This window comes from Rhea pennata, chromosome 3 (assembly GCF_028389875.1).
Source record: "Rhea pennata isolate bPtePen1 chromosome 3, bPtePen1.pri, whole genome shotgun sequence".
Classification (NCBI taxonomy): Eukaryota; Metazoa; Chordata; class Aves; order Rheiformes; family Rheidae; genus Rhea; species Rhea pennata.
In genome coordinates this window covers 59596272-59668360 of record NC_084665.1, presented here as the reverse complement: position 1 = coordinate 59668360, position 72089 = coordinate 59596272, and the positions used below count along the sequence as shown (strand labels likewise).

General features: G+C 38.7%; 1 protein-coding gene across 1 annotated transcript; it reads left to right on the top strand.

Moving 5' to 3' along the window:
• The first annotated feature begins 25926 nt into the window (after nt 1-25926).
• IPCEF1 (interaction protein for cytohesin exchange factors 1) lies at nt 25927-63472 on the top strand. Its single transcript, XM_062572403.1, has 8 exons — nt 25927-26092; nt 34265-34338; nt 37167-37238; nt 39932-39993; nt 43669-43757; nt 49166-49523; nt 57277-57467; nt 60683-63472. The coding sequence occupies exons 1-8, from the start codon at nt 25934-25936 to the stop codon at nt 60881-60883; spliced, it is 1206 nt and encodes a 401-aa protein (XP_062428387.1). The 5' UTR covers nt 25927-25933; the 3' UTR covers nt 60884-63472.
• Nucleotides 63473-72089: the final 8617 nt, after the last annotated feature.

Here is a 72089-nt window from a genome sequence, read left to right as displayed (position 1 = left end):
CAGTTCTAATGACTTGGCAGAACAGTTTAAATATATGAATGAGGAAGGTGTATTTTATTGGTTTAGTGAGGTAAGAAGACTTTTAAAGGAGCACATTTTGGGAAGTGTATAGTCTCAGTTTGTTACTTGCTTCCTTTCTGTGATATTTTGTGGTTGGATTTTAGCACAAAAGTATGCAAAAATAGAGGCTCTCCTAAACTTACAATTTTGTTCATCCATTTTTCCTCCTGCTCATTGAAAAGACACAAAACATTCTATTCCCGAGAAGACCTTTAATGTCTCTGCTACAGGTTTGCAGATGATGGCCCTCTGTCTTGGTATCACTCTGCTAGTCAGAGATGCGTTTGGCTCTAACTGGGAATCACAGGACCACAGCGTCACCCAGGCGGGAAGGGAGCTCAGCAGGTCTCAGCCCAACACTCTGCTCAAAGCAGGACCAGCTGTGGGCTCAGACCATGTCACTCAGGGCTTTACCGGTTGGGTCTTGAAAACCTGCAGAGAAGGAGACTGCACCATTTCTCTGGGTGACCTGATCCATGGCCTGACTGGCCTCAGGGTGAGAAAGTTTTCCCTTTCCCTACCTAGTGTGAACTTCTCTTGTTTCAACTTCTGCCCCATGTCTCTCACATGCACTGCCGTGCAGAGGCTGGCCCTGATTTCTTGCTGAGCTCCTTGCAGTGCTGGGGGCTGTGGCGAGCTCTCCCTGCAGCCATCTCTGCCCCGGGCTGGACCAGCCCTGCTCCCTCAGCCTCTCTTCATGGGGCAAGGGCTCCAGCCCCAACTGTCTTGGTGATCCTCTGCAGAGCTCAGTCCAGTTCGTCAGTGTCTTTCCTGCAGTGGGAGGCTCAGAACCAGACATGGTATTCAACATGTGCTTCAAACCAAGCAAACCAAGGGGGATAATCACTTCCATCAGTCTCCTGGCTATGCTTCTGTTAACACAGCCCAGGATGCGGTTGGCCTTCTCACAAGCACCCCAAGCTCCCAGTTTAACTGGAAAACACAATTTCTGTTAGCAGGTTAATGGGATTTACACTGATTAAATTGTGTGAATACTTTTTTGACGGGGCAGTCCATTGCGGGCTGTCTGACAGGACAATGCATTTGTATACAGCTGCTACAGAGAGCGGTAGTGTTAATACATACATGCAACTGGAACTGTTGCAGGCTTTTTTACGAGTGATAAAAGGAAAGCGATGGCATAAAGTTGTGCAAGAAATGAATTTGAAGCAAACAGTGGGACTTAGGGTTCTGTACGTATGTTAAACTCCTTGATTAGTATAGTGCTGCAATAAAATCCATGTCTAAAGTTTAACTCCATTTGGCAACTATTTGGTTTCAAGACACATAACCAACTGTTTGGCCACTTTAAAGATGTTCTGTTTTCCTTATCTGTTAATACTGTTATTATAGAGATAGCTAGTATACTGCCCTCATGTGAAACATTTAATCTGGGCAACTCCAAATGTTCTAGAGGCATTAATTAGCAAACTTGCACAACATTCCTCTTGATGTAGATAATTAACATGTACCTCCTTTGCAAGTGTGGAAGTAAAGCTATAGAGATTGTCAGGCCAAAGTCAAGTGATGAGTCAGTGCTAGAGTCAGGACTAGAACCTCTAAATGTTTATTTCTTGCTCTGACCAAAGGAAGCCAATCCTGGCAAGTCCCAGAGGATTTTATTTTCGAAGTCTCATACAGGGATTTAGCCAAGAATGGTAAATGGTCAATGGTAAAAAGACACAGCCAGTTTTCCCTCCTTCAGTTTTGGAAATAATAGTCCTGTGAGTTTGTCTTGATTCCAGGAAGAGGGAAATATAAAACTGAAGTAATATGTATAAAATTCCACAATTCTCTCATTTTTACTAGAGTATTCAAGGGCTGTTTTGTTTTCTTAGTTACATATTTACTTCATTACGTGAAACAAGGTAAAATGTAAAACTAATCTCACTGAGGAACACTGAAACATCTTTACTGCTTGATAAGAAAAACTTCATGGTTGTTGGAGCTGGTAGCTTTCAATTATAAATGTTAAGTGCTGGCAACAACTGGCTTTCATTTAACAAATGAGTGTGGCAAATATGAGTCATACTGGTTGACAAAGACTCATCTCATCCCACTTGTGGTCTATGCAAGCTGTGGCAAATATCACATAACCAATAGAATTTGTTGATAAGCGGCATATAATCTACTTTCAGTGGTTTTCCCATATCTTTTGCTTACTTAGTTGGCAGAATAATCAAATGAAAGCTAGAAAGATACCTTTCCCATTTTGTTAAGAAAAAGAGACTCAGAGTATTTTTGAATAAGAAAGAATGCACAGTATCTAATGAAATTCCACTGCAAAGAATTTGTGACCTGAGTCACTTTTTTCCGATCCCTGTAGCTACCACTGTTCTGTTGAAACGCAACATCTAGAATCTTCAGCCAGACAGATGTGTTTTCCCCAGCATAATGTCTTGATCCAACAGGCTTGATACCTGCTATAGATGCACATAAAATTAAAATGGAGAGGTAGTTAACCTGGTTTTCCACCTGCCTGCCTGCTTTCATCAAACCTACTCTTGTGATCTCTAAGTTGCCTTCAGGTTCCAGGTGTATTATTCCGCTTCCAGGATCCTTTGCTTCCCAACAGGGAGCTTGCCAACTGAATGAGAACTGGGAATCACTAAATTTTTGGTTCTTAAAATTTTCCAAATTTTCTTGGTAAACTGCCAAGGACTTGGGAGTCCTGTGGTTCCCCAGACTTTCAGAAATCAGACTCACCCCACCTCAGGATGGATGGCTAGTGATTGTTATAAGCTGTGTTTGCACAACTGCTATATCATTGTTTTCTAACTCTACATCACTTATCCAACTGAAATTTTCATATATATGATATGCAGCATCAAAAGTTAGTAGAAGTCTCTTACTCTGTCAATACTATGGCCATGAGAGGAAGCTAGTAATTATGACAGAATCGATTACTTATCGTGAAATTTCTCATGTATACCTCATCCTGTTGTTCCTGGAAATTACTTGCTACGCAGTCAATCACCATTTGCTGTGCTTCATAGGATACTAATTTCAATTCCGCACCAGCTTCCACACTCCTGACTTCAAATTACTGCAGCAGTGAGTTTCAAATATTGTGCAAAACACAATTTTCTGCTGTCCATTTTGTTCATCACCTTTAATTATTTGTCCTTGTCCCTTGCCCTGCATTCTTCCTTTTTATTTGTATAATTGGAGAACAGAGACGTATTTTTCCTATATCAATCATAATTTTAAATACTGCTATCAAATGCCTTATCAGTTATGTCAATCTACAAAACACAGTTGAAGTTTTTAAATTTATCTTCATGTAAGAGCATTTTTTCCCCTGGGTAGTTCTTGATCTTTCTTTTCACTCTTCACTATTTAGTCTTTCAATATGCTTTCCATTGTTTAGTGGTGGTGGTGATGGTTATTTTACATAATATTCAACATAAGGCTGTGTCATTGGTTTATATAAATGCATTCTTAAACCCATTATGTTCTTCACCATTCCCTTCCTCATTAGTCTGAACTCTTACTTTGCTTCTGACCACAACTGCACATTAAGCAGAAGCTGTCTTTGAACATATCATACACCTCCTTTTTTAAGTTGATATTTGCTGCAACAGTGCTATTAAGTTAATCAGTTGAGTATTTTCCACTTTAAATGTCCTTAATTTCACCTTTCCCAACCCAAAGCCAGTGTAAAGTAGTTAGCAAAGAATAATTTAAAAAAGATGACAAGCAGAGAAAGTAATGTACAATAACATTTAATTAAAAAGCCATCATATGGCATATTGTTATTCTGAAGGATATACTGGTGCTTCCCAAAGCTGATGCATAGTACCATATGCATACAATGCAAATGTCCATCATTGATGTGTGATGCTTAAAGTAGTACATAGCCAATCATGTTTTATTTGCTAAAAAGTAAATTAAAAGTAAATAAGTTTTTTTTAAAAAAGATGTGCTGTCATAATGGAAATTTTGCTCAGATTAACCTGTTCTAGAGTGATCTCCTTTTTTGGTTAATGTTGGTTGAGGTTATGACAGTTCTGCCCTGGCTACATAGGTGCAAGCTCTAAGGTGGATGGTCTTTGACTGCATTATACTGGTACATCCCCATTCCATGAAAAGGCATCTTTATAGAATATATCTGCCTCTGGATGCGCTGATATACACAAAGCAGTATAACTTGCTCAGTGCCAACAAGGCTGCCAAGTTACTCTCTGTATACTGACATGAGTTATCCATTTTCTGTGCTCTTTAAGCTTCTGTCAAGACTACTAGAAAGCCTTATAATTATAACAACGGGCATTCATGGCATTGAGGTGAAAATTAAATTTCTCCTGGATGTCCTACAGGTGGCACTATAATTTTAGTGGCATGCATAGTAAAAAAATTCAAATCTCTGGAAGGCTCCTTTACCTCATGGTAGACCCTAGAATTTACCTATTGCAGTGGATAGACAGCTAAGGCAATAAATATGAGAGTTCCTGGACAGCAGTATAACTCCATGCTGCTTTGAAGAAACATGTCTATAATATTCCAGTGAGTCTAAAAAGAAAAATTTGCTTCAAAGCATGCAGTGATCTACCTTATTTTTTAAACAATGTCTGTCACTTTGAAGAAGGATCAGATTTAGATGAGTGTGTGCTCTATTTTCTGTAGACTAATGTGATATGTGAAAGAGGTAAAGAATTGTATAAAGAGAGCAACAAAAAATATTTTGATGTTTGTGCTTTCTATAGTTTATTTTTAATGTTCTTGAAGTCCACATACCTATGACTGAAACTATTAGGTATATACAGACCAGGAAAGTACCCAAAACTACAAGGTCCTCATTTTTTATTTCTATTTGTCCCCCAAACCCAGTTAGAAATGTGTCTTCTAGAAACATGTACCATGTTTTGAATAGTGCTATTAATTTTGGCTCGCCATTGCATCAGGTGATCAAAAAGTAAAAATCGTAAAAAAAGATCGTTGAGTTGAAACTTTTAGACCCTTGTGCTCTTCCCCAGATCTTGTTGTCAACCCCAGCTCTGCTTGGATTGTGTTTCCTGGGACATACCTTGTGGGTGGATGTGGGAAAACACAACCAGTAGTGCTTCATGGCCCATCCCCCCCCTCAGGGAAGACTGAGGCTGAAGAGGCACCCGGGACAACAGGCTGGTAGCAGGGACATACAACCCTGTGTTGAGGCAGGGATACATTCATTATCCTTCATTACAGGTCCCTGTCTCTATCTGTAATATGCTTTCTCCCATCTCCCACAGTGCATTCAGAACATCTTCTGAGAAATATCTGATAGCATAATTTTAAAACAAATTTTCATTTGTGAAACAAAAATTCAAAAACTAGATATCTATGAATATTTCCATCTTTTAGCTATTCACCCCATTTCTAGCTATCTTGGTTCTAGTATTAATAGTTCTGTCAAGCACAGCTTTCAGCCCTTGCTTTGATGCCTGGCTTGTGGTTTACGTAGTCATGACTTGTAAGAGACACACCAGTTTCCTCTTGGGCAATTTCGGCATTGCAACCCATTTCTGCAAGAGTTTCCTCTCTGCTCTGAGAGATGGGAATTGACAGGACAAGCGTGGCTGTTCGTCAGAATTCCTAGCAGGTATGGGTTTTTCTTTCTTTCCTCTTAAGTGACAGTTGTAATTCCGTGTAATGTCAGTGGCTTTCTTCTTCTTTTTTTTTTTTTTTTTTTTAAAAAACAATCTTTTTAGCTGACGAGAAATGACTTACTTGCTACAATGAAGGAAGTTCACAATGGCTGTTTAAAAGATCTTATGCTTCCCTTTTTCCACTTTTGGTTAAAAAATGCAAATATATTACTTAGAAATAATGATTTTTGTGTTTGTGGCATGAGCACGGGTGACAGAACATATGCAAACTATTTTTTATTTTGAACAAGTTCCAGTCAGTTATCATTATGATCCAGCAAAGGGCAGCCTAGCCCTGACTATTTCACTTGAATTAGATGTTTGTGATGACAAACATGCAATATGGAAATGAGAAACAATTCCTTTATCAAATTCAGGTTTTTAGAGAAAAATGTACAAATGTAGCATCATATAAAGAGTATTAAAGGTGCAAAAAGAAGGGTAGAATTTAATGTGTTGTGGTGACAGCACTAAGGAGATTGATTTTGGTTGTTAATGTGAAAAGAATCTTGGAACATATTAATTTTATTGCTTTTCTCATAGACATGGAATTGTGTGAGTGAAGAGACAGGAAAGCACTATGTGAATGGGCTCACCCACACAGGCCATGAACAATAGGACAGCTGGAATTAAAATTATCTCTCTTTTCCCCTGAAATACAACACCCAAAACGCTGACTACATCTCTGGACCTAAGTTTTCCTATATAGTATGTATCTCTGGAAAAGGCTGAGATTAACAGCCTGTTTAATCATTCACCAACCCACTTGCTCCCAAGAAGCTGTGTCTGGAGTGTAGGATAATACCTTTCTTTACATTAGTTGGAGTACTTGGAAAGTTTACTATCTGTGCTTGGCAACTGCAGTTCATTTTAATGGGATTTTCTAATCTGCCAGTTATACCAGTGTGTAATCTTTTGTGGCATTTCCTAATGGTGAGAGAAACTGATGGGTACCTTTCCATGAAATGTCTGTTTTTCCTTTCCTCAATGGGGTAATCTTTACACTTTTTAGGGGTAAATGGTGCTTCCCTCCCCTCTGGGAAGGAGAGACTTCCAGCATGCCCATCTCTTAGTGCTGGCTCCCTGGTGGCAGGCCGCACACAACTTGATCAAGTGGAAGTCTTGTGGTATGGCTGTGTGCCTCAGTTCATGGATTTTGAAACTTTCTGCCTTTAAGTGCTGTCATCATTTTGACTTTTTCCAGCTTGCTACTTCACCTCTGTCTGTGAAAGAAGAGTCTCCTACTCAAAGAGGAAGGAGTAGGCCCCCGCATGCTGCCTTCCAACATTTACTTCGTGTTTGAAAGTCATGTTGATTTCATAGGAGGAAAAGGTGAAAAGACACATGGAAATGTAACTATTAGCAAACGCTGTGCTCCAGAAATGCATCTGCACTGGGACTGGGAAGAAGATGGGTGAACAGAAAGCTGTTTCACTCCCTGTAGTAGGGCCTGTGCTGTGTATGCCTGGCTGTTAATGTTCCTACGGACTTCTTGTGCAAATGCTTTGCTACTTGCCCCCATGCATACTGGGAGTTGTGATTTCTTGTGTGGCTATTTGGAGGCCATAAAGTAGGATTTGTAGCTGGTTAGGTGCTGCTTTGACAAGGGGATGCAGCAGTAGGGAATTGCAGGGCCAGTGTGCCAGCTTCTGTGCAGTCACTGCTGAGGGTGTGTATGGGAGGCTACTGGTGGAGATGCTGAGATGACATAGGCTGAAAGACTTCCATGTTTGGGAAGATGCTCTACTTTATTTTGGAATTTTACTTCCAGATGGTGAAGTCCCTTCCATCCTTACCATATCTGGCTAAAATAGTAGTAGCTTGCTTGTGGGTGAATAGGATAAGGACTGGGTTGGAAAAACAAGAAGTGGTAGCAGGCTAAGAAACTGTACAAAGAAGTATTGCATGCTAACCATTAAACTGTGGAGATAACGCAGTCTGTTCCTAATTGCACATGCAGTGCGGAGGTCCTGCTAGATTCTTGGTTATTGTTGTTACTGTTCTTACTTTGGGATTCAGAGAGCACTTTGCAGAAAGGGCTGTGTCCCTACCTAGTTTCATTATTTTGTGCATGGAACTATTTTCAAGGCATCACTCAAACATCTGCTAATGTACCTAGTACTATTTATGGGCCTGAAGAAAGAGGCCTGCCTGCTGCATCACTTAAGGCTAATGAAATCATGCTGAGTGTGGTTACACAACTGCTGAGCAGGGAGATGGGTACTGAGGTAATATTACATGTAAAACTTTACCTATTATCCCTTTCTGCATCTCAATTTCCTTTTCTGATGAAACAGAATCACGTTTCAGAAAAATCCTCAAAAGACAGAAAAGCAATACATTCAATTAAAGACAGAGCTCATCTAGGTGTCACTCTTAAAGTGAATACAGGCATGTATTGAGTTTATGCCTTCTAAAAGCATTTCCCTTCTGCACCCTTCACCTTCTAATTGCTCACTTCTCTTTCCTATCATCAAGTTGCAGCCTGACTGCCCTCCAGTGTTTTCTGCTTCTGCTATGGGGCATCTCTGGCGTAAGTGCAATGAACAGACTGGATTCCTCTGCCAGGAATGTGTCTGTCCTCCTTCAGTTCCATCCCCTGCCTCCAGCTTAGCCAAGTCATCCTTGCTCTGTGCATATACCTTCAGTTTGTCCCCATGGTGTCTAACTTGCTAGTTGCTTCCAAGGGGAAAAATTAATAAAAAGGTTGATGATGGCCTTGCCCATCTAATAGCATCTCTTCTTTATCTGCTTCTCTTTCTGCAGATATTGCTTTCCCATTTGGGTAGAGCTCATCTTCCTTTATAGTGCTTACCTCACTTTTCTCCAGAACCTCCTCTGTTTTTTCTCCCGTTTTACTCAACTAGTATGTTTTTGTTTCTTCCATTAAAAACAAACAAGCATCAAAAAATTCTGTTCTGCACGATTTTTATCTTAGCTTCTCTTTGATTTGGTAGATAGCTTTGATGTGATAATGACTTCTAAAAATCTTACCATTTGTGATTCTGCCTGCTAATGGTTCTCCACCTGCTTTTTGGGATACTTGTACAGATCACATTTCAGAAGTTCCTGGAAAACCCCAAAATATTGTCTATAGTCTATTAGGAGATCCTAGGAGGTCCTACTAGATTCTCAGCCTTTAGCTGAGCTCAATAGGATCAACTTCTGCCTTTCCTAAGTCATCCTTGCTCATTGTTGACAACACAAATTATGATCTGAGCGCCTTCTTCAGTTCCCTGCACCTCATTTCCAGGCTATCTCTAAATCTTTCAAACTTCAGAATACTGTCTTCACTACCCATACACATAACTAAACTCTCATATGAGTTGTCATTATTTCTCTTTCTGTTTACTGAACTCTTTTATTCTCTGGCCTTGATTAAAGGATTTCACCTCTTCATGTCAGTTCAGAACCTGGCTTCAAAGATAATTTTCTCATTCTACTTCTTTGCTGAAATCTTCCTACCTATTTACACTTTTGGGTGCCATCAAACATAAACTGAATTTTAGCTCTCATTTTGCATGCCTTGACAACCTCTCTCCCTCTCTTATAATACTTTCAAATGTTGGTAAAACTATCTTATCATTTTTCTAAGCCATTTCTCATAGTGCTGACACAGACTTTGGCAATGTCTGCTCTCGGGTATGCTGATATCTGATATATGATGCTGGGGAATGTTATCTCACTGTTATCTTGGACTCCTGTAAGTTTTTTTTTTTTTTTTTTTTTTTTCTGTATTCCTACAATACCTGACATATGGTCCATAATGGAAATAAGCCTATTGCAGTCCACGTCCCTAATGCTTCAAAAGTTTCTTTAAAATTTTTTTGGGGTGTAAAAACTATAAATCATTTTACATAGTTCTCTGCTTTATTACATTGCATATCTGCATTGTTATTCTTTCTTTCAATAGAACTGGTGCTATTACTCTTTGTTGCATCCAGGTCTAACTCTGAGCTTCTTCCAGGAAAAGGTTATGGTTACGAGCACCATCAAAATACCATACCACGAGTCTCATTAATTATGTATATTTGCTCTTAATCTATAGTAAATGCAAGTCCTAGGTAATACAGATTATCTTAAATCTCTTCTCTGTGGCTAGAATAAACTGAATTACCAGTATTTGCAAAGGCCAAGAACTGCTTGTGTGGATAGCTAATATGTCTCAGTTGACACATAGTAACTTGCTTATGTGTCAGCTTTCTGTCTATCATAGTTTTAAATTATTTGTGTGGATCACACAAAGCTCAAGCAGAACAGATGTGATGTCAAATACTCAGATTTTCTCAGTAAGCAACAGTGTGAAGATGCTTGCAGTAAGTAGGAAGCTACATTTCCCAAATTTATTGTTGAAATATCTTCCACGACTAGCAAAATAGGGAATTAGAAGCAGGGACTGGAGAACCAGAAAGGAAGTCTACATTAACAATTTAGGGTTCTTTTCAGGTTTGATTTTTGTCTCACAGCAATTCAACCCAGATCCATGGATTTCTGCAATCGCAGAAGACATACCTTAGTTTTGTATCAATTGATTACTGAATCCATGAGGTTTTCTTCAGGTTCCCTCCTTCCATGATTTTTTATGAGACTGACTTTCAGTCTGCAGATGAGCAGGGACACAGAGTGCTCAGTTAAAATCCTTATTTTTTTCCCACTGCTTCTTTCCCTTTCTTTCATTTTTAATGAGGTGATGTAGTACGAACATACTAGTTGCACATGCAACACTAACAAATATGTTAAAAACTTGACTGACATCCGTTTTTAACAGCTGTTCAACTTACTGACCAGACTTAAAAAACCCTGTGGAGTTTCAGTCTTGGCTACCTTGAATTCAACATTTCAGCATTTCTTTATATTTCTGTTTGTGGTCAGCTGGCTCTCTGCTGCTAAAAATTGGAGCTGAAACTCTGGAGTGGCAAATATTAAAAGTTTTGAGAGTAAGCTCTTTTCTTTGAAGCAGCTTGTTTTTCTTTTTTGGAGTAGCTAGGGTTTTCTTCTTCCTTACTGATTCCAACAAATCATAGACTGATGGTCAAAAGTACTAGCAGTCTGTCTAATACACAGGAACTGGGTTCCTTGTAGCTTCATATGTACTTGGCTGTATTTTAAATTATTGTTTAAATATATATAAATTATTATAATTTTAAAGACTATTATAGAATTTGAAGTAGAAATAATATTAAATAAGGACACAATGAACTTCAGCCATGATATTATGACTTGACACCGCTTAATGTTTTTGTCACCTGATGTTGGGATGCAGGTTTCAGCAAAGTGAAAGATTAATGCAGTGAAAAGGGAAATGATATTGCTAGACAATACAGCTGGGAAACTTTATTTTTGTGTAATTCATCTGTGTTTTTAAATAAAACAGTTCCCTGCATTTTTTTCATAGTAAGAAAACTTTTAATTCCTCCAAAGCTATGAATTTTTAAACTAAATTTTATTATTTTTTTTTACCTGTTTTAGGATTTCTAGGGTTTGGAGGGGATTTTCTCTGAATGAAAACATTTTGATCCCTGAGAGTAACTGTGGAAGAGAAAAATACAAAGCAGAAGTAATTACGGCTTGAAGATGAGAAATCTTTGCTGTGGGCATGGTTATGGCATTAACTTTTTACTGTAACTAGTGTACTCCCGCTAACATTAGTTGATGGGATTTAAGGTTGTAATTTTTGCATATAAAAGTCACTTCAATGTGATGCTCATCTTTTTCACTTTTATATTTTCTTCAAGGTAGGTCTTCACCACTGAAAAAAATAAGACTACTTTTAGATTTTAGGGAATGCATAGTAACAGCTCACCTCCAGAAAGAGCAGTTTGCTGATATGTTTGTTTTCAGATGCCCCCCTCAACAGAGCTTTGTTGTCATTTAGGTATTTCCAGTCACGTCCGTATGCCTGAAAAGCATCATTACTCACCACGAGGTAATAACTCAGTTGTGTGTAGTCACTGATGTGCTTAGATGAGTTGTATCCGGATCTTTTAATGACCCTGTACTTTAACAAGGCATGACTAGTATAACCTTATTGTGCTCAATAATGCTTGAAAAGCAGATGTGCTAAACTGTAATAGATGGTCAGAAGATGCAGGAAGCTATATAAATGCCAACAGAAACAGGATGTATTGTGCCACTTATCCGAGGAAAGCAGGAGAGATCAGCTATGAGGACAAATACCCTATTTTGTATATTAGAAAAACTGTGCATCGAAAGTTGTGCCATCAACTGAGTTGATGTAAACTGAGACAATTTAAATTATAGATATTTCAAGTGCTTATATTAATTAATTAGCCTTAGACTCTTTAGGTGGTATAAATTACAGTTGTGCTGCAATGAGAAATACTGTGTGGGGTATCTTTTCTCCAGGTATTTACTGCTCTTTAGTTACTTGTACTATCATGTTGTTTTTGTTGCAAGAATGGCACACAACATGGGAAGGAAGATTCAATAAAAAATTAGAATGGATTTGTGCTATTATATTTTAAAGATCATCAAAATAAGACTAATTATTCTAATTGTGATTCCTGTGAGCTATGCACTGACATTAAATAGTTGATAATGTTGATTTTATTGTGTATTTGTTTCACTGAGAAGTCTAGACAGTATTGAGGTTATTTATTTTTCTTACATAAAACTCAAAGATGTTTATATAAGAATAGGTTTAAAAAAAGTTTAGGTGCTCTGCATCAGAACACCCTGAACTGAATATAAAAGCATATAAACACCTGAGACTAAAGAAGAAAAAAAGCGGAGTGAGTGATAGAGACAGAAAACATTGTGTGCTGTATTAACTGTGGAGAATGCCATGATATGGTGGAATTTAAGGGAAATAAAGTTTGTTGAGGTATGGCTCATGACATCAGAAAAGCCAGATCTCAGAAAAGCTGGAAACTGTTCTTGTGAAAGAACAATTTTAGTTTGTTTAGTGCAAATAGTTTCCATACATTTACTTCTCATTTAGAAAGATGCTCACTGCTTTACTTCCTGATTTTACTACAATGAAGGCAACCCCACAGAAAATGAGTAAGGGAAAGTGTTCATTTGCACAATAAGATTCAAAAAGCAAGTATTTAATATAGTTAGATCTGCATTTGCAGTCATTTTAGTGATTTATATTTTTGTGCAGATGTTCTGGCAAAGGTTATAGTGGTTTAAGAAGCAAGACTCATAGTAAATTCTGAATGTTTGGAGGTGTTGATGGCTGCAGAGAAGTTTTACAGTCATCTTTTGAAATCAGTAATATTTTTTCTAAGTTTTATTTCCACTCCTAGGGTTTACTGTCTTGTTACCCTACCCATCTTGGATATGACCCATTTTTCATGCTGATGGAAGGTTAAGGAACTTCTAACAGATATTTCTTACTATGCTCTTTTTGTGATTAAGAGGTGTAGTAGGCTTTCTTCTCTTACTCATTGCAAACAAGTAAAAATGAAAAAGGCTAGTTGAAATTTGGACAGAGAATAGGAGTTAATGACCACCTGGTAATATGGCAGCTGAACTTTGATCATTAATCTCCTACTTATATGAGCACTGCTTGTACACTACCGTGTACCTACCACCTGTGAGCTGTGTGCTCCTGAAATCTAATGGTCTAAGGGAAGCATAAGCCAACTCCTAGACCTAAACATTTTTAGAGCTTCAGTCTCTTAATGGAGTATATATCTTTTTCTTGACAAATATGGGACTTTGAGTCTTCTATTTTGCAGTGAAAATCGAAATTTCCATGAAAAGATGACATCAAGAAATTAGAATTTTAAAATTTTACCACAAGCACTAGTGAAAAAAATTATGACAATTTGTATTTTCAGGAGGGAGGAAATGGAAAAATTTTCCTTTCTTTTTTCATTTATCCATTAACTTTACAGTTGGAAAGCTACTAACCAAAATTGCACAAGTAGCTGGTGATTTTGTATGTCACCTGGGAAAGGGACAAATTTTTAAATGCTGTTCAGCACTTTGACATTTTTCTCATGTTGAAACTGATTCCACCTGCAGAACCTGTACTCACTCAGTGCTCTATCAGTAGTAAAAACTGCTGAACAAACGGGACAAACCCTTTGATTTACTCTTCCTGGATGATACAGAAGAGACGAGGAAGCAATACGATTTTTCCTTGTCTTTTGTTGTATCTTTCTATCAAGATTGTCATGGTCTAATTTTCTTCCCAACTCTGTGAAGCTGCAAGTTAATGTTATAAATAAATTGTACTATTAATGTAGTACTCAGTGAGCACCATGGTAAGGGAAAAATGTCTTCGCTGCTAATGTGAAGTTTCTTAAGGCTGCATGTGTATCAAATCTCTTTTTTCTAGTAAATCACACCTACTGAAAATGAAGAGAAATTTTATTATTTCAGCTTGATGTGATTAAAAGAAAGTGAAACCTAGCACGGAAATAAACAGTCTAGAAGTGGAGAACTAACTGCTGATTAAACTGGATTCTCAGGACAAACCTAGGGCTTTTTAAGAGCACTTTCTCATTGTATCTTAGAGGATTTTCTTTTTCTCCCCCTCTCCCCCCCCCCAGCAGTTCACATCTGATCTGATTCTTAACTACTCAGAACAGCACTTGGCTCCCAAACTGCCAGGCATCTTGCTTGCCTACGTCTCATGGACCTTGGAGAAACTTCACATGATATGCTAGCATGGGGACTTGGATATTAAATTGTGAAATGGTACCAGTTAAATTGCTCTGCAAAAGCTCTGATTTGGGGAGTCCAGTTTTCTCCATTCTCTTTTTGCTGGAGAAATACCTTTCACCATGAGGAAAAGAAGACAGCCTGCTTTTCTTTGTGGCTGAGTGGACTTTATTGTAGCATAGGAGCAGTTTCACTGTCCTCAAGTTTGACATTACTTTACCTCTCCTAAGAATACTATATTACAGAGACAACATTTGAGTACTATGTATGTACTTCATGTACTGTGAAGGAAGGAAGATAAATTTTTAATGCTCCTAGTTGCTTAATGAGAAATCAGGCAGGACTCTCAGGCCTTCTGTTTCTCATGAACTTTTTGAACATGGAGTGGAAATCTCTGATGGAAGAAAAGGCAAGTCTCCCAGCTATTTCTTCCTTGTTTCATCCTCGTAATGAGCATAATGATTTTTGCTTTACTTTTTAAAAGCTGTTCTCTTGACATTTCTCTGCAAGTTCGAGTGCTAGCCTCTTTTGTAGAGCTGCCAGTATAATGAATAGTGCCTGAGTGGAAGAAAGGAGGATAAGATTCATCTCTATGCTACAGAGAGAAAATCATAAAGCACAGACAATACCAAGTTTTTGCTCTTTTGTTCACAAATCATGTGCCAAAAAGATGCTCCCATTAGCTTGACATATTGCACTGACAGTTGTGACCTGCTTAATACTATGACCTAATGGAATTGAACATCCTCATGGCATCTCGTGTCAAGGCAGCAGCTGATAACACTGCTCAAGTAACTCCAGGTTTTTCTGACATAGGCAAAAGCTCCACCCATAGTGCTCTGGAGGACAACTGGAAGTGCAGGAGGCATTGGCTGGCTTCTGCTGTGGTCTTAGCTCGGCTGCGTTAAAGCAAATTATTGCTGACCACTAGATGGCTCTGCCAATATGTAGTTACAGGTTCAGCCTCTCGTTAGGGCCCTGCATTGGGCACAACGGCAGTGAGCAAGAGAATATGGGAATGGCAGTTCCATCTCTCAGCAGATTTTGAGCTGCTAAAGCTGTTTTTCATTCCAAAGTGGGTAGAAATCGAAGTGTAAAAATTCTCCAAAAGGAAAGTATCAGTGTGCAGGGAGGAGGAAATTGCAAAGCCAGTTTGTCCTTCAAATCCCATGGGCCAGAGCTGGAAGCCTGGAGTGTGCTGGGCCAGGCAGAGGTCCTGATGCTCAAGCATGAAAATGTCTATGCTTCTGTCCAGGTAGTTTCTCTACATGTCCACATGGAGCGAGAGAGCTGAAGTTTTCAGTCTCTTGCCCTTGCAAGTGGCCTCTTGTGGATGGATCCTGAGGGATGCCAGGTGTCAGAGGGAGCCCTGCCAGCTGGAGAGGCTCCATCTTCGTCTCCATTTCCATCTAGTAAATGAGGTTCATTCTGATGAAAATATCTCCCCACCCCCTTCAGGCTTATTTTCCTCTGAACCTTGTCCTCTAAATGTTTAAAATGTTTCACAACATCCTATTGCTGTGATTCCTTCGATTTTTTTTTCCCCTTGGGTATTTAAAATGTTATGCAATGCTTTAACAGCAAATGTTGGTCAGAATTGAATTGCAGTGAGGATGCTTCAGGTTCCTGTCATTGCAATGATCCACGTTTACAGTGTTTCAAAAAAATGCCTGATTTCTGACACTGTAAAAAGTTACAAGCTTTCTTCTCCTATGACACTGTTAATATTTTAGTCCAAATTAGTGGATCAGTTCTGCTCCTTTCTGGTGTGGAGAAAACTTTCCTCTTGTTCTCTTTTCCAATGATGGAGCTTGCAGTGTTCCCTCAAAGGTGCATTTGCAAAGTGGCTGATCTGAAAAAAACAGAGGAGGGATGCTCCTCCACCCACACCTCTGTATCTTTTTTGCAAAGGACTTGCTTTGAGAGAAATCCCTCAGTCCATGGTCTCAGGAGGGGCTATAGACCCAGGCCTTCCTCTCCCTCCCTGCCTCACCTCTGTGTTTCATCTTCTGGGCTAACAAGAGCTGTGCATCTCTGAACAGAGCAAGGCTCCTGGGGAGTGCTTCTTCAGACCTGGAGCTTAATTTTGTTAACTGTTCATCCACTTCAGCAGCCATTTTCTGAACATTGCCTGCTGTTATTGTGCAGTAATTTTGGCCACAGCCAAAGAGGCAGCTAGGAGGTGGTACCAGTGTCAGTATTACACTTACCTTTTCCACAAACTCTCCCCGTTTCTTGGGCTTCAGCTGAGGACTTCCAAGGTCCTCTAAAACCAGAGCAGCACTGAAGGTCAGCTCAACACCAAAGCAATCTGCAAGCAAACTCACATTTGCGACAAAAGCACAGCATTAAGCATTCCACTTTAATTTCTTTTCTTTGGTCTGGGAGACCTGAGAGCGAGCTGTGTAGCATCTCTCTTCTGTTGACCCGATTCCTTCTTTCCAGCCTCCCTCCTCTGGAAGGCAACAAATCTGGGCTCCTGTAACTACTTTCTCAGAGCTGTCAACGCCTGTAACCGGCCACTCTCTGGGCTTCCCAGCTGGATCAACAGGACCTGGCTGTAATCCAGCCAGGGCAAGGTCTCCTGGCCCTTTCTGTCTTGGAGACAGGAGCAGTGAACTTTGTTCCAGTCGTCCCTGGCCTTTTCCCAAACAGAGTCAAAAGTCATCTTTTTGAATTGCTTGCAGGGGAGGGGGTTGAATTGTTTCAAATTCATTTGTAAATAAGGTACCGATGATTGTATTACGGGACAAATACATTTTCTTGCTGCTAGGCCTGCTAAAAGAATTCTTGCGGCTTTTCAAAAGCTAATTTGGGATGTGTGTGTGTCTTTTGGGGTGTTTTTGTTTCTTAACGGTCTCAGATGCATCCACTGTGGCCCAGACTGAAGGTATACGCTGACAATTATGACTTACAATTACACTTTAATGTACCTGTTGTTTGTAAAATTAATGGAGAATCTGTAGTTTCATCTGCATTTTGAAACGCAAAGTCATAGGGGCCAAAAACGGTGGCACATAACTTCAGTAGGGTGGGACAGTCTTAGGTGAATGTAAAAGCTGCCTTTGTGTCTATGTTTGTCGCTGCCCTGTGGGACAGCTCTAGCTTAATATCTGAACTTCCTGGCAAGACAGTATGCGAGAGAATCTGCAGATCACGAATCTCCTTGTACAAGTAAGATAGTTGCTTTGCATAGTTAATTAACCAGTTAACTGACCGACTAGATCATTAATTAGTAGCTAGTATTAAGGTTCTGTCAGATTAAGCTGATCTCTAGTAACTAGAAGTACAATTATGAACTTACAGTTACTGTGACTATTTTTTCCCGTCCGTTGTTGTAAGAACCTCAGTTAGTGGTAATGTGATGGTTTAGGACTATTACGTAAGCCTCTCTCCTTGACACAGGACAGTGCTTCAGGCGCTGCTATAATTTGGGGCAGTGCTATTCCTAGTGTTTGGTAAGGGGGGGTCTGTGATGAAGTAGTCATTGATTTTTTTTTTTTTTTTTTTTTTTTTTTTTAGGGAAATTTTTGTAGCGCTGTTGCTAATTTCGTATCAGCTGTCAATTCATTGCCCGTTAAAGTGCAGATTGTTGCAAGCAGCCAAATAAACAGAAAGCAAACAGAGAAGTTAAAGCTGGTGACCAATGTAAAAGAAATGAGAACAGAAGAAATGTAAAAAGCTTCTTTTACAGGTTGTTTTTTGTCCTTCAATTACTGCTTGGTAAAATGGAATATTTTGCTTAGTTTATGTCAACGGCATCTGAATGGGAACTGAGCTAGGCGAGTTTTGGATGCTTCTGCAATACAAATAATTTGAGTCATGTTACATTTCTCAAATATTTTGCTCAGAAGCAGGAAGGCACATGCCTACCCTGGATGTCATCTGGGGGATGCTTGGAAGGCACGTTTGGCAGGCTTGCACCAAAATCATTGCCGATCAACAGGCTCATTGCAGTTTGTAACCAGTAAGATACAGTGTCAGATCTTGTAGATTTTAACTTTCACAAGAAGTTAAAATTAACAGGTTAATTTTAACCTATTAACAGGTTAGGCCTGCTTTTTAAAATCAGAATCATTAGAACTTATTTTTTTTTCCTTCCTTCCCCCCACTTAACACTGTTTTTGATCTTTAACAGAGATATTTCTATTTATTTCAGAAGAGATGCAGTAGTCAAATGGAAATGATTGCAAATTATTTCTGATAAGTCACTCGCTATGTTTCCACATTTATTGCATCAGCTATTAGTCATGTACCTACTTATTTATTGCTATTCTTGAAAGAGGAGGAGTGAATTGGTACTAATAAATACAGCTATGCAAACTAGTATTTATAGTTCACTTGTTGAACTGAAAAAATCTTTGAAATTTTGAATTAGAAATCTTCAAGCTGAAACTACTTTTCACGTAAAGTATTCAGTTCAGTCTGAAATTGAATTGTCTGTTCTGATGAAAATTAAATGAGTGATGAAAATTAAATGAAATTAAATGAGTTGTCTGTCTACTGTGGGTTCTTGTTTCAAGAAAGGCCAAAGAAATGTAGGTACAGTTTACAAAATAAAACCATCCCTCTAGCATTTGTCTAATAGATCAAGTGTTAAAAAAAGATTTTCCAGAATGTGGGGGATACAGGTTTGTTGTTCTCCTTAAACTGAAGGAATATGAGACTTTCTCCTAAGAAGGTGCTTGGACAGTGTATTTTAAAGCCATCTGAAGTGGGAGAGGATTCACTTTGTCATATTTTGTTTTCTTTCTCTCTTTGGTTTGTCCACTTTGCAGTTTTAGTGAACTGAACACCAGTTGCAGCAGACTGTGATCCTAGTGCACTAGCCCATGCGGGTGCCTTAATTGTAGGCCAGAGTCTCACCCTCCCCTCCATTTCCCATACCTCAAACTGTTGCAAACCAAGATGCTTAACGAGAGGGCTGGAAGTCCACATTCTGGCCTTGCTGCCTAGCATACCCCTTAGGAGGTGAGACCCAGCTTCCAATTCAATGTCAACCTGAGTCAGGGCAAAGATTCACAAATGTGTATCTTTAGTATAGCACCCTGAGTGCTATGCTCTCAGATGGTCTGGGCCAAGTCTTCCCCTGCTGCAGCAACTTTAGTTGGGAATCAGAGTGAGTGTTTCCTTTTAGGATGCTCACCTTAAGGTATGAACTGAAGTGTTTTCTCTCATTAACCTCTTGTTGACTTGCAAAACTCCCAAGTTCAGGTGTAGTTGTGGTAGCCTGGGAAGACATCTCACTTGCGCAACCACCAGCACCGGACATGCAGCAGCATTGCTGTGCAGTCTGTGAAGCAATGTGACCACGTAATGTCACATACGTACAACGTGAGGCTTACAAAGCTCAGCAGGGGATACTCACTGCAGTGTGTGAGAGAGCAATAGTGGGGAGGAGGAGGGCTACAAATCCCTGCATATTCATGCTGGATAAGCCAACAGGATGGACCTAGACTAGCTCTACTTGAGTGGTCATATAATTCCAGTTACTTCTCATAATTCCATGTCTGTTCAGAAAGGATAGACAATTATCCCACAGTGCACATGCAAAGAATTAAAAGAAATCACTTCCTTCACTGTAGTGCAAAGACCAAAAGGTTATGGCCTTCTGAAATGATAACTTTGCAACAGCTGAGTACACCTGAGTAGACGTAAAAACCCTGGCACTATTTCACAATGCAACTACTCTCACTCGTGTTAGCTTTGTTTAGGAGAAATAAATTTGGATTATCTATGTTAGTGTTATTACAGTGAACTCCAGTGAATGTGTGATTTCTGTGCCTTTCTTTACATAGGGAATAATAGTCTTAACTACAGTGAGTTAAAAGTCATTGCTACTTTTGAAAATTGGATCAAAGACTGGTTAGCCAGTTTTTGGAAGCTAAAGAAAAGTTGGAGTTAAAGTGACTGAGAAGATTCTGCTGAAGTCCATTGCAACTACGTTGGCACGAATAACACAGGCAGAAACGTTTCCTTGCCAGTTAACTGACTCTACTGCTCTCATTCCTGGTATTATGCTGATTCAAATTTGTACAGTTCTTATTACCCTCCCCCCCACCCCCGAACCCAAGTGCACACAAAATAAAGAAATGACAGGGAAAAGGCCACATGTCACAGTAATTACTATAATTTGGTCCATTATTCCAGGCTTTCTGGCTCAGCATTTGAGGCTCCTGTGTAATTTGCCTGTATAACTAAAGGTGTTTCCTCTGCTTGTTTACAGTAGCTATGATTTCTAAAGATCCTTGAAATTACTTGCTACAACATCTCTCCTCATCTTTTTATTACTTCAGTTTGAGCTACTTTTAGAAAGTGCTTCTTTCTATTTTTGAATAGAAACAGTTGGGAGCCAGAAAAATGTGTATTTGTTTGCCTTTCTATTTTTGGTTTGAAATTGTTGGAAGCAAGTAGCTGGTTTTTATTTTCTGTTTCAAGATATTATTTTCAAACTAAAGCAAATATTATGTATTAACAATGTTGTAGCTCTTAAACTACTAGTATTAGTAACAGGAAAAAGTTCTTAAAAATTCTTCTGAAGTGTGGCTCTATTTCTGGAAATCTTTTCTTGCTCACTTAAATAGTCTTATACCCTCTCCCATTTCACTGAATGAGTCTTTTATTCACAGGATTCAGTTTTATAGCAACTTTGCTAGCACTAAAAAGTTGGCATGTTTTCATTCATCTTACAAATTGCATTTATTTTTCTTCACATATGCATGCTACCAAACAACAACATAAAAACAGTTAGACAGCTATTGTGATTGCCTACATTTTTGCCTAAACTGATTAACTTCAAACTTTGCATATCTTTGAGAGGAAAACATCCCCAAACCTAGAGTATGCTGCTGGAGTATGCAGATTTTGCTCTCTGAAAATAAAAACCTCAGTTCACTGTAGAACAGGCAGTTCAATTTGAGATCCCATCTCTTGTAGGAGATGAGGCAGATTAGTGAATTAGAACTCCCAGAAATCCCCAGGAATAGCTCAGCCTAAATAGAAATCAAAATTCTCTCTTTCTTTCAAAACTGAAAAAAAAAAAACCAGACAAACAAGCTTTACCTATTCATTCTCTTTATATTGTCTAAAACAAAACATATCCATGAGTTTTGTTATGTTTATTCCATAGAAAAATTTGGTGGCTTCATATTAGAATTCCTCATCACTAGTGGACTGGTGAACTTCTCTGCTAGTATAATCAGTTCATGTAAAATGACATTACCTTTGAAAAAGATCTTTTTTTGAGAGGGTGGGTTCAGAGAGGGGAGAGTAAAGTTGACAAGTCAAAGCATTTTAATGGATTTTTCTCTACTGTCAAGACTAATATTATAAAAGTATAATGCAGAAATTTAGGAAACGTAACTGTCTTCTTTTACAGTTTTCCTACTGAGTTTGAAACCATTCATGGAAGCTGATGGCAGTGCTCTTGTAAGTACGTCTGAAGTTATAGTGGAAATACTGAGTTACTGGATAATTTGAAGGGAGTGTACGTTTGGGTTTGTGTCCTTGTAATCACTAAAAAGGACAACATCAATATGTTAACAAGATCTTGCTTATGAGTTGGACCTCGTGGTGTGACTGTTACATAGCCTGTCCCATTTCTGCTCGCTGAGTGACATGAAATCTATTGTATGGGCCTGACTCCAAGGTCTCATCATTTCCAAGTCCTACCCTTCAACAGATGAGACAGCAACAACTTAGGACACACAAGCTTAGAAAAAGGTTTTCTTAGATACATGTTACACTCTTGTGAAGCTGTAAAAAGAAGAAAAAAAAAAGAACTGATCATCATCATTGCCTTTGATGTTCTCAGACTCACGAACTGGGAGTCAAACTTCATGAGGCACGAAGTCTGGCCTTCAATATTAGTGCAATGCTCCTGCTTTTGCTTGTATAAAACATTTTTCCTTCACATAAAACAGCATTGTACACCTTTACCCCGTTTGTTTCTCTTAGGCAGTTTGCAGACTGCAGGCCCCTCAGTATTTAGGCAGAGCATTTGCTCCTTCTGGCAGAAACGTTCCCTAGGGGTATGCCTTGACTGTTCCCTGGCAGCTTCCCAGAGAGACTTTGCCTGCCTGTGGTTGGTTTCCAGCTGCAGGACGAGTACTCCAGCCTGCCTGTTCGGAAGGAAGGCTGGAAAGAAGTAGCATCCATGCTACATATTTGCAATTCAGAAATGAAAACTCTATACTGACAGAAGCCTCTCACTGAAGATGTCTCCTTTCCAGTATGCTTTTGCTTATCTGCGAAACCAGCCTGACACACTAGTGTCACACATTGCTTGTGTTTCTTCAAAGACTGACAAAATTGGTAAAGCAATTTTGTCAACAGCATCAGACTTCTTGGTATATTCCATTGCTGCAGTCTGGAATTAGAGATTGCTCTTATGAAGAACAAACTGGATATTTTTTCTAAGATGAGGATGTGATTTTTTTTTTCTTTCTGGTACAGCTCTGAACAGCAACAAAATCATTAAAGTTGTTGAATTTCTAGTTTAGAATTGATTTGTTAAAGAGCTCTCTAACATTAGACCTTTTGCTTTTCCCTTGATAGAAAGGCTTAAAGCTGTGTTTTTTTACTTCAGCTTTCTGGAATCCTGGAAATGAAAACCAGGAATGTAGCTTAATTCATGACATCTCACTCAGCAATGACTTTATGACATGTTTGTCACTGATTTTATCCAGGCAAACTAAATGCATTGCTGGCTTGGGGAGCTGCCCTTCCCCCACTGCTATCCCAAATTATCCAATGAAACGTGAGGAGATGGAGATCCACCACCCCTGCCAACCTGATGCAGGATACTGTAACTGCTGCTGAATACTAAATGCACATTTATAATTTTCTGCTGCTCCAACTTCTTACTGGGTAATCAGTTTCTTCTTTGACCTATACTTAAAGCAGGCCCAAACTGATAATTTCTGTAATATGGATTTCAATTCTTCCTTAAGAGATGGGCCACAGACTATACTACTTTCATCTAGGTCATCAATAAAGTTTGTGGGGAAAAACTGCTTCTTCCTCAGTCGTTCAGAGAGCCACATCCTGTCACAGAACTGCTGTTATCATTGTACAGGTTTGTTATGTTGGGTAAAGATGATCAAGTGTCCCCACTGCAGTGTCGTGGCAAAGGTGCAACATATTCCCATTCTATAGTTTCTGTGCAAGGAGAGTTGATTCACATTTGTGTTTCTTTGTGCTTGGCAGCTCTAGAAAAAAGAGATTAGTGACAGTAAGACCCCTTGATTCAGGAAAACTGTTTTTCCTTTCAATGTGTCCTAAATAAGGCATTACTTTGATTTGAATGAAGGAAAAGAGAGGCTCCTATAGGATGGAGAAACATCTAGTATAACTGATTTGTTTTCTCTTTGCTTTTCTTTGTCTGTTGTCATGGAGAGTAGTCTGAAAGAGACAGGCCATGATAGAATTAAGGGAAAAAAAAGAGAGAGCGAGCGAGCGAATGAAAGAACGAATACGTGATGATTAAGCAGGAGTCTAGGATTATTCATTCCTGGTAAAGCCTCCCACAAGTGTGTTGCACAGGTCATCTCAAATAGGCACCAGATAAGCACAAGTCTTTGTGATATGCAGTTCTGCACTCTGATACATGCTACAAAGATAACTAGATAGAGAATGTTCTAGCTTTTGTAAATATTGATGATAGTGGTTTCTTTTATTACTGTTTCCAGATGGTGCAGCTTTATTCACCTTTAATTCACCTGCAAAAAGAGCCATTGAATCCTTCAAAAATATTATGAAATAGTTTATGTTTTCCTTAAAAGCTGGCTGGTTAGGTAGAGAAAATACATTAGGGATGTTCATAACGTAGCTCTGCAGTGGATCAGGTAGCTACCAGCTTTGCATAGCAACACTGTGGCCAAGCACATTAAGTTGTAAGTCCTCTATATCCAGCTTTTGCCATCCAGAGGTCTCAAAATCTTCCTAAAAATAAAAAAAGTAAATGATATCATTCCCATGCTGGAGGTGGAAAGGCTGAGACAAGGAGAGGTAAAGTATTTGGTCCACTGGCAGACTGGTCCACCAGCCAGTCTGTCTAGGGAGAGTTTATTCTAAACTCCAGACTTTGGATATCTAATGCCTTTTTTTTTTTTTTGGTCCCTGGTCTTCTATTTTAGTTTCATTTTCTATGCATTTATGTGGGATGAAATATTTTCTATGTACACTGCAAATGAATAAATATAATTCAAGTATGTTATTTTTACAGTAATTAAAATTCATACATATTGCGTGGCAATTTTATGGCATATTTGTATATTACTGTTAGGATAATCTGCCAAGTTTGTGATTTTTTTTGGTTACTTTGCTTTTAAAAATTTTATGAAACTTTTATTGATGTAGAGTGAAATATACTCTGTGTATTAATTTGAAAACAAGTGGAAAATACAGTCTTTTTTTCTTTTTTTAGGAGTGCTTAGAATGTGGTAAAGGACAATAAAATGCCTGATGTGTTCTCTTAATTTCTCCATGTTCATAATTCCTCTTCATGGAGTGTAATAAAAATTAAAATATTGGAGTCCTAACTTTTATTTTTTTAACTTCTAACCACAGAACACAATTCAGGTACGCATAGCGTAGAAGCTGCTTGTGGGTGTGAAACAGGAAGCACTAGTAGATAGACACATGTATAATGGAGTTGTTTGCTCTTGTTCAACTACATATACATCAATTTTAATTAACACATTTTATGCTTCAGCTACAAATGTCCTTTCAGCTGTGAGTGGCTTATATGATTCTATCCTGCATATACCACCAACATCACCACCACATCCTTTTCTAGCTTCCCCCACCCCTTTCTACACAAATGTTGCAACACAATCTGAAATTTCCTCTTTTCTTTCCTTCCTGCATTTCTTACAGGTTCCCTTGCGTCAGAAGACAAAAAAGAAAAGTCAAGGTAATGAGAGATTTCTTTCTCTTTTTTTTTTCTTTTCTCTTCTGGGTTCCTCTTTTGTTATTTTCTTAGTGTATCTTGTTCTTGGGAGGGTGAGGATTTTAAACTGCTGCTTAGCTGATGGAAGATTGCTTTTTAATTCCACTGATTTTTGCACCAATTCTGAAAAAATGACAGCGTGCTGTTCCTTTGGGCTAAATCCTTGCAGTATGTTAATTGATTCAAAGCTGGAAATCAGTGAAGTAGAATCAGACAGATACGCGTACATACACACACACATTAGCGGTTGTCATGTACTTAGCATAATAGTTTTCTCTGGCTGTGACTTAAATAGATTTATTGTTTTTTAGTGAAGCTATGTGAAGGGCAATGTATGCATGCTTCCTTTAACAGGATCAGAGGATATATTTTTAATTTACAAAAAGTCATATCATCTCTATACATGGTTATCTTAGCATTAATTAGTATCTGCATTATCTATAGCTTACTTTTGTTTTTATGTATCAGGATGCCTTCTCAAATTAATTTACAGCATTATAAAACTGAGTGACTTCTAAGTATATTTTAAGATATGCTTGGATGACTCTTAAGATCACTAGCTAAGGCTGATATCTTTAATTGGCAGCAAAATCTTTTCTGGGAATGCACTTTTAAACAAGCAGAACACTGTATTTTAAATGGCACAGGGTTCTTTATAATGAGCCGACGGAGGATATCGTGTAAAGAGCTGGGTCCAGCTGATTGCCAAGGATGGCTCTACAAAAAGAAGGAGAAAGGAGCTTTCATTGGCAACAAATGGAAAAAGTTCTGGTGTGTGCTGAAGGAGTCATCGCTGTACTGGTACAGCAGCCAGCTGGTGAGTACAGTGTCCATCCAGCTCTGGGTGGCTGATTATATGGGATCTGCTGGCACTGAGAAAAGAGGAGTTGGGGGTGCAATTTAAGTATATCCTAGAGAAGTACACATATCTGAATATACTTCTCAGTCCCGACATTTCATGTGATCTGAGAACTGTCTGTGTGAATGTGAAACATGCAGAAAACTGTTTTCTAGTTCAGTAAGTGCTTGTGAATTGTTAACTTGTTGTCTGTTCTGCTGTTTGAAGAACTGCCCTTTTCAGGCATTCAGAGCATTCAGTTCAGGGTGTTTTAAATTCTCTTTTGGCATTTGAATCTGGGAAAGTTTTTCCTGGGTCGGGCAGTTTACAGACGCTTACTATCAAGATTCAAAATAGGAACACTTCTTCACTTCTAATTCACTTAATTTTCAGAAGTGTCTCTCCCTCCAAGCATTCCACCTTCAGCTTAATTTGTTTTTTTTTTTTTAATTTTGATTTGAATTTTATTTATTTATTTGTTTGTTTGTTACTGTTTGAGCTGATACAGTTGCAGGTATGAACATTGCAGTTTTGGCTGTTTGCAATTATTTTGCTCTTAGTCTTACTGATGTCTCCTCCAGAGCATTTTAATTAAAGGTTCTTGCATTCTGCTTATTTTTAACTTCCTACTGTGATGAATCGGGGCTAAGAGTCAAATTTGCAGGAGGACATTGTTTTCGATTTAAGGTCCAGCTTTTTGTTCAGGAGATGAGCTTTCCCCAGGCCAGCTGGTGTACATAACCTTTCTGTCCTTGCCAGTCCACCCCAGATAGCCTCCTTCACTTAATGTGTCAGTGGTAAATAGTCTGAGATAAAGAGCAGCAGTCCCTGAATTTCTGTAATCAGCTGAAGAAACCAGGAATTAAGAACCAAAAAGGGGGGAAAAGAAAACAGTGTAGTGAGAAAGCAGAAATGGAATCCAGGGTAACTCTTTAATCCGCTTTCTAGATGACTATTTCTGCAGCTGACAACCCTCACTCAGGCTGTCATCTAGGGCACTGCAGATGTTCTACTTGGATTTTTAATGGAAGTTTATGGCTGAGTCCAAAGCAAAGGTGGGTCCTAGGGAAAAGCTTCATTCCTGCATTCCAGGCTACTTGATGGGGCAGACTTGGTGTCTTGCACGTGCTAGGAAGATTCAGACGTAATTATTCACTTCCCTCACTTCTACTGCTATATCCCAATAATCTGGCACAAAAGCTCCTATTATATTTTAATGATGGATTGACAGAACCCAGAACTGGGGATTTCAAAGGATTAGGGGATGCTAACAACCAGTAGCTTCAGTGTGGAATTTTGAATGGTTATCAGGTTTTCTAAATGCAATAGGCTGCTTTGAATATCAAAGTGCTCCAGGCCCAGCTCAGAATGAAAGATTAATGAAACCTTTATTCACTCTTCCAACATTTTAACAAGTTAAATGGAATCTGACTTTTTTCCACTGGTTTATTTCTATTGCAATAATCCCCATAAAATGTCTTGCTAGCCTTTTTATTCAAGGCATAAATAAAAGAGTTAAAAGCATAAAAATATAAAATATGAAATAAAACTTGTCATGTATGTAGTATCCCCTATTTTCCTTTCAGCTGTGGGTAGAGTTTCTTTTTAATGGGATTAAAAACTTTGACTTTTCACAGATGGCTTTTAAAGACAGTACTGTTTTTGCATGCAGTTCTCTGCTTGCAGTTGTCCATCTGGCCAAGCAGAATTATGAAAGGTGAGCTGGCAGGCTAATCAGGCCTTTTAGAGATGAGAAGTGTTGGAAAGAAATTGTTCCGAGGAGTAATCAGACTGAGAAAAAAATAAATGATGCAGGATTAGGCAAATTTTGTGTTATAGGAGGAGAAGGCTGGGACGGGAAGATAGGCAAAGTCATCTCTTTTCTGCTCGTTGTGGTCTGCCTAAAATCCTCCTTCAAGATCCAGAGAAGTCCTGGTCATGGCAGGTCCCAGCGCTTCTAGATAGCATTTGCCAGTCAGGTGAACTCATCCTTTTAGTCCATACCTGCTCCACTGCTGTCATTGAGTACCCCAAGATGAACGGGGTTGAAGAACGGGCAGCAGCCTCATTCCAATTTGTTTCATACACTTGGCTCCAAAGAGCTCATCCAACTTTGAGACGTTCTTGGCTTGTGTCAGCCCCTGACTTTTCACCTATTGCAGTACTTCTTTTTAAACGAACTAGCTGGTAGCACTTTTTTGCTTTCAACTTCTGCAGACTTTCACACACAATTGCACGTAAAAAAAACTGAGGTTTCTTTGGACAACATAAAAAGTGCAGCCTCTATGTCAACCTAGATTCAGGCAGTTTGCAGAATCACAGAAACTACGGGGTGTTGAAAGAAGGTGAGGTGTTCTTTGTTGAGATATGTTCACTTAAATTGATTAGACCAGAACCATGTTTAGTACAGCTCGTGGAGTTATATTTACGATGAATTTGACCCATATATTTTCACAAATATTTTCACATCCAAATTTATGAAGCAGAAATAGCAGTGATATATTCACTGGCTTGCTTGATATTTGTTTTTACTTCTTTGTGAGCCTGGTTTTAATACTATCTGCTGTTCCATTGCCTTCAGAGGAGTCCTATGACAGGCCTTCTTAGATAATGAATGAAGGTTGGTGGTGGAGAACTTGGGCTGAGGTTAAATGAACTGCCTACTTGTAGATTGTCTGACCAGTTTCTTTATTGTAAGAAACAAGAATGTTTTGTTAATCATTGTGTATAAACTGCAGTCAACCAGACACTGGCAACTGTAGCATAGCAACAGAAGGGTGCTGGACCTAACCTTTTTTTCTAATGGAGCTGTAGGAAAATGAGAAGTGGGTGGAATTTGTAACTGAACATGCATTATTCCAGATTTCGGTAGGTGACCTCAACTGACATCATGTTCTTGATGAAGTCTGTCTTAAGGCCTCTAAAGCTCTGGAAGTTTCTGTTTCTCTGATTTAATTTGCCTTCAGATTGCTCCAGCTCTGGATCTTTCACACCAGGCAGATTGGAGGAAGCAATATAGGGCACTTCTGGTGACATTTACAGATGGTAGTTCCTTCAACTTAACATAAAATACGTAGTGGAAAAAAAATGCTGAGAAGGATCAGTAATAGCAGACAACTTAAGAGTAAAGCTTCTCATACAATGAAAGCAAACCAGGATACATAGGTAAATCCAGAAGAGTTTTAAACTAGCTTGCTGAGGTACTGAGAGTAGTGATGCTAGGGCAGTCTCAGTGGGCTTGGATAGACTACTCTGAAACTTTTCTCTATGTACACTTGCTCTTTCTGTAAAACATGGGTATACTTACAAATGGGACAGGGAAAATTTTATTGAAACATAGACATACCCCCAGTCTGGGGAAGGGAAACTATTTAGGCTAGACGGAAATAGAGAATGTTTGCAATGGAAACACAAAAACTTTTAGGAAATAAATTTAAGTAGTCAGATCTTTTGGGGTGCATTATGAACACTAGACTTCTTGGAGAACTGCTCTTTAGTGTCTGGTTTCCTCTTTTTAGTACTGTTCTGTATAGACAGCTGCCTTGAAAACAAGCATTTAAAGAGGAGACTGATGCTGGACCACTCATACTGAAACCCTTGAGTGAATCAGTACTTCATGCAAAGAGGAGTGGAGGCGGAAGATCAGCATGTATAACACTGGACTCCTCTCTCATTTCATGCTTGTTGCAAATATGTGAATAGTGTTGGTTGGAAAGGGGCAGCGCACCTGACTTGCAGGTCTTTGTTCTTTTGTTGTATAAGTTGGCTGTGGTTTCCTGGTATGCTTGGAATCCTATGGTTGTTAGGACATTAACATATCCTACAGCAGGATGTGTTAATGATGGTTGTCAAGGGGATTCAGCTAAAAAGAAATATAAAATTAAAGGGATGCAGGCTGTGATCGACTGTCACTATTTGTCTTTTTTTTCCTTATTCACTGCATTTAAATTGTGTTCCTCGCACTACTGTCTTTGCCAGAAGCTGCATGATAAATGCAGTCTTCTTGAACAGAAGCTTTGCACATTTGACTTTAGTAACTGGCTACATGAGTGATAAAGTCACTGATGTCTGCTGAGTTTGCTGAGATCTTTGGGGACTTCTGATCCAACACATTACACAGTTCTACAGATTGCCTCACTGGTCAAATAGTATGAGTTAAGTAATAGCATATTTAACATTGCATTAAAGATAATATTTCAGAGAAAAGAAAATATTTAGGATTTCTGTATACTTTCCATGTCTTAAATGCCATTTTTACTTCAAGAATAACTGTGAAGATGACTTCCACATGTTCTGTTCATAGTGTTCATTTTAGAATTCCATTTTTTGACTGCAATGATACTTGTAAGGTTTTACTCTTACACTTTTCTTTTCCTTCTTTTCCTCTCCTTCCTTTTGTCTGATACTTTGAGAATTACATATCCATCAAAATCCTGCTTTCTGTTACACAGATAGCAACCTGGGGTGTGTACCAATGACTCATTATTTCTTTTTTTTTGAAGGAGATGTGGTTCCTAAAATTCACACCATTAACCTCACTCCTTTCATTCATATATAAAAAGAAACATTAAACTTTACTTACAAATGAACATGGAAGGGGAAATCACTGATAGAATTATTATAAAGCCAGAGAGTGATGCATTGAGCAACATCTTTACCAACTTGAACATGCCAGATCCTGCAGAAGGACTCTGGAGAGTTCTCTTCAGTAAAACATTTTCAGTTGGTAAATGTAAATTAATGAAATCAAAGCCTATAGGTCTATTTCCATGAGGAAATTAGAGAGTCGTCCTCAAACTGGGATACATGTTGGACATGTCAATGATTCTGGTCCAAGTTCCCACCTCTGTATTGGTGGGAGTGTCTCAGGTGAGCATCCCTACACTGGATTATAGGCTCCTGATAATTCAGGAACTCAATGAATATTCAGATAGTTGCATAAAGTAAAACTGCATTGGGAGCAGACACAAACTTAGGGCATTTTATTGACTTACCTCCTTGTAAGAGTCTGTGCAGCATCCTAAACAATTTATAGGGTGCAACTGAGATCAATGGCTAGTGCATCAATAGATAAAATCATCCGTATGAGCTGTTACTGTGATTGTAACCTGTAAGGTCCTCCCCCCAACCCCACTCCAAATTAAAAAATTCTTTATCTGCCTGATAGCTTACATATCTCTAGCCATGTGTTGACTGGTGTGTGTGTGTGTGAGAAGGCACCCAAGTGTATTCCTTTTCAAGAGGTCTTCTGAATCTCTCTCTTTTTTAAATATATATTGGACATATTGTTATTGTAGAGCAACTGGCATTGTACATATTTCTCATCCAGCGGTGTGTGTAATAGTGGCTTTGTTACCATGTGAACTATTTTTTTTAAGCAGTGTTGCTTAAGTAGTTTAAGCAGTTTAAGCTGGTGTTTGTAGACTGGTCTTGGGAACCAAACAATTATTCTAATGTATTTACCACACTCAACGCAAGAAATGACTGTCCTTTTTGGTATAGAAATCCACAACAGAACATTATCTATCTTTAATACCATAAGCAGTCCATGAACAGAACTTTTCATTTACTTCTCCCTGCTCACTTCTTCACACCTATGTATTTATTGTACTCTGGATCTAGGATGGAAATATTAGCTTAAGGTCTAATTGGTTGAAATATTTTATATATGTAAGAGTTTTTGAAATTTTAGCTTGTTACTCTTTTCTTTAGGCAATAGGTATGTTGTCTCTGTCTTACTAAATTCTGATTTGTAGAGTGGAAACAAAAGTGCCCTCAAGCCAATCTCAAAAAATTTTAGACAGGTATGAGTATAACCAGAGAGTATTAAAATTCACAATAGTAAATAGGCAATTTTCTGTACAAATGAAGACAGGCTGTAAAATCAAAATTTTTTTCAGCTCAGATGCTGGTGAACATCACTGTTTCTTCTATAGTGGAAGAAAACAAAACCCCCAAAATTCCACAACTGCCTTTTTTTTTTTTTTTTTTTTTTTTTAATCCTGGAGCTACCAAAGCCATTTACTGGTAAAGATACAATATATAAACCAATTTAATATACTTAACACCTGTAAACTGGAGTTGATGGTTGTACTGTGATTTACTATATACCAAAGAACAGATATGCAGAGGTGCTGGGAAGTCACCAATGAAATATCCAATCTCTATCCATATTTCAGTTCTCTGAGCTTTAATGTTTGAAAGTATAAATCTCTAAGACTTGACTCAATGAGCATCTTTTTATAGTCTGTTAATATTCATGCATAATGTGACTTCAGATGCTGCCAGTCATCTTCATTTAGCCTCACTCTTTGTAATTGTATTGTATATTTTACCTGCTTTAACTGACTGTATGTTTTCAGAATTTTAATGTAGCTAGAGGTAGGGTCTGGGAGCAATAAAGAAGCAATTCAAGAATTAATATTTTCCATATTTTAGAAAGCACATTTTTTCATCATATTATATGCTACATTACTGTTGCTCTTAGGAATCTATTGTATCTGATCAGGAGGTCCAGGTGAATGAAAATAGATATAGTTTGGAAAAGGTTTCAGCTACAGACATCAGGGATTTGAGGCTAACTAGTAACTTTACTATTTTTTTTATCACTTTCTATCAGAGTCCAGCTAACATGGAATAGTGATGCCAATACTCATTAAACGCTCTCCCCTCCAAAAAAAGGAGCTAAATCTCCATATAATCTCACGTCTAAATAGTCCACTTGAAACATCCTTCTAGCTTTCGTTATCTGCTAAACCATGTCTGCAAATTTTGAGGGGGAATGATAATTTCAGTGGCCAAAGCCATCTGGGGTACGCTGGTAGCATTTAACCAAGGGAGCTCAGCTGCCCATGACTGTCCCTTTGTCTCCTCAGCATCACTTATGTATAGGTGTATATGAGGGAGCCTATAAGGCGTTCTGGGTGTTTTGCAGGGGAGACCCTCCCCATCTCTCTCTCACTTTTGATTTTTGTTTGCTGTAAAGGCACTGAGGGTTCATATCACTTACCAGACTCTTCACAAGCAAACTGATAGAGCTTCCAGCCATGAAATCTCATTTTTTTTTCCTGTGCGTCTGGGTACTAACTGCAGAAAGCAAACTCCTTTGTCTTTCTGTTCTCAAATGCTGTATTTGTTAAATGGAATAGCATGGGATAGCTGCTAGTCCAGCATAGAAGTCTACTTACTACTACTCTACCAATTCACTTGTCCAGGCTCTCTCAAGAGAAGAATTTATGAATTCCATTTTGATAGCACAGGGCTCTTATAAGACCTTTTTCCTTGATCAAATTCTATCTACAGTTGTTGGCACTAGCAGTCTGGGAAACTAGATATGTATTTTTCAAATATACATAGCACATGGTTTTCTATGTTGTTGTTATGTGTCCGTATAAAACATATGCATGGTATATAATGTCTTGTATCAAATACTTGCTCCTCTGAGCTTTATGAGTGAAAGCCAGGCCTGAAAGAATGATATAATCTTTATTGTTTATGATACTATATCATTTATCTCTCTTGAGAGGTTTCTGTTTTCAGAGAATTTAGTAGTTTTATTTCCCACGGCATGCACACAAAGCCTGGCTGATTGTTGAAGTGTGCTGTGTGATCAATGAATGCTACACAGGAACTGGGTTCCTCCACCTCCTCGCTGCTTTTAGTCCTGGTTTGAGCAAATTTAAATTTTGCTCTTGACAATTTCAGACTCTGGATTAGACTTTTGACTAATCATGAAGGCTAGATAAGGGTACTCTGATGCACATGCTTTGGAGTGGGAAGGAGGAGGAATCTACCTCAACACTACATATGAGGTGAGGATCCTTCCTCTTCCAAGCTCTTTAATATTTGGAGGTGTACAGCAAATCCTGTGCTTACACTCCACCATTTGCATAGACAGAAGCAGTGGCTTTCTAGCATCCAGTACCTGAATAAATAGTATCTGGTGTAGGAATATTTCTCGTTCCCCAATATCAGCCAAAAAATTGTGTGTTAATCTGTCTCCATGGTGCTGAGAATATATTTACACGGTATAAAAAGCTGTCAAAAAAAAAAAAAAAAAAAAAAAAAGACACACTATGTTAAACACTGCTAAAGCAGAAAAATCTAGTGCTTAACAATTGGTTTATGCGGTGATTTTTTTTTTAATTGCAGGCTGAAAAAGCCGAAGGATTTATCAGACTTCCAGACTTCAGTGTGGACCGAGCAACCGAATGCAAAAAAAAGCAGTAAGTTTATCTCTTGGCCTCAGTTTTGAATGAATAGATTTCTACAAGGTTTGAGTCTCAGAGACTACTTTCTACAAGACTTGAGTCTCAGTAGTGCCTGACAATGAGGCTGTGGGGAGCTTTTTTGTTGTATGAATAATGAGATATTAATTGAGCTACTGAAGGAAAAACCTACTGCAAAAATATTTTTGAAAACTCTCTACCAGGTGTGTTCCTATAGTCTCTTAAAATGACATTTAAAAAAAAAATTAAGCCCTTTTCTTTTGTTTACTGCTGACAAATAGGATATAGTCTATTTTGGATGCCTTCTCTTAGTAGGGAGATCAAGTGAGGCAAGTGATGCTGCTTCCCTCTGAGCTGGGATTATTCTTCAGACTGCTGTGGTGCAACTGACTTTGGGCTATGCTTGAAACCTGCAGTTGAGCAGGGAATGACAACTTTTGTTTAGCAGCATAAACATTTCAAAATATTCTCTCCAAATTCTGTATGTATTGCTGGCTTCCAACTGCTTCTGAGTACACTTCAAGGGTTTGGAGGGGTACTGCTGTTGTTCCAAGTTATAAAGCTCGACATCATTTTTATTCTGGCCCTTAGAGAAAGTCTTCTTTCTTCTGCTCTGTCCTCACGCCGAAGTTAGCTGTAGACATTCTTAAGTTTAACTACGGGCCTGAGTTCTCAAAGAAAAGAGCCCAGATGCTTTGAACAGGGGGAGCTCCATTTGGTTTTCTCAGAGGAGAGGCTGTTGAGTCACATAACACAAAACCAGAAACAAGTGTTGCCATTGAATTCTGTAACTGTTGGCCGTCAGTGACTGGGAAGAAAATACATGCTTATCACTTACTTGAGGTGGACTAAGTCAGGAGACTTACAAGGGACCGATCTGGGCTTCTTAATTAACTGAGTCCCAGTCAAATACTGTATGCTTCCACAAGACAAATGTGAATTCATACAAGAAGGAACCAAAAAGAGAAGCGACAATCTAAGGACTGGAGACATTTTAAAGACTGTGAAAAGGCTTACTGATAGGTATTCAGCTAAAGCACAGTGTGATGCTGAGACCAACAGGTTAATGTATGGCTATAAATCACCAGAAATCTGATTATTATCATAATAAAATATTTGGTTTTAGGGTCTGCAGTTCAAGATAGATGTTGATGAACTGTAAAGGGTATTTTTCGGGGAAGGGTATTATTCTTCTACAGTCATTATAGATTGAGGATCTTTTTTTGACTGTATTTTCAAAACAAGGAAAGCTCATATCAATGCAGGGAAAACATTTAATTCAAAAGCAGTGCATGCTGTCTTCTTATTGAAGTGACGTACCTACCATCAGAACTGATCAGGCATCATGGGAAATCTGCCAGTCAGCACAGGAAAACTTGAAACCTTTTCCTTCTGTTATGCATTGCCAGAATATTTCAGTTGGCTAGTTTCAGTTTCTATCATTCATTGTTTGTTGTTGATGACTTTTTAAAATGTGGAGACAGTAGGGTGTTAGAGATCAATTAATTTTACAAAGTCCAATGAATAGTTAATTGATGTTATTAAATTCTCAACTGCTTAGAACAGCCTCCATCTCTATGGCCCATATTGTCTTTCATTCAAGAGAGCCTCTGCTGTGCTTTGGTAGAAGGAAAAGAATACAAGGATTAAGGGTGGATTCCCTCGATCTGAGAAGTTTGGTTTCTAGACGAAGTCAACCTGCCTTTTTTTCTGATATGTCTCCTGTGACCGTTCACGTGCATTTCCAAGCACAATTAGTTGATGGCAAGCTCCAAGGCAGTTGATATCATTAGGATAAGTAAATTTCCCTTTTCCTTTCCTCTTTGCAACTGGAAGGAGCAGCTTCAAAACACTGTTAGGGTGGTAGAACTGCATATAAGAAATGTGGTTTCTTATATAGGTTGATATTTAAGCTGAAAAAGATCTTTCAAAGTTGATGCTCCCCTCTCAAAGCATTGTTAAGAACAAGGACACTGGATTAGACCACATCCATTTTGCCTAGTATCCTTCCTTCCAAAATGACCAAAAGCAGATGTCTAGCAAAGAATAAAAAATGAGGCAAAACATATTTGGTTATTTCCTTAAACTACTTCTCTAAGCTCTGAACAATTTACTGATCAGAAGCTTCCTGAGCCATAAGTAGGCCTGTGTATTTACTAACTTTTGGTGGATTTCTTTTCCACCAGTTTCAGTTGATTAGGCCTCTCTTAAGAGCATCTATAATGTCCTGAGTTGGAGCTGCAGGACATAACTACTGGTGTGTGAAGGAGTACTTCAGTTTTGATTGTTTCAAACCTGCCAGTTAATTCCCTCTTTGCATCCTAAACCTTACACTGGAAAAGACAGGGAAAAGCCAGTCCCTATTTCACCTTTTACATGCTATTCATTTACTTCAACCATCAACTTTTCATGCTTTAGGGTCTTAATCTCTCATGGGAATTACTCCACATCTCGGACCATCCCTGTTACTTTCTTTGAACCTTTTTCAGATTTACTTTATTCTTTCTGAGATGAAGGAAGCAAAACTGCACCCAGCATTCAAGATATAGGTACACAGTGGATTTATATAATGGGATAATGAAAGTTTTCATTTTCTTCTTTATTCCTTCCTTTTTTTCCCTATACTTTATACCCTTTGAATAATGTTTAGCCTATGAAATGAGTTAAAAATAGAATTGAGTTTTAAGGAAAGAACTATTTGCATGGATAAGCTGATCCAGATTAATATGGTGGAGTGAATAAATATTTTAAATAATTCATTTAGCTATTTTTTTCTTATGTAAACTAGTTTTCTTCATACATCTTTTATTTTTCTTTTCTTAAAGTGCTATTAAGATCAGCCACCCACAGATCAAGACATTTTATTTTGCAGCAGAAAATGTTCTGGAAATGAACACGTAAGTAAAAGTGAATGACCATGTTTCATCCTGTCTCACATCTTAGAACACTCACTCTTTGAAAGTTCATTCTCTTACTGTCAAGTAGTTGTTGAGAAATTTATTCTGGGAGTTGCTAAATCTTTTTTTGTTTTCTGGTTATTAAATAGAAGGTAACTACTTCTAATTCAAGTTAAACATCTTATTCTAATGCCGAATGTTCTGGTAACTTGAATATTTTTCTTTAAGATATTAGAAATGGAATATTTGTTCAGTAATTAAAGTTGAAGTCTGGATCTTGTTATTAGCCTAATTTTAATCAAGACTCAATGGTCACCTCTATGAGAGCTTTCATAGACCTTTTAGTGTTCTTTCCATCTATAGATATGAGACTTGACATACATTTACCACAATGGAAAAGGAGAGAGGTCAGGAGAACGTGTGTGACCTTCTGAAATAGCTATGGGTATAGAAATGTACCTATAGATATGTCTACAATACTGTGCAAATATAGTTATATATTTATAAATCTATATTCTATAGGTACATACATGTAGCAATATGCTGCCCTTTGCAGCTTGGAGAAGTGTAGAGCTTGTTGATGGGGAAATAACCATCCTTTTCTGTATAGCTGTGTTTCTTCCCAGGGCTCCCGAGTGGAGTGGGAAGTTCTTAAAGCAGATGGGTTAAGGAGCACTGAGAATGGGGGACCACTGGCCAGAGAAATATTTCTGTAGAGAAAGCAACCGTTATTGAGACATGAGAGGGGACGATATAAGGGAAAGGAAAAAGTAGAGCTAATGGAGGACATGTGTGTGTTAACAGCCAGTTAGGAGCCCAGCTGGAGATCCTCAGAGTCTTAATGACACTTTTGAAGTGTTTAGTCTCATGTGAGAGAGTGATTGAAATCTGTGCAGGTGTCCCAGCCCTTACACCCTGAGAGTGATTTTCTTTAAACTCTACTTTTCAAGTAAATTTCATTTCGGCTTAAAGCTAGGTAGCCTAGCGTTAAAGCATCTTGCACTATACTACACCAGCACTAATTCCTCAGCACTTTAACCTATGATGTTTTACCTGGCAAAATATAAAATACATACGTTTAATACATAAAGTACACACGCATTCATGCATATGTCAAAGCAGACTAAAAGACATCTGTTCTTTTGGCTCCAGTCCTGCAAATACTTCTGCATGTAAGTGGTTCCACTGAACTCACTGGGGCATTCATGTGTGTCATGTTACAAGTTAAGTTAGTTCTGTGCATAGATGTTTGATAGATCACAACGTTTAGTAACTCTTCATGCATATATTTATTAAATCAACAGTAGGTTTGTTAGTGCAGTCATTTGCTTCATTAATTTAGCATGTATTTGCCATAGTAATGCACACATGAAAAGAAAATGTATGCTGGCTAGCTGCATGCATTTACCTGGCCAGCTTAGGTCTGGCCTTGTGCTTAAAGAAATCCTGGACTTCTTAGCAACCCTTTTCTTTTGTTTACTTTTTATTTTTTGATCAAAAATATCTTCCGTTAAAATTGTGTTTTAAAAAAGTCAATAATAAACTCACTCTTACAGAAATGATACTTTGATTTCTCAAATTATTATGTGTTTCTATTGTTCATGTTGCAGACTAAAAATCCAGTTGTATTGCCATTGGTCTAACTGGCAAATTTCCCATTGCTTCAGTAGGAACAAGATCAGATGCAATAGTTTCTCAGAGTTATGAATCTTAATTCCTGGCCTGCTTCCTATGTTCACTATTTAGGCCTTGAATTTTAATTTGAAGGTCTACAGTTATAGTTAGAACCTGGATAGATCTGAATGACCTACAAGGAAACAACAGTATGCAAAAAGTATATCCAGGGATTGTTTCAAGCAGCAGAAAAATGTAGCCACCTAGGAAGAGAAATGAAAAACTATTAATAGCTCAAAAGCAACACAGGAAATGAGACTTACTGAAAACAGAAGTGCACAGGGATTTGAAGAAAGCCCTGCATAATGGTCAGAAAGTTGGGTTTATGTGGCTTTTCTTATATTGTCTTATAATAGTTTTGGCCAGGACAACTGACATCATTTTTAATGGCTCTTATTGCCTTTGCTTCATCTCATTTGAGAGATGACACCTTAACAGCAGGACTAAGCCAGTGACATTTTGTTACAACACAAATATTTTTCCTTTACCTTCCACAGATGTGGCTCCTTGGTTATCAGTACTGTTTTTCTGAGGATTAGGAAAAGATGATGTCCCAGTCAACTAGTCCTAGCTTACCACATGCAGTCTGAGAAGCACACAAGGGCTATTTAACTGAGAAGTATGAATAGTTTGCTGCAGTACTTGATTATGTCACTGATTCAGAAATTAGTATATGGAACCAATTTAGAAAATAAAATTCTAGGTAGCCTTACAAGTACAATAGGTAGTTGTAATAGTACCTATTACAAGATGGACCTATGAGCATGCAAAATGAGTAGTGCATTTCTACTTCTAAGGGCAACTGTGCCATCCACAGATTTTATGAGGAATGGGAATATTAGCACACAGGTAACTCCTGTCTTTTTAGAAAGTGCTCTAAGAAATAGAAAGAAACTGACATTTAGACTTCAGGTTACCACGTAGATATAGTAATATAGAACACATCTGAAAGGAGCAAAAGTGTTTCAGGACAGAATGTAAGCATCTCTAACAATATATTCCCTCTTTTTCCAATGCAGGTGGCTAAATAAGCTGGAGATGGCTGTAGACCCTCAGGCATCTAATGGGAAGAATGAAGAAGGTATGTTTCTAACCATCGTTTTAGTATATATCTACATAATGTTTTTGCATGGCGAGGTTTTTGCTAGGTTGAGTTTTTGTCATCCATTTTCTTTGTTTTAAATAGTAACCCTGGGCCTGTCTACCTACTGAGCTCAGAGGCACCACACTGACTCAGTACAGGCTAACCATCGTTAAGGAAACATTGGTGAGCAGCTTATAGAGACACTCAGTGATCCTTCTGATCAATGCGTAACTACCACCTGGCAGTTTGCTGGCTGGCTAAGCCCACAAAATACAAAGAGAAATAACTGTGCTACTTGGGTTTTGAGTCTGTAAGTTGTATCACAGGAGTTGTGTTATGAGCTGGGAGCTCACTTGCTTGGGAACATCTCGTGCAATGTAGATATGTCCCTAACATCTCCTCCAATTTAGGGGGTTCTAAGACCAGCAATGTCTGCAGGCGTGCAGAAGTATACAATTTCCTTTCCAGAAAAGCCCAAGAGTTAATTGTAGAAAGACTAATTTTAAAAGCCTGGTCTCCTAAAAGAGATTTCCTAGTTTTCAAACTGGCATAACAGAACTTTGTTGGAGGTTGATACGTGCACCCAAATTACAAATATGAGTTGAGGACAAAGAAAGTGTTATTTGTCACAGTGCTCAGTAGGGCTGCTGGTGAAGATGCACATGTTTGGAACTAGTTTAGAGCTCAAAGCACTACGGGTATTTTTATGAACTGCCCCTTAGGAAACCTAGGATGAACTTTGACCCGAGAAATGTGTATCTTTTAATGGGCTTTTGATTCTCCATTTCTGGAAAATTGGTTCAGTATCTCTTTTAGAACTTCTTAGATTCTGAAAAAACCAGCTGTTATGGAGAAGAAACTGGTGTTTAGACTGATATGAACACTTAAGTGATGCAGCTTGTTTTGTCTAAGCATTGGAAGGCCAGCTTTGGACATGTAGTACCGTTTATTGATTAGTCTGATCCGGCTCCATATATACTCTGCCATTAAAAGCAGCATTTGCTGATAAACATAGATATCACTCATTTCTGGCGATCCAGGAGGTATCACCTTTTCTTTTCTTTCTTTTTTTTTTTTTTGTCCTCATTTTCATTGCTTCTCTTAATTGTCGGGAAACCTATTAATTCCCATTTCCCTAAATTCCTTCAAGATGTCTGTGTCCTCCTGCAACCCAATTATATCAGAACAATCTGAGATAATTAGTATGGAGGGCTTTGCAGAATACTAGGCTGTGTAGCAAGAACTGCATGATAATTATACTTGGCAAAGAAGTATCCAAACATGTTTTCCATGTTTACACAAAGGAGAAGATTGATTGAATGTAATGATTGTCAAAATATTAGACACAGAAACAAATAATTTTTTAAAAAAGTTCAGAAAATGTAGCATGTTGGTTGGCTTCGCTGAGTCAAGAGCTTGAAAATTTGATTAAAAATAAGAGCCAACTAAGCTTCATTAAAAAAAAATGAAAAGAAAAAGTACGAGAGAGACAAAGAGAGATAAAATAATCCACCTGAGCAAACTTTGCAGCAGGTTATCTAACTACCTAGGAATAAACATAACGTAGCCAAGATTTCTTCAACTTTTGGAGCTGTCTGCCTGTCTCCCCTTCATCAAAAAGCCCTCTGATTCTGGTGCTGAACACCTACTCATCTTTCCACTCCTGTTTTGTCACAGGTGCCCGATCAGCTCTCTTGAGTGTGGGTTCAGTACCATATCAGCATGCCCATGTGGACATGCCTTACAGAGGCACTGTTACGCTGCAGAGAAATTTCACCATTACCCATAGTCATTTCTCCTTCTAGTGATCCACTTCTCCCCTCTGTGTCACACACCATAACTCTCCAGGAAGGTCTTGGCTGTCGTTATGGCTGTTCTTGTAGATTCATTTGCTTTCTCTGCCTTCACCCCTCCTGTTGGCAGATTCTTTTTCAGTTCTTTGGTCTGAAAAAAAGGGAGCTATAGAAACAGTAAGTTCTTTACTCAGAGTTATTCAGGAATGTATTAACAGAGCCATAGAATTTGATACAGGCCTTACTGTAGCCAGTCTCAGTCCTTTATGCTAAGATGTGCCAACACATATTTTCACTAAACTGAATAGCAGTTATGCTGTTAAAAACTCTGCAAATAATCGTACCAGGAGGAAATATGTATATATTATTCAAAAAGTAATGAAACTCTGTAAGTTTCACTTTGCTAACATCTTAGAAGCCTTTTTCCCATCAATGAAATTGTTATCTTTTAAAACTTTTTTTCCCTTCACAGTGTAGTTATTAGAACCCCAGCACAGAAAGAAAGTGTGTAGGTATTAATTTAGCTAAAAGGAGTGATAAGCATAAGTGTTTACCCACAGACTATGCTAACGTTATTATCTACTGATTCAAACCCATGAAGTCCAGCTCTTAAAAAACTCTCTTAATATAAACAACCCTTACTAACTTGGAGAGAGATGGCTGGAGAATTATTTCCACCAGAGAGATGCAGTTGCTCTTTAAAAAGAGTCCAAAAGTGACTTTAGGCAACTCGCAGTGAGGGAGAGGAAGTGAAGAGTGCTGGCTCCAGTGGAAACCGCAAGGGCAGCCTTTGCACTGCACATCTGTCACTTAACACTTGCTGATGTTGTCCTCATTAAACTCTTAACTGATTACTACCATGCACGTCCCCAGCTCAGTCCCCAGCTCACCGGGGTAGGGGTGAGCGCTGTCTCCCTTGACACATGGTACAGCAAAGCTTGCAGACGCTTACTCCTACAGAGGTTTGATCTGAAGGGGCGATGAGCGCCAGGAGTTTTAGTGGAGGGGAAGTGCTTTTGCCCGGTGGTTACAGCCAGGCTCTGGAAATAGGAACCAACAATTTACTGCCTCCTGTTCTTGTATATGTCTCATTTTATCAACTGTCTGGTTATCACTTTATTTAATCTAGTGTTAAAAAGCACTTAAGAAGTGCTGGAAAATACCTCCACGTGCTTCACAGGTAGTTAAATAACATGACTGCCTCTTTGTCATGTGTCAAACGACACTGGGGCTCTATCTGGGCTTGCTTTTCATTTTAAAAATAATGAATGCGATTTATAATCCTAATGTGTTTACTTTTATTACTAGCTCTACAAATATACCACTGTTCCACATGGTGTGCCCACATGAGTTACTGTGTGGTGGCAAAAATTTCTGATGCGGGGGGTTTATTGCTTTCCTAAGTACCATGTAAGCAATCTGCTTTCCAAGCTCTCAGGCAAAATCCAGTGCCTGTTGCCTGTTCAGGACAGTTTGCTGGTTACAGAGATTAAGGGACAGAAACTACTACTTGCAACAGGTTTCCATAAATTATCCAACAAACCAGGCAACCTTTCTTTTAAAGGCTGAAAAAAAAATTTCCCCTTTAAAGCTATCTATGGCAGTGCCACCTGGTGTTTCCTGCTGCCACAGCAATTACTATATTTTTTCTTTTTTTTTCTTTTTTTTTTCTAAAAAAAAAAAGAAAATGTTGCCATGAAGTAGTGGAGCATCACCACAAGAGGGTTAATTTTCACTCTAGGAGACACTGATGTGTTACAGCGTGGTCCTCAGACCATAAAGTGCTATTTAGTGGTATTGGGCTACCACAGTGCTGCAAGGAATACATGAGTGTCAGCCTAACAGTTTGTTTTTGTTCATTTTTCTGTATCTGCCCCAGAATGTTACAGTGAAAGTGAACATGATGATCCAGAAATAACAGACACACCACCTCCCCCCTACACGGCTCAGCTACCACCTCCTCATTTGGTAAGTCTTACAGTAATGAGCTTTTTTCTAGCTGCTAACCAGTTGGAACAGATCTCTCTTCAGAAGGTGCATGTTTACCTAATAACCTCAAAAAGTTGCTGTAAATGTTCACTTTTTGCCTGTGAAACGTGGATGCACTAACTCACCACCCACCCTATGACAGAGCTTGCTGTTATTCTAGTCTCCTCCGCTGAGAGCCTCATACTTGAAAGAACAAGCTCCTTCCGAGGAAGACATACCTGTTTTAGAAAGGAAGGTGTCACTCTACCTCATGGACACATTGTGTCTTTCCTTTACCAGGTTTTTAACACACAACTGTAATCTAATTATTCATACTATTCTTCCCTTATCCAATCCCAAATCTTTTTTTTTTTCTTTTTTTTTGTGACCTCTGACAGCATCATCCAACAGATTTATATTTATTTGAGTGAGATACTCTTAAAACTGCTGAACTCAGAGATACACTTGTGGCAGGAAAGTAAAGGGAAATGAAAGGAAAGTGGTCTCTGTTCACAGTGATAAAATCTATTCTTTTCCTCTAATTCTGAAAAAGAGACTATAAACAAAGAAAATAGGCATCCTCCCCAGATCCATGCTCTTTTTCTCTCTTTCTGTGGAGCATTTGTCCAGAATGTTCCTTCCTGCCTAGCTTCAATTCATGAGTTAAAATAAGCAGTATGCACCCTCATGTGTCTAATTAAATTGACTTACCTAATTGCTTTCCCCAGTGTTCTCATCTCACTTTATATACCTCTTACTATACAAGCTTTACTTATGTTTAGAAATGACTAATCCATTTAGAGACAGTAGTGTGCCTGAAATAAGGATCCTTAGTTCAAGCCTTTCCCTCCTCTGCTGAAAGCTAAAATCAAGGGGTACACAGTAATATACTTGCTATAATTGCACCTCATAAAGGGCAAGTGCTCACTACCTCATCGGTCTGGTGCAGGTTCCTCTACTGGTGCACTGAAATGACAGTAGCTGGGGTGCTCACAGAGTCACTGAATCAAGAATAAATTTGAAAAATGTGGATCAGCCGTAGAAGCTTGCATGGTCATAGTCAGTAATAAAAGGAGATGTGATGGCCCAGAGCTGCCTGTCTGGGATTCTTTAATTGGCTCTCATAAAGCTGGGAGTGTATGCCACACCATCACCTATTTGCCCCCTTCTGTTTCAGTCAGATAAGTCAGTGTTCACTTCCTCTCCGAGAACAGTTGTTTAATGTTAATCGCTGTAAAACAATCCACCTGGCACTCCAGGGATGTGTGGTGTTGACTACTATATAAAAGGTAATTCTCTACTGGCTGTATTAACTGAAAGTTAAATGCAGCCAAATGGCTATAAATATTGGAGGAAATAGGAACCTTGGCAACATGATTCCAAGAGTTATTTTGGGCCAAAGGCTGATAATGAAGCATCTTGAATTTTATATCTCAGTGGCTTGCCTTTAAGCGGCTGTAGATGTCTTTCCCTTCTGCTCACCCTGAAAGGAATGCCTGCATTTTTCCAGATGATCAGTTTAAACAGGTGCTATTTTGTAGTTTTCTGCTTTTCTGGCTTCCTGCTGCGTGTCAGTCTGCTGCAGATACAATCTCTGGTTGTCCCCTACCCATATGCTCTTCTGGGAGGGTACGGTAGGAGACAAGGCTGGCTTCAGGGTTTTAGTAGGGAGGCAGGTGCTGGGGAGGTCCTGCTTCCTCAATCTTTCCTCCCAAGTCTTATCTTCCCTCCTCCAGCCTTTTCCTTTCTGAGTTGCTTTTCCTTCTCTTCATCTCCATTTTAAAGTCAGTTCTGCCATGGACAAAAGTTAGTGTCTGCTAAGCAGATTAGTCATCTTATACTCCAAAAAGAGGGCACTGAGATAAGCTTCAACAGCCACTGCTCTACCCTATGCTTAGATTGCTAATGTGGTGGGTAGAAAATACTTAGGTACCAGCAGAGCCAATTTGATCACAAATTGGAGTCCTCTTTTAAATTTTGGTTATCTCCCCCCTTACTCCTGACAACTATTGGGGCAAGAAAACCACTGGAAAGATTGGGAAAGCACAGCTTTTACTGGGACGTCAGTTCTAAGGATGGAGCTCTTGGCTGGTTTGAGGAAGGCTGATTACACGCTGCTTGCTGCCTGTTCGTTCACTACAGAGTTTTTACAGCAAGCTATGAGACCCTGAATATTTGATGGATTTGGGATAATCCTATATGGGTACACATCATTTGGGATGCCTATTTGCATCTTTTCAGATTGCTATTGGAAGAGACACTTATCCTGGAAACTCAGACCAACATTAAGAATGTTACAGGCTCTTGACAGGGACGTTTTACAAAATAGAATTTAGAAGCTATGGACACTTTTGAAAATTAAACCTCTGCTATCTCAATTAGAAAGGTCTCCAAAATTTTTGAGATCAACTCCAGACTGGAAACTATTAATCTGGAAACTAATAGCCATCCAGGTGCAGGCTCTGTTATCTTTTAGAGCTACATTTTGCTGTTCTTATAGAATGAAGTTTTAGTTGCTGTTCTGTTCTCACCTAATTCAAAGCATTCTGACCATTGAAAAAACAATCAATAGTGAGCACAAATTTTCTATGTTTATGAGTGCTTCTGGTACTGTTGAAGAAGAGAGCAAGCAAAAACCAAATACATTTTAGCATCTGTAGGACACAAGTTTTACCGCCTATTGCATTAATTTTGCTGCACAGGAATGGATTTATTGCTCGAAAACTAGCAGACATGTTGAACCAATAGACTGCATCAGTTCTGAAAAAGTTGTTGATGTGTTTCATGGAGATAATTTTTTCTCTAAAATATGCCTAGAGAGTCCTTTATCTCCAGTGGAATCCTTACAATCTGCTGGCTTGAACATCTGCTTTTTAAAATATCCTCAAATGGAGATTTATTTTTACATGGATGACTGCAAATCTTCTGAAGGAACCACTTTAGTAGCTTAGCTAAACATTGGTCATGCCAAGAAAAATAAAATATATATATTCACAGACATACAGAAAGAGAAACACATTCTGGCAGTCTTCTTTGCTCTCACCCAAATCTTTTCTTTAACACAAAATGGAAATAAAAACAAAAATACATTCCATTCAGTGAGACACCATTTTCCTTTCAATAGCACTTCCTATTGCATGCAAAAATGCCAGAAAATGTAGGTGAGATCTGACCTATTCCTTTTCTGCCTTTGAACAACTGAATTTAGACCATCGACACCATGTGTGCATGAGCAACTTTTCAGTTGTTCTGCTTGGCTGTACAAACAGTTCAACAGTTTGTCTTTTCAATAGGAGTTCTGAGACAGATGAAATGCTTCAGGTCACTCGTGTTCCCAAGCGCACTTTTGTCCCTAGTAGGTGTAGTTTATGACAGCACCTCCTTATCCTTTCCTTTATGGTGCATTTGTGAAGGTTTTCTTTTTAAAAACAGATAGCTACCTGAAACACAGTATCACATTTTTCATAAATAAGGTTTATTCCCATAACATTTGAGATAGTCTTGGGGGAATGGTTTTGAAAATTTACGAAAGTGAAGAAAGCAGTGCAAACAAATGGTGAGCACAACCTCATATTGGTCCTCCTCATTTTCTGAATTGTTTAGTAGCTACATTAAACAGCTAGATCAAAACGTTAGGAAGAGAATCTCATTTGCATTTTTTAATGTAAAAAGAAAGTAGTATATGCTATAACAACACTTAGTTGCAGAATTTTACATAGCTTAATCCAAAAATGTTGTCACACTTTGTTTATATGAATACTTCTGTTTCTAGTTTACCAGGTGACTATTAATAGATGTTCCAGGCTAGTCCCTTTATGGTGTTTTCATCTTGTCCAGGTTTCCCTAGCAACATCATTTCAGTAATTTTCAGTACTACTAGCTTAGTTATCAATCCCTAGAGATCTATTCTATCTATGTATATAAACTTTCCAGACTTGTGGTCTATCAAGTCTGATATTCTGGTTTTGTCAGGGGTCAGTAGCAGCTGATTTGTAAGAAGGACTCAAATTTTTGAAGTAGCAGATATGAGAAATCTGGCTTACATATTTGGTCTCATTGTGTTTTCTAGAAGTCTCTGCTAATGGCTGCAGTATGAGGCTTTGTCTCCCTTCCGTTACTTTATTATTGTTAATCTGCTTCTGTGTATTTGTGTGTATCTGTATGTTTCTGTGTACCTATGTAGGAAATTTTTGGCCTTCTTTGAAGCTTTGCTTGGCTTCAACTTTGATTTGGCAATGCCACAATTAACTGTGTAGAAATGTCCTCTCCACACAATTATATTTTGTGTAGAGTTGTTCTTGTTAACAGTTTTGAATACGTGCCTCTCAGTTTGGTGGAGTGTCCTTTTATTTCGGTATTTGATTCTTTTACTTGGCTCATCTTTTCAGTTGTGGCTGGTCAGTAAGAAGCAGACTAGCACCAGTCCTTGTGTGAAAGAAGTTGCTTTTGGCGACTAGACAGTAGTACAAGATAACCAGCATAATGACTCCTGTAAAGGGGAGATGCTGCTACACACCTTTCAGAACCTTATTCTTTTTCTAAACCTTTCTTTACCTGATATCATGCCCCTATTAAATCCTCTCTAATTCATCTCCTAGTTCCTAATGATGGTTTGTAGATGTATCTGATCCCCTTCTGATTGTATTAACTCTTGATGAGACCAGTATGGCATAGAGGGCCCTAGGATGTGCTCACTACTTCTGATGCATCTGTAGCGAAGCTCAGTTCCAAGACTCATGTGCTCAAGGAATAATTTTGGCAGGTGAACGAGCAGCACAAATCTTGCACCATTCCCCTTTTGCATGCCATTTGCCTTTGGTTGCCTGCCTTTCCCTTTCACCATTGACTTGCCATTGTATTACCAAGCCTTCCTGGCTTGGTGAATGATTAGTCCCTTGAATGGACCAGGTGAAATAACTGTGCTGAGAAAGTCAAGGTAGTTCACTGCTCAGGCTCACTCCTGACTGTCTCCGGTTTTAGCACTGATGGATTTACTGAGTGCTTCAAGACAACTCTGTGGTCAAAAACTGATTTATGGCTTCTTTCTTCTTTCTTCTGCACTCTTGATTAGATCAACAGAGTGAATGTGAATAATGAGTGAAAGTGAATGTGCAACCTAACATGGAACGTTGCATTCAAAACTTGACATTCTTTTTCTTGCTCTTTTGTTTCCAGGCCTTGCCAGGTTTTGATCGCCTCATCACTTAGTTTTTGAAAGTAGTATTATATGAAAGACTCGCTTTCATACCTCAGGCTTGTTTTGATGCATATTTGATCAGATTATATCTGTTTTAGTCAGTTAGCATTTCAGCTGCGTGTCTACAGTATGTATAGCCTAAGAACAGGAATGATTTGGAATAACTATTTTTTTTTTGGTTTTGTTTTGTTTTTTTGTTTCTGGAAAACAGGATCAGCAGAAGTCCTCCTTGACCTCAACTCTGTCAAGTGAAGCATCTTGTTCTCTCTCCTCTCCTGAAAGCACTTTCAGCTCCCAAGAGTCGTCATCTTCCTTGATGTCCAAAGTGGTTTATCCTGAGAGGCAGTCCTGGCTTGACCTAGTTAACAGCTCTGCTGCAGAAGAGGGTGATCAGCCTTTAACCTTCTGTGTCCAGATTCACTCAGAGGAGCAGCCAGAAGTGGACTGTGGACAAGTGGCAGAAAACCAGGAGGTCCAGCCTGGTGGTGGATCCCCAAATTTTTTGATAACTCAAGATATGCATTGCCTAGCTGTGCTAGATGCAACAGAACAGAAATCACTAGCCAAAGGTGAGTGAAGAGATTTTGTCTGCAGTGCGATACAATGTAAAAGTTTCTTTTTTTTTCCTCTTTCCCTTTCTTTCCTTTATATGCTATACTGAAGCATTTTCTGGTGGCACATCCTTTATAACATCTGGTTTACTGTGCTTCAATAGATAACCTAGTATCTAAATGATAAATACTTTTAGATTTTTTTCTCAAATTTTGCCTAGATGTTAAAATCGTAACCTCTGTATAAAATCCTAATACAGACATTTTTATTGGCTTTGTATATTTTAAAATGTCTGACTTTCATTGGATAGAATTGAATCTAAATTTTAAGAAAGTCTCACAAGTAGGGGTGGAAGTGGACAATGTCTGGACTGCCACAGAACTGACATCCTAAGCAAAATGGCATGTGTAGGAAGTGGTGAATAGGGGGTAATGTCAATCCACATTTAAAAATGAAAGGAGTTACTTTCACTTTCACCACATGTTCTGTATTGATTTTACTGAACTTCCTCATAATCAAGAGGAAACATGTGCAATCCTGAATCAGAAAGTCATTTAAGACTGGACGTTATTTAAGCATATGCGTGTTTGCATTGATATCCTAATACTGAAATATACTGCTAAATTAAAAATATGGTACTTTTTCCAGAATTTGGTTGTTGTTTCTTTAATAACTCTACTGCCATAGTAAGGCCATGTGCCTTGCCTTTTGAGCTTTGGGGAACTGAAAGTAGTGAGCCTAGCAGAAATGGTGTCCCTAAAGAAATACATAGTAAATGCATTGTCTTCAGTAATTTGACTTCCTGGATTAAATTTATACATGTAATGTCTTTGGGAAACATTCTTTGGGTGAACTGAGGGATTTCCAGGTTACATATGAGCCCATATTTAGGTACATTCAGATGAACTGTTGGAGTGTATGCTGTATATGACATAGTGGCTTAAAGATCCCATTAAGCAAGGTTCAATGGTTGCTCTTTAGAAGAGTAAACATCACCTTTTGCTTAAAATATGTTACTATGGCATTCTCAGAAATCCTGCAATAATGCTCAGGGTGATGCTTACCATAGTAACTGTACGGGTACTGACAAGTACTTTTATGGATGGTCATAGATTTAGCCTGACAGATTTATAATTATTTAAAGCACATTTTTATAGGCTGAAATCATATAATGATACAGTAATACTTACCAATAAAATTAAGATTGAAATATAAATCCAGACACATTTTGTTATATTCCTAACATTTGGAAGGTGATTTAATTGTCTGAAAAATATTTTTAGGGAAATTAATATTTCCATCTGCTCACTCCGTAGCAGGCAGCTTTTCCTTGATTGTGGAACACTTCCACTCTAACCATTCTGGTGATCTGTGATGAAATTCCAGAAATAGATCATTGCAATGAGATAGTCGCTATGGAAACTGTATAACCTCACTAGTTACTCTCTGCATCATAACTTGTTGTTGAGCCAGTAAGAGGTGCTCTGTATATGTGTTTTTCTTTCCTTTATCAAGTCTGCATGGTATGGGGAGGGGATGGAGAGTGTTTGCAACTTTTTCTTACAGTGGCCTGTGGAAAAATAATGAAAAAAATTGCAAGGAGATTAACTAAGCTACCTCAATTTGAGAATATGAGATGGAAAAAAGGACTAATGTACAGTAGCAATTCAGTTCAAAATGAAAGTTATTGGAAAGGATGTAATTCTGATTCTATGGCTTATTCTCCATGAATTTTTACCTCCAACTAGTTAATATGGATATGCATGAATCCTATGAGATGAATTTCAAGTGTGGAGTATAAGCTAGCTGCCAAACCGTATTATTTACCATGAGCCATAAGAGCACGATAGAGTGATCTGCTGTGAAACAAGGAGAGTGCATGCCTCAATCATCTGCTAGTGCAATCAGTATTGTGTGCTTTATGATGCTTCTCCATAGTGCATTTCTCTCCACTCTGCGTGTTTTAGAGTAATTGGACCGTGTGCAAAAGGAGACGGGACCGTCTTGTGTTAGTACATGTTCTGAAAGCATTTGTCCAGTGTTGTGCAAAGCCTGTACTTGCCTGTACTGTTCTTTTTACAACAGCTACGCATTCTTTGAACACTCTCACCTCACAACGTTCAAGCACGTGCATGCTTTCTGCTCCTCCTTATGAGGAGTGAAATAACTTGTCACACAGTCTACTTTGTGGCCATGCTCTGCTTAGCAAATGCCCCATGTGAAGTTATTTGCAGCTGATAGCTGCTGAGCATTGAGGTGAAAGTTTTCAAGAACTGAAGAGCACTTTTACTGGCAAAAGACAGAAACAGAGATGAAAATGAGAAAAGCTGTGAGCTAGGAGGAAGAGCAGCTATGACTTTGTGGGAAAAGCTTGTCATGAAAATACCAGAAGAGTACAGAAATATTAGCTATGAATTAAACAATGAAAGGAAAGTTTCATAAAGAATATCAAATGGCCCAAACCTCTGTGAGAAAAATGAAAGATTCAACTAAATGATAATGGATTATTTTTTGAATGAAAACTCTGAAACGAAATCTGCTAAACAACTCTGTCATGTGCAAGGAGATGTACGAGATGACATTTTGAAGGCCTTTCCAGCCTTACTCTTCCTGATTTTATGAATGTTTTCAGCCTTATTCACAGCTCTGATTTTTGAGGAAAGTTTATATACCAGAGTAACACAGAATACAAGAAAAGACAAAATTTAACAGCATTTTCTTTTGACATGAAATCAGATTTACATTTACTTTGTGGGAAAAATAATATTTCAGTATTGTGGCCTGATACAGGTACAGAGACAAAGGATTCAAAACTCTTACAACACACAAAAATTTAAAGGCAAACAAGCAACAGTTAAGAATATAAACAAGTATCTGACTACGTGCGCTGTATCCAGAAGCTGGCCTTGCCTCATCCAGGATGGCCAGACGCTCTCTGCAGCCAAACTTCGTCTTTTGTATTTCTCCTGGCAACTGCTGGAAGAAAAATTAAACCATCATCATCAGAAAAAACAATAACAAAAGGAAGCTTCAGAAATTGAAAGGTTACTACAAGAGAACAGGAATATGTGTTTGCATGTAGTTAAGGATCTTCTACTATAGCAATAACATCCTTCTTCCTTACATTTCCTTAAGAATTTATGTTCATGATCAAGTGAAGTTAATGGATCTTGGCAAGAAATTCCTGTGGTACCATCTTTTATTTCACAGTAGCTTGTAGAAGAGCTGGCATGTGCTCTGATATTCTGGGAAACCTCAAAAATATTTCACAAAACATTTGAAATTTATCTAGGTTGATTTTGTGGGAAATAACTGGTTAAACAGGAGCTGGATGCAATCAATTCCTTCTTTTTTTCAGAACTGACATCCTCTTCCCCTCTTGAGTTTGCTTGTGCCAGTAATAGCTAGAACAGATCTTCTGGTGTTCTCTGGCCCCTTTGTTCCTGCTGCAGAAATTTCAAAAAAACATGCTAGATTATGATTGCTTAGACCAACAGATTTGCCTATAGTGAGGATAATTGTATGGAAAAACAGTGGTATTTGAATGATTATTTTGCTTCTCATCAAAAAGACTTTAGAAATCATAGTGCAAATTATATTGTTGCAGTTTTCAGAACTTGGAAAAAGATACTTAAATGTGTTGTTTCCAGACAGGTCAGAGTTTACTAAAAACGGTATCTCTCTTTGTGGAGGAATACAATATACTGTTATATACAATATACTGAATACAATATACTGTATACAATATACAGTATACTGTTGTAGCTAAGAGCATCTTACTATTGGTGGTAATGTATTTTTTCCTGTCCTTTTCTCCCACTTTCTCCTATCTCATAGTTTAGTAGTTCTGCATTTGTCAGTGAGGAATTTGCCTAAGCTATGCACTCTTAAATGGAGTTTTCTATTCTATAGTTCTACGCAAAATGTGATTTCCCCACAATGTCATCATATTCTCACTGAAAAGTTCACTACTACTGTGGAGAGTAGACACTGTGTGCATGTGTGTATGTGTGAGGTGAGGGAGGAAGGGAGTTAAATTTTTCTCCTCCTTTATCCCCAGTCTAGGTCTATATGCTGTTGCATTGGCATAAAAATGTTTAGCAGAATCAGAAATAGAGGTGTTACCACAGCCACAAGAAGCTCATACAAGTGGGAAAGACAGGGAGAAGAAGCAGTTTTTTCCGTAGAATTAATCCACAGTTGGAGAGCTGTGAGAGCTCAGTGTTAGAGGGTGGGAGAACAAGTGTTTAAATCTTTGGGGTTCAGTTTAGAGATACGTTCAGCAAGATATGCTCTGTTGGAAATAATTTTCAATGCAAAATGTTCTTTCTGCAAAACATTGCCAATGTCTATTTCTTTACCGCTGGGAAGCATTAAGCTTGGTTTTTCACAGCTGCTTCTTGGAAAGCATTTAAGTTATGAATTTGCAGGTAGACTTCTGTGTTGCTGCGGCAAAGTGGGGAGTCTGAATACCTTGATGTCTCCCACTTGTGGCAAGTTGGCTGAAGGGAAGGTGGAAGCTGAAAACTGAGGACATGAAGAACTAGTATACTCAGTCTTGTGGCAACTTGCTTTTGTCTGTGATATCTCCTGTTTGGTAAGAGGGAAATTCCTGATAAGCGGCACCAAGCCTCAAAATTCTGTGTCACTTTTCCTGAAAGAGGACTAGTGAGAGGTTCTCACTAGCCTAAATGGAATGGGGGTTCTCACCCCACAATGGAATATCTCTTTCTCTGAAATGTTGAAATAGCTTAGGGAAAGACTTTGTTTTTGTCAGCACAGCTCTGGTTCTGTTCCACTTTCCCCATCGTGCAGTCTGACAAAGTTAAGAGCCATGATATATAATTTTTCAAGGAGTACTATGAGGCTTAGGAGGCTGAGAGACTCATAGATGAAAGGGACTGTGCAAGAGCCCAGTAAAACTGATCCTTCCTTAATTTTCTTTGGATGTTTTTGTGGGAGAAAAAGCACAAAACACACTACAAGTAGTACTTTCTTCATTTACTTTCCTGGCGTTAGGAGGTTTGTGAAATACTGTAATAGACCATTAAAGAATGTGTGAGTGATGAGAAATGTTTTCTTATCACAGATCTTTTTACTGTGCTTTTAATTGATTTGCTGATATAATGCCTCTCCACTGTTTCCATGACCTCTCCTATTTACAGATTTATGCACTGAATCTAGTATGTTTAGTAACAGTTTTAAGCCTGCAAAGCACTGGGCTTTTTGAACTTGGCTCAGGGGAACTCAGGATATTTAGGCTAAAGGCCAGACGAGCATCAAATATTCTGAGGAGGAGGTTTAATTTAAGGAGGTTTATTGGCAGATTTACTGTCTGTAAATAGCAATATTTGTTTATATACAAAACAAAACCAGCGTTCGCTTATATACAAAATCACAATATTAAGATACTTTTCTTAAACTGTTGTGAGAGAAGCTCATTGCTTATTAATGTAAGTAAAAAGGTAGACAAAAGTACTTGCGTCTGGCTCTACATAGCCTGTAGGTTTCATTCATCCTTTGTTTCCTGAAATTCTGTTCAGCCTCTTCACTGTCACGCTTTCTACGCACCTGATCTCCGGAATCTCGTCCGTTCATGTCCCTGTGAAGTTAGCTGACCTGATCCATCCTTTCAGTGGTCGGAGTAGGGAAAGAGTAGGATGTAAGAGGGGAGTTTTTCAAGGTTGCAAGCTTGAAAGAATTCAGAAGCTGAGTTCAGAGTGCGGATCATGTGGAGAGAGCCTTCTGCTGGGGTTTTCTGGCCTGAACTACTACTGTTCTTTATATGCCAAGTACTTCTGTTCTGCCTACCTCCAACCACCAATGCATAAGAGATATTAGAATATTTAGAATGGAAGATGCATGTTCAGAGAGGGTGTTTTATCATACTTGGTATTTCCTTACACTTTTAGGACAGGGAAGCATCATGAGTTAGCTTCAAAAAAATGTCCAGAGCAGGCATTATAGTCCTTTTGGCTCCGCTCCCCTTTTTTTTCAAAGTTGCTGGACAGAGTCAATGCATTTCTTTTTTATTTTTATATACTTTTTCTTGGATATCCATCAAGTGGATCTGATATAGCTGAATTTATCTCTGAAAATGATACTGTGTACAGTCCCGATGGGTGATGTCTGCAGCACACCTGAGCCAGTCCTATGCAGGAGCTGGTTAATGAAACAGCTGCTTCATCCCAAGTAAGTAGGCAGGAAGCTAGTTATAATTACAAGCCTAATGGCATGAGCTGACAATTTTCAGGAAATACTACTGCTGTGTATTACACCTTACATGTGCATTTTTTTCTATTTCCTGCAGTCTGTTAAATATACAACAGTTCTCCTTCTCCTCCCCCAGCACTGCACCAGCGAAGGAAGCTATATTTAGTTCTTGTCAAGGTACAGCAGCCTTTTTATAATCGCAAAGTAATGAAAGAAAGCCAGCAACAGATTGAAGACAAATATTTGTAACATATCATAAACCTTTCCTTTAACCTAAATATTTAGAAGAATGGGGGTGTAGGAGGATGCTGTAACTTCTTAAAACATGAAAAAGATAAGAAGCAGACTCCTGAGTGTGCTGACATACTGGACAGCTATTCAGCTACAGCATTTCAGGCCTAATCCAGCTCACGTAGGCAAAACAAAGCTTTCTTATTTGCTTTAGCTGGTGCAGGGTGAAGATCTTTAATGCTGTGGTGAGTGTAATGTAGAAAGGACCAAATTTTTGCTCTTGGCCTGCTCCTTTATGCTTCCCCTCCACCCCCTTTTAATGCATCACTTTTCAATTGCAGCCATCCTTGGATATGGCTTGGCACAGGCAAAGTGATGGTAGCACAACGGTGGTTTGCAGTCCTGAATGCATTTACTGACCTTGGATGGCTCTGGAGGATGCTCTTGGAATCCTTCTCCAGAGGGACTTTTTGCTGCAGCAGGAGAGAGCAAAGGGACTTCTTCCTTTTGTTCAGAAATTGTTTACTGAATGAAGATAATTTAGAAAAGTCGATATTTAACTTTTTTTTTTTTTTTTTTTTAAAAAAAAAAAAAAAAAAAAAGCACAGATAGCTCTATTGGCACATGGAGGACTGCATTTAAGAAGAACCACCACCATTACCCCCAGTGAAATAAAACTGAATATTATCCCAGTGGAGAATTAAAGGACTCATTAGCACCCTAAAACTCCAATAATGTTAAGATTTTCCTGTAGTAAATACTGAAATAGAAAAGCTTGCAGTGTGGACTGAGGGATAACAGTATCTGGTCCTATCATCTAAATGAACTGCACAGTTTGTTGCAGAAAATGGCCTTCTGTTTATATGTGCCCATCTATGCTTGGTACTTTTTTAGCTCTGGCCTATTCATTTTTAAGTCCTCTCCTCCCCCCCCCCGCCCCCCAAAAAAAAAATTACTCTGCTTCAGTTTTTATATTATTTTATTCTACTTAATTCTCAACAGCTTGCTGGGTTTTCCTCTTTTTTTTTTTTTTTTTTTTTTTTTTTTTTCCTGCCATGGAAGAATGTGCCACACCTTGGGAGCCATCAGAGTGAAAAGAATAATGAAAATGAAGATAATGAAAGCTTCATTATGAAGGGCCACACAGAAATTGCGACCATAAAAATTTTACTAAAAAAGCCCCCCCCCCCATTTTTTTTACTCTAACATTATTACTTTTTAACTTGGCTAAGATCCCTAAGATCCCTTCTGATGGCTGAACTTAATGATTCTGCTATGTGCTGCCATATTCACATTTTCATGTTAAATTTATTCTTTTCTTTGCAGATCAGGGAAAATGCCCCAATGATGAGATGGAGCGGCTTTATAAGTCGTTAGAACAAGCGAGCTTGTCTCCCATTGGTGATCGTCGGCCTTCAACCAAGAAAGAGCTTAGGAAGTCATTTATCAAACGTAGCAAAAATCCTTCCATTAATGAGAAACTCCACAAAATTCGAATGCTGAATAGCACACTAAAGGTGAGGTTACAGAGTAGAGCCAAGGTTTCTTTCCTGAGAGAAACACGCACTTTGGCTGAAAAAAGAAGCAAGCCTGGACTTCAGCCAGACTCTAATTACATATTTGTTTAAAGCTCCAGAGAATTTGATTTAGCTTTTGAAATTGTTTTCTACTTTATTCTGAACATCAATCTACGCTTTGCTGTTAAATTTGAACTGGAAGCAGAGGCAATAGTTCAGAAGGGCCTCTTTTTGCAGAAGTTTCAGCCATTTGGAAAATTTAGTAAGGAAAGTTCCTTTTATTTAGCTGGAAAATTTGCAAGCTTAGCTTAATGCACTAAATAGGAAAGCCTTTAGCAGAAAGAGTATATTAATGATAAAGGACAAGAAAACAACCTTGAGCCAAAAAAGTTTTCCTTATGTGCTTATTGGAGAATGCACAGGATGTGCCAAAGCTATTGTAAAGATCTCCCGTAACTAAAATATTTTTAATAACAAAAGCATCCTGCTTTTATGTTGGAAATGTATCATGAACCGGAGGGGAGAAGGGAAGGGTTCATGGAACATTTAATGAAAGGGCCAATAAATCTGTCTGGAATATGGGGATTAATGAGGCTATTTACTTGTCAGCATCATTTTGGCTGTCATGGAATTTCAAATCCTGCTTCTGAGGGAAACAGAAAACTTAACCATAGCATTTAAATTATAAACAGAAGAAAGAATAAATGTGAAGTTGGGACTTCACTTATTTCTTTTTTTGTTCACTAGAAGCAGGGATTGTGTAACTTATTTCAAAAGAGTGCATTCGACTTCAGGCATTCTACTCTGGAGGAATATATGTAAAAAAAAATCCTATCAGCACAGTCATTGATTTGATTATTAGTTGCAACGTAAGGCTTGGCTTTGGCACTGAGGCCTGTGTTGAACTTGCTGAAGATACACCTGAAAAAACAAGCTGGACCATAAGAATTCTACCTGTTGTAGAGCTTCCAGGCTTGGTATGAGAACTGAGTGAAATAACTCCATAAATTTCCTCTGTGTTGGTGAGTCTGAAGTGAAACATTACCGACTGTAGCGTTACTCTTCTATATCAGCAATAAAGTAAGCCCATCATCATACAGCAGAAAGATAGTTAAGTAGTATTCCTATTTTATGGGATAGGAAACTAAATGTAGAAGCATACTGCAAGGTTTTTCCCCAATAGGAGCCTCCTTAATAAATCTAAGAGCCAGTTAGCACAAAACAGAGTAGGATAATCAATGTCATCAGTATAATGCTGAATGGAAGCCCAAAAGCCTTACTGCTGCACGTCAGCAAGAAGGAGAGCTTTGCACTGATTTAACACAGGAGTATTGTACGAATTGTGATTAGCAGTGTTTATAAGCTTAGGCTTGTCTTATGCTTGTATTTAATACGGAAAAATCATTTTTGGAGTGTTCATAATACAGAAAATGTGTTGGTTTTTTTTCACTCTTCTCAAACTAAGAAATTGGAGTATTGACAAGACAAATATAGCACAGACATTTTCTCACAGACACAAACAAGATTCTGTGCACAACAGTGTTTAGTTAGCCTGTCTGAAAGGCAAATGCTTGGAGTGGGGAAGTTGTGTATACTTTGCATCAGTGGGATTATATTCTTTTAACATATAATATGAGACAGGAGATAACAAAGTCATCTTTTGGAAATTTTGAAATCAATTTTTTTTTCTCCTGATCAATGTTTACTTTGCTTTCATTAAAATCTCTTAGTCTAAGAGATGTGATTTATTCAAGATTCAGTGCAAATCTTATTTTGGACTTTTGACTCTATAGCTTTAACAACAGATTAATGTTGCTGCCACAATGTATCATTAACAAAAAAAACTTTGAATGGTTTGGAATAGAGGGAGGCTGTGCACAAATGTGACATAGGTTGGGGGGAAATAGCTTTAGTGCTACAGAAAAATCTATAGCCTGGCTTTTTGCCACCAAGTTTGCCCATTTCAAATACTTTTCCCTTCTCTTTCCTTCCCATCTTGTCCTCCCCTCTTAGGCTAATAGCAGATATCTCTGTACCTGTGCTAGAAGCCCTCTTACTAAGGCTGGCACTAAGTTTTTGGGTAAGGTCTATATAAACCAACATTTCCTGTTTCAGAGGTGGCTCAGGCATCACATGGATTAGGGTAGTTGAAATAATGGTCGAAAGGAACAACTGACTCTGCAAATTCTACTGCCTGCTAATCTTTATTTACTACTTCTCCTCTTTCTCACTCCCTTTTCTTAAGTCTCCCTGATATGGTTTGGGATATGGATGTGAGAGCAGCCTATTGCTAATGTCAGGAAGTGTCTGGGATTTGTGGGAGTGTTTTCAAGGTGTTTTCAAGACAGCCACTATCCCAGAGTGTCCTTGGGCTCAATGAATCTGGTGGCAGTAGGAGAAGATGGCAAGAACTATGGAGGAGATGAAGCCAGGCAAAACCAGTAGAGATTTATGCAGTTAGCATGCAGTTAACAAATTGTATCAGCTAGGTGGGACTTCTCTGTCCTGTGATCTACTGTGTGGACAGGCAATAATGCCTGGAAAAGCAAAATGGTGCATTGTGACGGAGAATGTGAGGATATCAAACTTCTCAGTCTCTATCAGTCCAAGATATAGGAGCTGCTCCTCTCTGAGATCTGAGACTAGATTCGTTAATAAAAGCTAGTGGTAGTACTATTAACATCCACATGAGCTCTAATGACCAGTGAGCTACACTACCACATCATGGATTATGTCCAAAATTATTTTCTGTCCAGCTCCTGGAAAAGAGACATTTGTAATGTGCCCAGGGAGCAGGTATTTTTTGAGAAAGACAGGAATGGGCTGAGTTAGCACATATGTCCAGTGGACTTTTATGTCCAGTTTTGTGTGAGCACTAACATTTTGTGAGATAGCATCTAATCTAGTAGATCTAATTAGATAGCCATCTAATTTTCACAACTTTTCTTTCACAGTTTTGCAAAGAATCTTGAAAAATATATATGTGAAATTATAATCCTGGCTTCAGTTGGGAGAAATTTCTGCCATTGATTTAACTTTGATAGTCTGTTATAAAAATGGGAACAAATTGCTACGATGGATAACTGGCCATCTCCATGTGGCATGGTTCTGTAATGTTGATAAATTGTTTTCATTACAGATAATAAGCCTGGATTTTTTTTTTTTTTTTTTTTTTTTTTTTTTTGGTGAGAAGTAACCACTTGTTCTCTTCCTAGTGTAAAGAACATGACCTGGCTACAATTAACCAGTTGCTAGAGGACCCAAAGTTGACGGCAATGAAGTACAGAGAGTGGAAGAACACAAACATCATGCTAGTTCAAGATATCTATCACCAGCAGGATGCCCAGGATGTGTCCACAGAGAACAGCGAGGAGCAAGAGATGACCGCACTGTGTGTTGCTGAAAGCACTATCTGAGGCTCTGGGTCCGTGGTACACAGCGAGATTTTCCTCCACTGGTCTTCACATATGGGCATTTTAAAGTGCTGCATTCTGAGGTTTGTTTTTCCAAGTGTTCTTCATAAGGAAAACAACTCCTTCTCCAAAGCTTTAATTCCTCTTGCACAACTTATTTCATATTGAAAGAGTGAATTGCCCGAATTAAAAAAAGCATGTCTGTGTCTGAGCCATATATCTAAGAAGAATGCTATCTGAAGCAGAGAAGAGATGTTTTTCCATCTTGGGAGAAGCGAATAGAATGTGTGCCGCTCCTGGAATTCAGAGCGGTGTCTGTGCACTGCACGGATGTCAGACACTGGGGGTCATTCTAACCGTGTCACTTACTGATGAAGGAAGCTACAATAATACCATAAGGATGTAATCTACTCTCTACTTTTTCACACTGCGTGCAAGGTAACCTGAAAGAAGTATTTTTGTCCCCACATTCATTCACTTTGACTGAGTGAGTTACCGGTTTAAACTGAGACAAATAGAATAGTAATTATGCATGAGTCTATATTACAGACAACCGTCAGGCACTCAGTCTGTGCCCTGCCTGATGTCTTAAAAGTTTCACATTTATTTATGGACCAGACCAAAGTACTGTCTTTCTACATCAAGAGGAGAATGTCTTTCGGTATGTTTGGTGACATACAAATTTCTTGTTAATAAGGCAAATGATATTTCAACTTTTCTTATGGACATGGCAGAACTTCCCTGAGGACTGTTTGCTTCTTACATATTTTTCACAATACTGAATATATAAGGTACAAGTTCATCCCAAATTCCTAACTGGTAAAGTGATAAAATCCCCTAAGCAGAAGCTAAATACTTAGATTCCTGCTGCAGAACTGAAAGTGTAAAATATAGCTGCAAATATTTTTGTACATATATGTCATTTTATGGCTTATATGAATGTGACCATGTACTGTATATATGTTCTATTTATATATTTATATATGCTGAATTTCCTAATGTAGATAGGAACATATGGACCACACCCACAAGATGCGAGTGCTTACATGTTGACGTGAAGTGAAATGTCTTCTTGTTCTTTGTGCTGTTATTCTTTTAAGAATGAATCACAGTAATGACTCTATAACTGAGAGTGCACTGGGACTTCTACTGTAACTTCTTCTTGCTACTTTCAATCTAGCTTTGAGACTTGAAAAATATCTGTATAATTTCAGGTAGGAAAATGTGCTTTCTAGAAAATGTCATAGTCCCACACTAGACAAACAAAAATAAGTATGTTAAGAAATTTTGCTGTAGGCTTATAATTTTTCAGCCTCACTGTTCTCAGCACAAGGTTTGTTTTTGTCTTCCCATCTTGAGCATGTGTTCAAGTATGAGGAACTTTGTGGAGTGCTGAATTTTGAAAAGCAAGAGTTAGCTCATCATTCTCAAATTAATGCTATTACCAGAACTGTGGGAATTTGCACTTCTGTTGGATATTTTGTAAAGATGTGCTTTATCATTACTTTTAATGCGTCTTACCTTTTAAAGTAAAATACGCAATACACACATAAACATATTCACTTGCCTTTAAGTATATTATGCTGTATTATAATTTTGATTAAGAAAGCAAATGCCAATAGTTTTTTTTAGGAGAAAATGAATCTTTTCCTTCTGCTTTGCAGTAAGTCTGATTTAGCTATTGCATTTTTAACACTCAGCAACTTGCCCTTTTAAACAGAGACATAGAATTATGTCCTGATGCATCCCAAAATGCCAGTTAGCGCTGGGTTGAGTGTAGGAACTGGGATGTAAGTGGCAAGCTATAAGGAAGGGGAAACAGAAGGAAGAATGTGGGCTTCTTTGATGCAAGCTTTAATAGGAAGGGGGGAATGGACACAGAAGATGGGGGTTGATTGAATAGAGAAGCATGGCTGCCCTGGGGATATCATCACTGCCTCAGATATAAAAGAGGGTAGGAGTATCAGGGTCAGGACTGATACTGGGTTAGGGGACTAGTCTGCTGGTGGGGAATAAAAGCTGACTGAGACTTGAAAATGGGTGACAATGACTAAATGGAGAAGAAGACAAAAAAAAAAAAAAAAAAAAACCCAGCTGGTTAAAATGCTAATGTTTTCAGGAAATTGTCATATGTGAGTGAATTCATAATTTCACTAATTCTAACTAGAAGTTGATGAAAATTAAGAAAGCTCAAGAGCTGGTGGAAGTTGGTTTTCAGTAATGCCTTGTTAAAAAATTGAACCCATCTGAAGATGTTTTATCTTTCACCATTCCCAGAAGTCTCGTTGGACAGCAAGTGTCTGCAAGCGTCCGGCTCCCACACTGAATTCTTCAAAGCAGCTGTGGAGGTGGAGAGGGATTGCCTGTGAATTTGGCGTGTTGATTAACTACTCAGCACACTTTAAAATATATGAGCGTAGGGATGAATCTGCTTTGTCCATCTCAATTTTAAGAAGGTGGTGCTAAATAACTGGTAAATAACGGAGGTCCAATTGTATGCACATTTTACTCTTGCAAGTGCAGACCATTCTGTTTCTCATGAAACAAAGCATATAAACACTTAAAAAAAAAAAAAAAAAAAAAAAAAAAAAAAAAAAAGCCTCTTCTCTACTCAGATCTTAAAAACAAGCACATGCTTAAATGCTCTATTGAATAGGGCCAGACTAGTCAGTGCCACGCAGTCCCAAGCAGATCCTTGTCAACCCCCTTCGTTGAAGTAAATGTGCATTGTACAAAGGTGCTCACTGTCTGGCCTGTACCCACTGTGTAGGCTCTTGTACACACCGGGCTTATATTAGCATATACAACTGTGGGAGCAGTTGTGCCAAATACGGAGAGAGACAAATGTCCTTGGGTTGTCCAAACTCTACTATTGTTTTTATTGTCATAGTGTAGCCTGTAATGTTTTTTGAATTGTTCTCTTTCAGCTGGTTAATAGGTTATTACTATTGAACTACTGACTCTTGGTAAACCTGCTGGGGGTGAGTTGTATCCTCCTCTCAGGAAAGAGCAGAGAATTCTTGAACAGGGTGGCCTGAAGGCAGTTATCTCAGCAAATCCATACCTGTTTGAGAAAACAAATGTATGCTTTGGCATTCAATCTCCTTTTTCTTCAGCTACTTTTTAGGCTCAAAACAAATGGAAAGCTTGGGTAATGTGAACCAAGAATGACATTAAAATAGCATTTTTTCCCCCCTTCCAACACCACTAATTAATACAGCAGCTTTCACCTGATGCTGGCTTCATCGCAGTGGGCTACCCGGCAGTGAAAGCTGTTGAAGGCACAATCGGAGAACGGACCTTGTGTAAGCAGACAGCTACAGCTAGTGGATGCAGTGGTGAACCACATCAGCTGGAGAAACTTTGACAACCGTGTGCTTTACTTAGAGATATTAGCGTAAATGATATTTGTGTAAAGATTTGATTGGTCTGAATTTGGAAGGTCAGCATTATCTAAATATGGAATAGAGAAATTGTGTGTCCCTAATGAATGCCCCAAAATATTTAACCATCTGTTAAACCCTTCAACAGTCATAGGACTTGTTTCTTGTATTTTTTCAGGAGAAAGTGCATGTGCGCATACCCATGCACTTGTACATACAATTATTCCTTTGTCTGTAAGTCAAGCCTATTTGTATTAGTGCAGTAAGTCCAGCTATGCAGATTTTGGAGTAATTAATTACAATATCTAATTTCAGCTGTTTTTGCAGCCTGCCTCTGGTGACTTTTCTGGAAATCAAATCTCTCTCTATTTTGGTGGTGTAGATCTCATGAGCTACCAGAATTACATGGGATCATGTTTCCTTTCCTAAGACTGAAGAGGTTTCATGCTGAGTTAGTGTATTGTTTCTTCATCTAGCTCATGATTTGCTAAATACTGAGTTTCATTTGAAATGAGAATAAATGATGTGCTACAATTCATTTTCTGCAGAAGTTTTTTTTGGAAGAAAATTTCATACTGAGAGAAAAATGTATTTTGGGACAGTGAGTGAGGAAGGGGGAGAAAAGAGGTGGTATCTGATTTAAAACTACGTAGAATTTTGAAATTTAGAATGAGTTCTAACTGGGAAAGATTATGGGCATACTGAGTCTATTGTGTGAGTGGAGGAGCTTACATGTCTACAACGGGTTTAATATTAAAACGTATTTTTTAAAATCTCTTAAGGTACTAAGGAAGTCCAAAATAACTTTTTTTGTGAGGAGCACTATAATATGGTGGAAACTTAGTTCATATTTTTGTTTATTTGGTGAAACAGAAGTAACCAATTGCAATGAGAGTCTGGGTTTACTACATTTAGGTGAGAGATGTCATTCTGTTAACAGGAAGCCCAAGTGGTTTTCTTATAGGAGTAGAGCCAAAGTGGTATTTCCTGTTTTGTTTGGAGCATTTAGAAACAGCAGACATTTTAAGATGTCAATCAGAGGTTCCCTGAGTGCTTAAAGAACCTATCCCAATTCAGTGTTCTCTAAGCTGCCTCATGTAGTACTCTCGCGTTTTTAAGAACTGGCTTTTCTATTAACAAAAGCAAAAATGGAGGTGTGTTGGGGGGGGGGGGAGGAGGCTGTTTTGAAGCAAAAGCAGAACAGAAAACTCTGTACTATGACTGAGCTGGAATTCTGCTCTCCCTGCATATGGGTAATGGGAGCCAAGCTTGCAAAAACATGGTATTTCTGCACTCTGAAAAAGATTGTAGTTTAATTTTGAGAAGAGAATTAAATTTCTTAAAATTTGCCATGGAAGAAGTAGTTCTAAAACCTGTCTGCTCTGGAAAAATGAAAATGTTGCTATTTGATTTCCTCACAGAAAAAATCTAAAGAGTGTGGCTTGTGAGTTGGCAGAAAGTTAAAAATGAAACATATGTGTAATTCTTTAATAGTTATCAATCTTGATGCCTTACGATGAAATGATTGACTTTGGATGACTCTGCCTTTAACACTGAAAATCCATTTCTTTGGGCTGCAATTCCAGCTAGGACAATGTCTGAGGCTTCTGCATACCCTCTGGCCAATATGTGGTCCATTTTGAGGATGCAGCTAGGTGTATTGGTCTCATTTCTTTAGGGTTTAATAGCATACATCACTAGACCATTGCTTAGGGTCCTCTTCAATCCTAGATGTCTTTGAATCTACACAGATTATCCTGACTCTTGAATTTACATATGACTGTCTTACCTTCTCCCACCTAAAGAAAGGGATATGAAAACATCTTCTATATTGATACAAAGATAAATTAACGTTGATTTTGCAAAGACTCAGGCAAGTCACTTTATTCTTTAACATTTAGCAGAATAACTCGCCTGATGAAATGTCATATGTGCATAATAATCATGCAGTGATTTTGTGCAAAACTTTCAAAGAGGAAGACTAGTCAAAAAGAGGAACAATGTGTATACTGTTGTCTTCCATGTAGACAGAGAAAACCAAACACAGAGGAATACTTGCAAGGATATTAATCAGGCAGAAGCTGCAAGCAGCATGCAGGTATCTGGAGACTGTATTTGGTGTTCTAACTGCTAAGGCTATTTTATTCACTGATTTCAAACTCAAAGCACAATGTTTGCATTCAGCTCTGCCTTTTTGCATCTTGTTGCTCACATACATGACTCTCGATTTTAATGGAACAATACAAACATCTTGGAGAACAAGAGCCTTATGTTTGCAGTTGTCAATTAAAACACAGAAATGAGAGAATATTTTGCTCAGCCTTTCTGTTTTTATTTTTGGCTGCAGATTTTTCAGTTTGCTGCTATATAATGCCATAATGAAAAGCTGGTTCTTAAGAACAAGCAAGTTTGCTTTGGGCCTACTATTATTACTAAGAAGAGTAATCTGGAAAAGTCAATGAGTTGTTTGACAGAGAAATGTCTTCCACTCACTGGCCATTTCATTTTGGAAACTCTGTAGGTGAGTTAGTTGATTCTCTCTAACAGTTAATAGTTTCTTTAATAGTTTCTTTAGTTTCTGTAGTAGTTTCTTTAGTAGTGTGTTTAATAGTTAATAATTCCCTTTAATAGTTAATTGTCTTTAATTCTCTAACTTTAAAGAAGGATATGCTGTGCCTAATAGTCTCTTCTGAGATATGTGGTACATTCCTGGATTTTTTTCTTTTAACTCATATTAGCTGTTTCAGATAAAAGGGAATTGAGATCTCTGTCAAAGGCAGGAGCAGACGGAAGAAGGCGTTGGCTAAGCAGGAGGAAAGAGGACCTCTTCCTTTTCAGAGCAGGGCTTTAACTTGACTCAGCCTTCCACAAAGCTATAGCTTCACTTTCACTAAGTGATTTTTTTTGTTTGTTTGTTTTACATCTTCTCTGTAACAAGTGGTTGGGAAGATGGCCTGAAGGAGCAGTTTCCATCTGGAGTTTACAGTGGTCTCAACCTGTGCTATTGTGTTCCCTGCTTCATGCACAGCCTGCCACCTCCTTCATTTCTGGGACTGAAAGACAAACCCTGAAAAAAACCTGCAGAAAACAATTATGTATTTCCTTAGGATTCTTCCTGGCAGTGCTTGGCGCAAGGATGCTGGTGCGGGCATGAGAGACACGGGGGTCAGGGCTGGAGCATGGGCCTGTGCAGGCTACTTATGCACCAGCTTGCACTAGCCATGAAACCCCAGCTTACCAGCTTGCACCGCCTGTTTTCCTCTGTCTCCTTCTTTCTTTTTCAGTTACACTCTCCTGTGGTGGCACAAAAGAGAACCGAGTTCAAAGTTTTATAAGAATAGAAATTAGTTTCAACATTTGTCTTTTATCTGCTTAAGGAAATGTAAATATACTAAAGACTGTTTTAATAGAGATGCAGAGCTTCACCATCCTTCAAGGCAATGGAGCCACACTCGGGGCACTTTGAAGGGTCCCTTTCCAGACGCCAGGCTCCCCTGTGCTCCCAGACAGCCCTGGCAGCTTGGCACAGATATGTTCCCTGGTGCCACAGAGGAGGAAGGCGCCGTCCAGCCCCATTATTGAAATACGGCATTACAGATTTTGAAAAGGGGTTCACAGTCATCGTATTGCTGGTGTTACCGTGGGCTGCTGCTAATCGCTGAGAAGGGACAGCCTTGCTCAGTGTTAGGCACGTTGTTAGCACCTACTGCTTGTTGTCAAGAAGAAAATGTTTCATCTTCCTGTGCGCAAGAACTCACTTTATTGTCACTTGTGGGGGATGTTTAGCTCTAAAATCGTCTGATATGATCTTGGGTAGTACACGGGATGCTGTGCAGCGTGCGAAACTGCTCTGTATTTTGATGCAGAAGTATATGTCTTTCCTGCTTTCACTTCTGGGCAGAGTTGTTGTCAGTCTCTGAGAATTGTACAGATTCTCCGTGTATTGCCTTCGGGAAAAATGCCGTTTTCTTCAAAGGGGTTCTCGAGTACGTTTTTCGGACCGAGAAAACTGATGCATTAGCGCAGCCTGCTGGCTGTTAGTGACACAGCAAGGAACATATAGAATTGCAAGTTGATCTGTAAGGGAAGTAGTAGTAACTGTGTTTCTGTTGTAGGCATGATGGTCTCAATTTTACAAGAGAGGCAAGGTTCAGCGTGAACTAACAACTTTTGCTGGAATAACTAATGTAGGTGGAAAAACTGGAGAAGCGATCTGGCACATCAGCCCTCTTTAGATCTGCAACAGAAGCACTGAAATTCAAGCAAAGTACAGACTGAGGCAAAACTCTGTAAGGAAAGGAAGGTTAAAGCCTGTGAAGCCAAAGTGGGTGTCAGTAAGAGAGAGGTGGTAAATCTGTGGGGGAAAACAGTAATTATTGCCCATGAAAGAATGAGGGACACAAGATCTGGAGAAACCCATAAGTTGCCATAAAACTCATGTTTCAGAGTGGACAACTTTTAGCATCTGATTACTTAATATCTATGACTTTTAGTCAATAAATTGGTGAGCTACAAAGAAAAAAAAAAAGAAACAAACTCAGACTTGTTGTGCAGCTGCATAGAGGAAAGCGTGGAGAAGGTAGTAAGATCTAGAAACTGGGAGGAGGTAGGGGAGAAGGTGGTGGGCAGGAGTTCCCCTTTGAGAGCCCTGTTACATGAGATGAGTTTAATTGGGTGTTGTACATGCTGCAGGCTGTGCTTCCTCAGTTGTCTGAAAGGAGCCAGCCCGAGCACCGTCTCACTCTCTGTTCTGAATGGGCATTAATGTTCGTCTGATCTTTCTATGAGCTACTGAGCTAAATCGGCAGAAAAATAGCCTCGAATAGGAAATATTTTCAGATAATTAAAATTATTGAAATGACTCCCTAAAAGAAGTGCAGAGTTAGCACAGAGAGGGAGAGGAGACATGCAGACATGCACAGGAAAGGGTAGAATGATAGCTACATAAGCTTTATCTACTTAAACTCTTGTGGAGTTGAGCCCCTATTGCTGCTATCAACAAATCTGTTTGTGAAGGAAAAGATTGCATAATTATTCTTTTTAATGTAATAGGTGAGTGAAAAAACCAACATAGAGACTGGCTCATATAAAAACTAACTTGTGAGGCCTTAAAGAACAATGTATGGCTTGCCAAATAGCTTTAGTGGCATCATGTATGTCTTCAGCTGATGTCAGCTGCTTTCTGGTAGATAAAAAGACTTTAACAGCTTTCTAAGCATATGTGGAAGACCAGACTTCATCGTCAGGTATGGATATACAGGTATTGCTGTATTTGATACATTCACATAATCAAAATTAATCTTAGTGTTTCTGGTCTTCATTTTCTTAAATGCCCTGTGAGAGGAGGTGAGACTAGGTATGGCTTGAACTAGGTATGGCTTTAGTGCTAGCAAAGGGGTAGAGAGGCCTGGCAGATAGTCAAGCCATCCGGAGCTCATTAAGCCATCAGGAAGTGTTCACAGGTAGGGAGTCTCAATGAAAGGGCTACAGCCCCCTTTGAATCTCCTCTTCTACTTAAAAAACTCTCTTGTAGCTTATTTGGGGTGTGGGAAATGGCAAAAATTGATATATTTGGATATTTTGGAACAGCAAATGAGACAATGGTGCAGCCTGTCTACTCTTTGTGCTCTATTGCCATTCCACTCTCTGAGTTCAGCCCTCCTGCCCAGCTCCCTGAATGATACAGGGTGTTTCTTGGGCTGCAAAGGTAGCACTGCGTGAAAATATGCAATGTGTGACATGACACTGGGTGGCTGGGCAAGTTAGATGTAGTAGTGTAAGGTAATATGTTGATTTCATCCCAGAAGAATGAGTCTGATGATAGACTCTGAATAGTAAATTCCCTGTTTGTAAGACTGTTGTGCAGAGGAAACACATGTGGCAGAAAAGATGGTGTGAGGTATAGGATGTTGAATGTAGATTTGAGGGACATGTGAATATCATTAAATCTCTCCCAAGCAGTGACTCAGTCCCCTCTTTGTTACGTGGTGATGAGAAGTGTCTACTGCACAGGGCAGTTATGATGTGCATCAAACTCAGCAGTACAATTCAAGTAATTAAACAGAGGATGGTATAGAGTTGCCTGTATAGGCTGTGACAGTCAACAGTAACATGGTTCTGTCAGATCACGACAGCTGACAATATGGAAGTTGATGCTGGCAATATACTTCCAGGAGGGTCTGTGTAAGGGAAGAGAGAGGAAAAAGAGAGTTTTCCTGCTTGACCATGCCCTTGGACAAGGTGTTGCATTTGGGACATGACATTGTCCATCGCACAATAACCGTTCTCCAGCTGCAGGGTCAGACCCTATGAGATTGCATGTCTTTCTTGCCCTTAGAAGCAGAATATGGCTATGTTGCAACTGGAGATGTAGGAGAGAAGAGAGCTCAAAGCAGCTAAGCTGGATTTGAGCTGGCTTTTGCTGTTTTGCTCAGGTGGCAAAAACATTGGGGGCTCAGCTAGGACCCTGTGTAGTTGGGGCTTAGTAGCTGAAGCCCATTTCTTTTTGGCTTTATTCTTATTAAAGCTAAGACACCATGAGGTTTGCCTGTGCTACAATCATTTGGCTCTCATGTAGAATAATGGGAGCTTATATTAATGAGAAATCCAAACCAGGCCATTCCTCCCCTCCAACTTAACAAGAAAAACAGGGAGCTGGTGGCAGACTGTATCACGAACAAAACAGTCTTGACTCAGAGAATTTTTACTTAATTTAATTTATTGCCAGTTGACACACACATCTGACAATTGATTCAGGTACTGAGGAAAAAAAGAGAAAATAATTAAACAAAGAGTTTAGTAAACACCTTTCCCCAGCACAGCTTCAGGCAAAGCCCTCCTGTCCCTACTTGCTGTTCTTACCTTCCCCTGCGTTCGCTGCAGTTATGCTTAGTCCCTTCCAGTTCCTCCAGAGAGGCAACAGTGCAGGCAGTTGCGTTATGTGTAACTGTTTCTGATGGCTGGTCTGTGCATATAGGTTTCCTCTTGCTACTCTTTGCTTCTTACTGGTTTTCCTCTGCTGCTCTTGGCTTCCTAGCCCCAGTGTGGGTTGCCTGCGGGCTGCCATCCCTCGGGAGTGTCCCTGTCCCTGTCCTTGCTGCTGCTTATTCACTATTTTACAACAATGAGGGTTTTAATATCCGGTCAGTCTTTTGTTGAATTAATGTGGAAGAAGATTAGCTCTAATTTTCAAAAGAAAATTTAATAATTTTCCTAGTGACTCACTCCTAAGTTATTTGATTTTCTCAGAATTACGCTTGTTAATGTTCTGCTGCATTCTCTTGACAGCCTTTTTGTATAGGCAAACTGAAAAGTTCCCTTTCAATCTTCTTCAATTTATGCTAAATTTTTACCTACATCATCTAGGATCAAATTAATTATCCTTGTGACAGAACTGATAATTGGCTGGAAAACATATTATATAAGGTTTTCACTAGTGAAATCTCTAAACAAGGCAAGAAAATCAATGCTTTACCTTCCTTTGGTACCCAGTCTTTAATTTGATCCTCTGCTATTTCCCTCCAACTTTTTATATTTCTCTCCTCTAGATTTGCACTCAGATTCTTACATTTTAGCAAACAGAAGGAAGGAGAAACTACTTGTGCTTTCATATCTTTTGACTGAATTTTAACCAGGCATTGAATCATATTTTCCCCCCTTTCCCTTGAGATTTCTGAAAATTACTGTTTTCTTTGGAATTCTTGGAGGAAACAATATATTTGTAAATATTGTTTTTCAACAGCCTATGGAATCTTGAAAACATATAGGCCTTTCTCCACTGCAACTGCACTAGCCATTTCTGAAGGTCAGAACATCTCTTAGTATGA

Coding starts and splice junctions, on each gene's coding strand:
- IPCEF1 (XM_062572403.1), top strand. CDS start 25,934: ATGAGCCGACGGAGGATATCGTGTAAAGAGCTGGGTCCAGCTGATTGC. Junction 37,239..39,931: donor AATGTTCTGGAAATGAACAC/GTAAGTAAAAGT, acceptor TTTCCAATGCAG/GTGGCTAAATAAGCTGGAGA. Junction 57,468..60,682: donor TGCTGAATAGCACACTAAAG/GTGAGGTTACAG, acceptor TTCTCTTCCTAG/TGTAAAGAACATGACCTGGC.